This window comes from Gadus macrocephalus, chromosome 20, assembly GCF_031168955.1.
Source record: "Gadus macrocephalus chromosome 20, ASM3116895v1".
Classification (NCBI taxonomy): Eukaryota; Metazoa; Chordata; class Actinopteri; order Gadiformes; family Gadidae; genus Gadus; species Gadus macrocephalus.
In genome coordinates this window covers 9,391,351-9,462,184 of record NC_082401.1, presented here as the reverse complement: position 1 = coordinate 9,462,184, position 70,834 = coordinate 9,391,351, and the positions used below count along the sequence as shown (strand labels likewise).

At 43.1% G+C, this 70,834-nt stretch overlaps 6 protein-coding genes and 2 pseudogenes across 12 annotated transcripts; 2 read left to right on the top strand and 6 right to left on the bottom strand.

Annotated features, from left to right (window-relative positions):
- LOC132448827 (histone deacetylase 4-like) overlaps positions 1–431 on the bottom strand; it is a 101,306-nt pseudogene extending 100,875 nt beyond the window's left edge.
- Positions 432–17,379: 16,948 nt separating this feature from the next.
- Positions 17,380–20,237, bottom strand: LOC132448666 (lactase/phlorizin hydrolase-like). Its single transcript, XM_060040136.1, is given in 6 exon segments — positions 17,380–17,909; positions 18,124–18,360; positions 18,847–18,921; positions 18,924–19,063; positions 19,369–19,500; positions 19,705–20,237. Coding segments are annotated over 6 exon segments (924 nt in total). The 5' UTR covers positions 19,806–20,237; the 3' UTR covers positions 17,380–17,670.
- Positions 19,932–23,414, bottom strand: LOC132448902 (lactase/phlorizin hydrolase-like). The gene is given in 8 exon segments (XM_060040455.1): positions 19,932–19,940; positions 20,181–20,359; positions 20,932–21,130; positions 21,531–21,629; positions 22,650–22,736; positions 22,738–22,774; positions 22,776–23,046; positions 23,049–23,414. Coding segments are annotated over 8 exon segments (1,026 nt in total). The 5' UTR covers positions 23,194–23,414.
- On the bottom strand, positions 21,826–22,643 carry LOC132448668 (lactase/phlorizin hydrolase-like; annotated as a pseudogene).
- LOC132448667 (klotho-like) lies at positions 22,983–24,962 on the bottom strand. 3 transcript variants are annotated; one of them, XM_060040139.1, is made up of 5 exons: positions 24,312–24,962; positions 23,858–23,941; positions 23,662–23,755; positions 23,421–23,508; positions 22,991–23,122 (listed from the first exon to the last, which is right to left on the bottom strand). In XM_060040139.1, the coding sequence occupies exons 1-2, from the start codon at positions 24,904–24,906 to the stop codon at positions 23,904–23,906; spliced, it is 633 nt and encodes a 210-aa protein (XP_059896122.1). In that variant the 5' UTR covers positions 24,907–24,962; the 3' UTR covers positions 22,991–23,122; positions 23,421–23,508; positions 23,662–23,755; positions 23,858–23,903. The 3 variants fall into 3 exon arrangements, with proteins under 3 accessions (XP_059896123.1, XP_059896122.1, XP_059896121.1); XM_060040138.1 differs by lacking the exon at positions 22,991–23,122 and adding an exon at positions 23,163–23,299; XM_060040140.1 differs by lacking the exon at positions 23,421–23,508 and having other exon boundaries at positions 22,983–23,122.
- A 731-nt stretch (positions 24,963–25,693) lies between these two features.
- On the top strand, positions 25,694–34,597 carry LOC132449100 (lactase/phlorizin hydrolase-like). 3 transcript variants are annotated; one of them, XM_060040703.1, is made up of 17 exons: positions 25,694–26,389; positions 26,914–26,984; positions 27,084–27,161; positions 27,268–27,361; positions 27,599–27,683; positions 27,782–28,445; positions 28,522–29,170; positions 29,247–30,800; positions 30,909–31,174; positions 31,397–31,687; positions 31,776–31,974; positions 32,126–32,328; positions 32,553–32,659; positions 32,777–32,908; positions 33,356–33,579; positions 33,688–33,924; positions 34,228–34,597. In XM_060040703.1, the coding sequence occupies exons 1-17, from the start codon at positions 25,777–25,779 to the stop codon at positions 34,413–34,415; spliced, it is 5,655 nt and encodes a 1,884-aa protein (XP_059896686.1). In that variant the 5' UTR covers positions 25,694–25,776; the 3' UTR covers positions 34,416–34,597. The 3 variants fall into 3 exon arrangements, with proteins under 3 accessions (XP_059896686.1, XP_059896685.1, XP_059896687.1); XM_060040702.1 differs by having other exon boundaries at positions 27,779–28,445; XM_060040704.1 differs by lacking the exons at positions 33,688–33,924; positions 34,228–34,597 and having other exon boundaries at positions 27,779–28,445; positions 33,252–33,373.
- Positions 34,598–34,858: 261 nt separating this feature from the next.
- mrasa (muscle RAS oncogene homolog a) lies at positions 34,859–54,729 on the bottom strand. Of its 3 annotated transcripts, XM_060040707.1 has the most exons (6): positions 54,573–54,729; positions 46,847–47,144; positions 46,425–46,578; positions 41,461–41,560; positions 40,691–40,770; positions 34,859–38,591 (listed from the first exon to the last, which is right to left on the bottom strand). In XM_060040707.1, the coding sequence occupies exons 2-6, from the start codon at positions 47,037–47,039 to the stop codon at positions 38,492–38,494; spliced, it is 627 nt and encodes a 208-aa protein (XP_059896690.1). In that variant the 5' UTR covers positions 47,040–47,144; positions 54,573–54,729; the 3' UTR covers positions 34,859–38,491. The 3 variants fall into 3 exon arrangements, with proteins under 3 accessions (XP_059896690.1, XP_059896688.1, XP_059896689.1); XM_060040705.1 differs by lacking the exons at positions 34,859–38,591; positions 40,691–40,770 and having other exon boundaries at positions 40,973–41,560; XM_060040706.1 differs by lacking the exons at positions 34,859–38,591; positions 40,691–40,770 and having other exon boundaries at positions 40,973–41,560; positions 46,436–46,578.
- A 6,788-nt stretch (positions 54,730–61,517) lies between these two features.
- Positions 61,518–64,245, top strand: tmem177 (transmembrane protein 177). The gene is made up of 3 exons (XM_060040105.1): positions 61,518–61,605; positions 62,115–62,387; positions 62,577–64,245. Exons 2-3 carry the CDS (start codon positions 62,187–62,189, stop codon positions 63,303–63,305), a joined length of 930 nt encoding a protein of 309 aa, XP_059896088.1. The 5' UTR covers positions 61,518–61,605; positions 62,115–62,186; the 3' UTR covers positions 63,306–64,245.
- The last annotated feature ends 6,589 nt before the right edge of the window (positions 64,246–70,834 follow it).

Here is a 70,834-nt window from a genome sequence, read left to right as displayed (position 1 = left end):
CATGCATTCAAACAGTTATCGGACAAGCTTCAATGTGTGCAACTTTGAGAAAAAACAACGTTGAACAGTTTGTTTAAAATAACTACCTGAAGGAGGGTCAGTGTTGTGATTCGGAAATCTTGGATGTCCGCCGATCACTCGCAGCGCACCGCAGCCGATCACGAGCACTCACGGGCGGGTTGGTGTGCATGGATGTGGCCGGTGGGTCGGAGGCGGGTCGGAGAGCCGCTGGAAAACATTAACCAAACAAATCCGCCATACTGGATTGAGTTGAAATAAATCACGTGTGGGCCGTGCTCAAGGGTTTCATTAGTAGGCGGGATTTGAACTACAAATGTTGTGCGGTGGTGGATGTCACAAGAACACAGATGGATCGATGCATTGCCAATGGGATTGGATCCCGACATGGATCCAAGTCGTTTTGTAACACACATGCAAGCGTTGCAGATGTCACCCTGATTTCCTACTTGTTGCCTAGGCCAATGGCGCTGCTCAAGATATAGCCTATATAAAATACCGGTACTTCGATTTCTAAAACCTTCAGCAATAGTTTATTTGTGAAACGGCAATTATCCAAATGAGGATGCCAGAGGACTGGGATTTTATGTTTAAACTTTATGTAAATTACTAAAGTAATTTATTTACTTTACCGAAAATATGTCATTGTTTTCCTTGTTTTTTACATAGGCCTACTACACAGAGGTATTGCTTTTAGTTATATGTCATTATTGCACATTAGATATTATTTTTTCTGGACTGTTGGACTATTATTGACGTGCTGTTAAAAATATAATCAAAATATCTTACACCCTGTGTAGGCCTCATTAATAGCCTACCACACTGTAATTAAAGGTGAAAGCCAATGTGAATAATTTATTTATTGGATTTGATTATAAAGCCTAACTGTCGATTGATCTCATTAACACGCTGAATTAATCCATCTGTGGCTGAGTGGTAATATCGGCTCTGCCATGGTTTAATTGAAACACTTTCTGAATTACATCTTTCAGGGGTGTGTGGGTCACTTGCTGACATTGTGGGCGAAAGCCGTTTGGAATTACTTATGCAAGTGGTTTGGTCCACTGCATTAAATCGTTGTTTTTAAGTTGAACAATAGCCTTAACCACTTCATTATTTAGAAAACTGTGATTTCTTGATTATTTTCATTTCTTAAGAACAAAAAGGCAGCATTGTATTTGAGGAAAAATAAATACCAGCATCATAACGAGTGTGACAGGTCAAACACAACCAACACCCCCCTCCAACCCCCGAAACTAATTGAGTGATTGTTTTCAAACATTAGCCCAGGAGCTGAAACCAGTCACCAAACCATCACACAGATACACAACGACCAAAACAACAACAACAAAAACAACAACAACGGCAAATATAAAATGACAACTGGGCCAAACACAAACAAAATACAGCACGTCGAGAAACAACCTCTTTAATAAACTTCCTGGCCAGAATAGAGTGTTTCGCTGGTCTCCCTTTCATAAATCTCTTTTTTTCCCCCGCCCTCCCTGGGATTATCCTAGCACCCTTATCCGCAGAAGAAAACAATGTGCAAGGAGTTGGATGACTGAACGTAGAGGATGGACTCTCAGTATCAAATCAGGGCTCCTTGTAAAAACCCAGGCCAGGGAAGGAACGAGTGGAAGACAGGATAGACTTAATAGGGTCAGAGCAACCGGCGGAAGACATACTGGGTAATGCATACAAACGGAAAAATAAATAGCAGTGAGTGATAGATAGGGCAGCTGTACGGCTGCGGTCAATTCTTTCCTCTGCACCTACCTGCACTTCTCCCACAGAGATGCTGTTCCCAAGAAGGCCTGGCCCTGGTCAGTCCAGACCACTTTAGTGTCCGCCCAATCTCAGCAGTAAGAATACACAACGTTAAGTACATTAGGATTTAACTTGATCCATGTCCTTGTACTTTGACTTTAAATGTATTATTGTGATGTTTATTGCTTTTTTTCATGTTGTCTGTAAACCTTCATGTTTGATTAAACTCTGCTTTCTTGGCCAGGTAACTCTTGGATAAGAGATTGGAATCTCAACATGAGTCACAAAAAAGGCCACTCCCAGTAATTTTTACCCTGCCATACATCACATGGGGCCCTCCACTCAGATGTATTATAGATAGATCGACCTAACAGCTTACCCAGTGCAACCACTGTAAGTACTGGTAGACTTGTGATGTCACTAGAGGTTAGATTTAGAAATGGCTTGTATTGACTCATCAACATCACCCATCAGTGGGTGGTTAAATAAGGGCCCTTTAAAACTTGCTCATATGGATATGACAGATATGTAAGGCTTAGCATGACATTTTTGATCATTGATTCAGCAACAAGTTTCCCAGAATAAGAAAATGCCATGACTAACATACTAATACCTTGCCTGTCTCCATCAGTGCACAATGAAGGAGGATTTTGGAGGGTAATAGGGCGACGCGACACAGCATCGCTTTCCCCATAAGTATGGTTCTGTTCTCATAGGCATGTTAATGAGGAAATCATATACCATTGTAACTTAGTGTTCTTCACAGCTTTACTGTTCCGAACATCAGAACATGGATGAAACACACAGGACTCTAGGCGGACTATATTACATATAAACGCAAGCACTTTTTTCTTCAAAGATGCTATTGTACAACAACAAACCTTTTATTGTTGGTTGGAGGATGTTTTGGTTTTGGATTATGGTCCGGAACAGACTTTGTACAGTTGATAACTCTCCCATTTCAGTAAATCTAAGATTTCTTTATTATCAGCACAGAGCCTTCTCAGAAGTGTCGGCACATTAAACAGTTAATGGGTACAGGATTACGTTGATATGTATGGTTAGGGAATATAGACTGCAGACATTTGAACTCATCATTCAGAAGACATTATAGAGAAACAAAGAGCTGATACAGAACAAATAATTAACATGTTTTTAAAAGAAAGAGAAAGTACATGACATGGTTAATAAATAATATCATATTTGCCACCATTACGATACACACAGGAAAAGTTGGTCAACAACTTGGTCAACTCATAGAGAATTTTATATTTTCAAGCGTGTTTTTGTCTAGCCCCCATGAATTATTTGGTCTATTTCATGGACCCCACTGCACTAGTCTATCCTGCGCTTCATAGTCTCATTCTTGTTCCCTATGAACCATAGCTAAACATGACATCTCCTAATGGTGTTCTCCAACCATAAAAAAACCTTCCTGACCAAAATCTAACCAAATACTTCACTTGTGAGTGAGTGCACGCAAGAGTGAGCATACAATTATATGTTTTGAAATGCTGCAGAGAAATGAGCAAAACAACTCAACCAAAACCAATCTGCCACATCGCCTTATTAAGCAATTCCCCTTACCTAACAAACTGCACTTTCCTCCATTTCCTGTTTATGTGTTTTGGTCCACATAGTTTTCACGTTTGGTTACCTTATTTGGAAATCAATGATACATATAGACACTTTAACATTGACAGTTTGAAACATAACTTTACTTTGTAACTTCATGTGCTTGCTGTTTTTTTCTTCTTTATAAGTTAACTCTTTTAGGTAACATGGTTTCTGTCTGACAGCGACGTTACATAAGCCAGCCAATTAGCAGGCAGAATGAGGAGCCATGCATCAATCCAGCTGCTAATTGGCTGTTCCCCAGCAGACAGCTCAGAGAGGGTGTGACAGAACGCACACGACACAGAGGTGATTCCCTGTCATCTATTCATTTTCAACCTCACTCTTAACTCTTACCCTCTCCTCTTTCTCCTTAAATGTCTCCCTCCCCTCCTCTCTCTTTCTTTATCTCCCATTCTCTCTTCTCCCTCTCACCCTTTCCTCTCTCTCTTCTGTGAATCTATCCATCCTCCTCTATCCTCCTATGTTTAACACCCCCTCCTTTTTCTCCCAATAGCTCTCTCATCCTCCTCTATCATCATATAGGATTAATTCACCCTGTCCTTTATCCCTATATCTCTCCTCCTCAATCTCTTCCTCTATTCCTTCTCTCTCTTCCTTCTTTCTGTTCCCTTCCTCCCCGTTCTTACCTGATACTTCATGATCAGTATAAATACATATTGTATGTCATCAGAGGCGGACAGAGTACACAGCTTCCTTACTTGAGTAAAAGTACAGATACCCCTTGCAAAATTTTGTCAGATGTCTACTTAAGTAAAAGTACTGAAGTACTTGTTTTTAAAAGTACTTGAGTATCAAGAGTACAAGAGTACATTTTCTAAATATTGCATTACTACTGCAACAGTGCTTACATTTATGTATAGAAACGTCCTACATGGAGTTATTATATTGAAAGTAAAATCAAGTCATTTTCATCTTTTTACCATGTTGCTTTATTTAACATTTCTCACTTGCCCACAAGGCAATAGCACAATAGTATACAGTATAACAGTATACTCAAGAACATAAAAACAATTGCTCAGCTTACTTAAATATGTAATATCAGAAAAGAAAATTCAGCTAACAAGTATGTGTGAGTTTCGCTGTTTTTTCATCGATCAAATCAACAATCGTCTCTCATCTAAATCTGACCATGGAGTTGACTTTGGCGGAAAGCAAAGGTGATTGCTGATAGGCTGAAGGCTGTCCTAATCAGTGGCGCCTGCACAATCCAATCACGTTTGAGAGGGAAACAACAAATTAAGGGTTTCCGAGATTTTTCTTTTCTCCTTTTATTTTAAATTTTTTAGAAGAAGTAACGGGTACTCAAGTAAATGTACTCCATTACTGTCCGGCTCTGTGTGTCATTAATAGATGTGTTTTATGACTATTTTTTACTGAGTTTTGTTTATGTTTTTCTATGAAAAACAAATAAAGGCCAAAAGAAAACCACTTCTTTCAAACTATGTCCTTTTTCACATGTATTCAAGATACATTCATGTGGAAACCCCCTCTCTCAGATATGCTAAAAACAGGTGATAAAGGACCCAATAATATTTGGAGCTCACCCTACCATAGTCTATTTCAATACGAACCAGCAACATTTATCCTCCCTTAAAGATATCTGGACTGGTTGCTCTAAGACAAGTAGTAACTTGATCCCTCGATAAAGAAATTAAATTAGAGAAATTAGTGAATTTTGTTCGAAAGAAAGGAATACTTAAGTTACAGTAATTAACTTCAAACCTGCTTGCACAAATTGAAGGACTATAAGAAACTATCACACATTTATTTCAAAAGTCCTTCAAAAGTGCATCTCACACATCAATAGTTCCTGAACACTTTCCAGTTTGGGAAAAAATACCTATTCACTCCCTTTTGAATGTGTATGTTTTTGGCTCTGGGGAAGACAGCGAAGGTCTCAGAGCAGGCGTAGATTCCAGCGAAGGTCACTTATATTTCTGTATTCTTCTGTAGGTGAGACGCTGTGCTTTGATGAAGTGATTGATCTCTAGGTGAATTCTTTCATCTCTGAGGATCCCAACTTATAAACCCTGATAGTTCTCCCGCTTGTCTTTCGTTGCTTCACTCAGAAAGCGGGAGAACTTGAACACCGTTATTGCTGTAGCAGGGCCTTGACCTGACACAACCTGATCAACATATCCTCTCTACGGGCCATGGAGGAGGCCTTTTTTCTCTCTTTCTCCCCGTCTCTCTCTCTGTCTCTGTCTATTTTGCTCCCCCTCTCTCTCTCTCTCTCTCTCTCTCTCTCTCTCGCCCTCCCTCTCTCTCTCGCCCCCCTCCCTCCCTCCCTCCCCCTCCCTCCCTCCCTCCCTCCCCTCTCTCTCTCTCTCTCTCTCTCTCTCTCTCTCTCTCTCTCTCTCTCTCTCTCTCTCTCTCTCTCTCTCTCTCTCTCTCTCTCTCTCTCAGTCTTGGGCCCAGTCCTCTGCTTGAACAATCATTTTTCTAGTAGATCCTGCACCTTGATCCATCTCAGTTTTTTGGACTTGAGTATTAATAGACTCCAAGCACTCAAAGTCCACTCTTGCTGCTCCCCTTTAATTTTTATTTTATTCAACCTTTATTTTATTTATGTACTGAACCTAATCCTAACATGAATAGACCAAGGTGTTGAATACGAATGAATACTTCTTTGTTATAGGGTCTTTGGGTATTACCAAATCTTCACCAGTTACTGTAACTCATAGTCAAATTGTCAGAAATGAAACCAGACACTGACATTTAAAGCTGCCTCAGAACATATAAACAACTCCTTATCCTTACCGTGTTTGACCTCGTGATGCCACGAGGTCAAACACGGTACGTGAAACGTGATACCACCATAATTATGACAGCAGAAATTAAGGGTTGGAATTAAAACACTGTGGTTAAGCCAAGTCTATTAGGCAATTTGTTTAGCCTGGCCCTGGAAGGCTATCAGTCCCGGACAGGGGAGCAGGCCTGGTTAATTATTCTCCCTGGTTGTCTGGCAAACATAGCAGTTTTATATGTTTATATATATATATACATATGTATATTTAGATACAGTATTGAACAGCTAAATATTGCGTTTTTGTTTTGTCATATATATAAATATTGCAGTGCCCATTCAAAACATTCAGAGCGTGCCTGTTCGTAACAAGGTGATTGCTTGTCCTCTGATATGTTTGCTTGTTTCTTCCTCGAGAGCCGCTGTTCCAAACAACTTGACACCCGGCGCGGAACTTCCTTTGGTCCTCAGCAATACACTCGCCAATTGTATTGTTTGACGAGTTATGGATTATTATGAACATTTAAGGATAGACACAAAATGACTCCTCTAATTATAGTTCAATGGCAACTAGACTGATATCTAGTTTGATAGAATAAATAATGATCAAATTGGGGAGGACAGTGTATGGTTCCACCCCCATGTCTGCATTCTACCCGTAGTAGGCCTCCTTGAACAAGACACCTTAACCTTTACCTGCTCATTTACCTGCTTACCTGAAATAATAGGGATTTGCCTGTATTCAAGAAAGCCTCATGAAAAGATGCAGCTCTTCTAAAAGATGCTTTTTGCATATACATACTATGTTATTTTTAAACAGCAGCGAGTATTAACAGTTCTCGGAAATAGGGAAACGGACAAAAGGTGGAGGAGAACAGCACTCTGGCCATACACTGTGATACTGCTATTAGAGCAGTCTCTGGACTTCCTGCCTGTTATGACAGAAAGATCAATTTTTGCTGAACCCCTGATAGCCGCATTTCCTCCTGAGAACAGTGCGTAATCTTTCAGGAGATAAGTTAATGTTGGCATTTCTACACCGCCGCTTAATTTGATTCCAACCGAGAGGGAATAAAGAGCCGGTGGACACAGGAGCATGCAAACAACAACCCACCTGTAAACAACCTCTCGATGTCGCGTTCGTAGAAAACGCCTCTGAATGCCCTGTGATGGGCCTTGCGAGGAGGCAAAAGGATGTTTTAACTGTAACTCGGCCAGGCAAATCTAATAAGGCCACTCTTTCTTCTCCATTATCTTATTTAATTTGAAGATTCATCCCGCCCACAGAAAAGGGAGAAAGCCTAACAAGGCGTGTGTTTGTGCATCTGGCTAACTCCATTAGGCAGTCTCCTGATCTCAGCTCGTGGAGCACGGAAGACTCAGCACGTTGGCCTGGCGTGTCAGGGAACACTGAATAGTCGTGTTAACACGCTTGTTGCAGCGTGTGTGTATGTGTGAATGTGGGGCGGGTGTTCTCTAATTCTTGATGTCTAGTAATAAGCTCAAGGGGATGGATGATGATGAAGATGATATTCGAGCTAAGAATAGTAAGATTGGATATACACTGAGATAATAACACGCTTTTGGTTAATACATATTTATAGATTAAAGTACAACTATTTATTATAAAATACAAATAATACCAGTAATCAATAGTTTGGAGGCCTACAGTTGCTGAAGTTTATATGTGCGGTAAATATCCATACTGAAATGTGACACAATATAATAACTAATAACAAACCCTAACTTGAGGCTTAATGTAGAATACTAGATTACTAAAAGATGACCTCACCGAACCGTATAAAAAGCGAAAAACAATATAACATAGAGAGGACGGTCACCTGATGCTGACTGTATCCATCCCTTCCCTCCACAGTTTTGAGCAGTAAGTGTACAACAGGGTCCACTTCTACCCAGAGCGCAGTGACCAGACCCTGCCCTGCCATGCCAAGGTCAGGCTCTGTGTCTGAGCCTCAAACTAGGACTGCGGTCTCTGGAGGGGCTCTGGAGCTCTCAGAGGAGCCAGGCTTTCCTGGCACTGCAGGACAACACAGATGTCTTGTCCTCAGAGCTTCCTGTGCCCTGGCTATACCCTTCTGGTTCCTTGTATGCTCTGTTGGTCACTCACTCCCTCCCCCCCCCCCCCCTCTCTCTCTCTCTCTCTCTCTCTCTCTCTCTCTCTCTCTCTCTCTCTCTCTCTCTCTCTCTCTCTCTCTCTCTCTCTCTCTCTCTCTCTCTCCCCTCTCTCTCTCTCTCTCTCTCTCTCTCTCTCTCTCTCTCTCTCTCTCTCTCTCTCTCTCTCTCTCTCTCTCCTCCCGCCACTCCTCCCTTTTTTTTTATTTCATACACCCCTCCACTGCCACTCCCTTGCACCCTCTCTTTTTTCCCCTCTCTCCCTCTTGTCTCCTCACCTCTCTTTGTCCCTCCATCAATGTTTTCTCTCCCTATTTCTCTCGATCACATTCGATCATGGCAACCCCACACAACCTCAACAAAATGTAATAAAATTGATATTACCTGTTTTAAGATTAAATATTGCTACTAAAGCCGACTATAAAATAGGCAATAGGCCTACTCAATAACTCAATAGTAACAAATAACATTTGTTACAAGACACGGAATAACAACAAAAAAAACGCTCCCGTAATAAATCTTCCCGCCAAGCTGTTATCTTCTCCAACCAACATGGAAACGGAGACATTTCGGGAATGAACATTGGGTGTTAAAACTGCCTGCCTCTTCATCCTTTAATCACAGGAACACTAAGCAGACAACCCGACTCCCCCATCGCTACTGCAGCGCCTCAGTGATAATGAAACACCAGCAGCCCCAGCCTCGCGTCCGATCCCTTCTAGCTCGCCAGCTACTCAGACACCGAGAGTTTAGCCCCATCCGCAAATTCCCCCCAACCCCCCCTCACTCTCTCCCCTCTGTGTGTGTGTGTGTGTGTGTGTGTGTGTGTGTGTGTGTGTGTGTGTGTGTGTGTGTGTGTGTGTGTGTGTGTGTGTGTGTGTGTGTGTGTGTGTGTGTGTGTGTGTGTGTGTGTGCTCACCCTATGTTTTTCATTAGGTTTGCTTTAAATTCAACCTCGCTCCATGGAAAGGGTCGCCTTCCAGGGGGATTAGGGAGTGTGATTGTTTCTTAAGCAGTACAATCTCATGTACCGTTTGCGATACATTTTCCACTGCTTCTGGTTTGGCACACCTTCTGCGGGATCTGAAAACGAGCGCCGGGAGACAGTAGACACTATAGAGGCTACGGTTGAACCCTTTCCCCCCGGGAGCATCCAGACTGCCAGCTTGTTCGCCGTTCCTGAAAGTGGCAATCGCGTGCCAGCAGAAGTCTGACGCACTGCGATAGAGGGAGACGCACAGAACGGTACGCGGTGCCCTAATCCGTAGAACCAACCATCCCGTGGGACGGGGAGAACACGACCGTGGAAAGGCCGCCATGTGGGTGGGGGAAAGGAACAGACAGGGATGGGTACCTGCAAGTTCCCGGGGTAAAAAACTCCAAAAGCCGGTTTGGGAAACAGCGTCACCATGGTAACGGTGGATTATCGTCCCCTTACATAACAGGGGCCTTGCATATCAGCCCCGCTGGATAGAGGGCCATGCTGTGCTGCTTTTGTAATGTGCACCGCAGGTCTCACGCTCTTATTTTGTACTCCCGCTATGGAAAATATCAGTCTTTACACATTAAATGTGTTACGCACTCTTATTTTGTAGTGTCGCTATGGAATATGTTATTCTTGAAACATTATATGTCTTAAGCTCTTATTTTGTGCTCATACTATGGAAGATAGTCTGTTCAAATTAGCTGAATGGGTTCCCAGTTTATCAAAGTCAAGATCTAAAGTGCGTCAACCACTGCTGTCTGTGTCTCCTACCTTCCCCTGCATCTTGGGTGATACAATCAGTTTGCCACAATAGCCATGCAAATCTCTCTGAAAAGTTTGTTTCATAACTGTGGAAGCGCTATTTAATGGGTTCAAAAGCTAGCCTGAGCAAGCAGCATATAATTATATTTACAAAATATTTGTGAATGCAATTAGCCATGGGAGCGGGCCTATTATCAACACCACACCAAGCAGGATTAATACCTATCGCTCCCTAGAGACAAGAACTAGACCTTTGCATTTGGAGGGAAATGTTAAAAGTCAGCAATAACCAGTATAAATGACTGCACGGGTTCAGCTGTCATTACACTGGATATATGATAGGAAACAAACACATTCAAAGGAAACCACGCTGGTTATCTGTGCCTGTGAAGATCGTGTTACCAGATGTAGTGACTTCCAGATGTCAACAGCATGGTAGCAAAACTAGCATGTTAGCAGATATACTATGCTACAATATATAGCTAGCATGCTACCAGGTGTAGCATGCTACTTTAAATTAAGATTTTTCGGCTTGACCAACCTAGGTTTGTCACCTTGTTGACTTCTAGGCGTAGTATTCACTGACAGCGATGCATCCATAACAAAAAAAGAAAACACCTTTTTGAAAATATAATCTATTTTTAGGGCAGGGTTGCCAACTCTCACGCTTCTGGTGTGTGACACATCACCTTTAGCCTCACAATCTATTGCAAGTATGAGCACATGCTAAGGAAACGTAGACAAGCTTTCCTTATTGGTGAAACAACTGGTTTGCCTCCTGGAAATATAGCCACCTTTAGTATGAATGATTACAAGTGAATGATTAAACCAGTTCATCACAGCAGCACATACTGTAAGAGACAAATTGTTATAATAAGTTGAAAGACACATTGGCCGTGATCAAATCATGAAAAACATCCAAAGGTTCTGGGTTCCCAACCCTAATGTTCACAGTCTCCCTGTAATTCTCTGAACAAGATCCCCTTAACCCCAACCTCCTGCTTAATGACCTACCTCTCTTTAAGGAATTCATTGCTAGAGCTTTGAGGAAAGCTGTCTGCTGCCACATGACTAAATGGGTAAACATCCACAAGAGTGGAACAAGAGTAGCATCCTTAGACAGATGGAACATAAATAGCACCTCATCATTGTGCTATGAACTGGGCAAAGCCCTGGTAATAATAACCATTGATTCTCTGTAAGGGAGCAGTAGCTGTGACGTTGCCAACATGGATCATGTAATCACCTCCCTGCTTTTGTCCTGTTGAGAACAGGTTGGGGTTTGTCTGCGGACGTTTGACACGAGGAAACAATAGGATAATAATAGTCATCATTGTAATAACATGTTTTCGTTTCAACATGTTTTTATCTTCTGCAGATACAAATGTGTATACACGTAAGTGATGCGCGGTTAAGCAATTTTCTTCGCTTGAATCCGCATTCTGCTGTATAGCTGCACCCTAGCCATACTCAAACAGTAGAAAATCATACCAGCGTACACACACTGACAACCATGCATGCACAAACACACACATACATGCACGCGCACACACCCACACACACACTTAAGCACACACACACACACACACACACACACACACATTGTTTTAAACACTTACATGATGAGCAATTAAGCCGTCATACGAAATTAGTTAAAGCACCAAAGTTAAGCACTGTGTGAACATGTACAGATCAAATTACCGACAGCACATTCTAGACCGGCTGCAGTTGACTGGCTGAGTCAGAGTTGACAGTGTAGGCGGCGAACGCGTGCGTGCGTGTGTGTGTGTGTGTGTGTGTGTGTGTGTGTGTGTGTGTGTGTGTGTGTGTGTGTGTGTGTGTGTGTGTGTGTGTGTGTGTGTGTGTGTGTGTGTGTGAGTAGTGATTGCTGTGTGTGTGGGTCTGAGTGTGTGTGTGTGTATGTCTGTGTGTGACTGCTGGAGCGCGCGTGCCTATGTGCATTTTCGAAAGGTGTGTATGAGTGAGTCATCCATTGACTCATGCAAACTGCAGGGCCCTCTCCAGCACAAGTGCTCCTCTGGCATAGGGGGCTGATGTCCCTCATTCAAATATATTACAGAATTCCGAGGCAAAAACAGAAGCGTCCTATTGGTCTATTTAACCGAAACGTCCTATTGGTCTATTTTCATGTTTGGTGGCAGGGATTGGGAGGGGGGGGGGTGCTCCTTGAACCATAGACTGTATAAGCTTTGGAGTCGATAATTCCCTGGATCCCTCTCTTTCTCCCGGGAGCTGGCAGCGGCTACCGGCCCAGCAGGGAAGGACTGCTGGCGGGGAGCGACAGGACGTCTCCTGCTGCTAATTGTTTCCTGGACACCAGTCACCAGCGGCCCAGCAGACAGCCAGGGCTGATTAGGACTCAGAAACAACCCAGCGGGCTGCCAGGCGATACGACGGCAGCGAGACAGCGCTCTGCTAAAACGGGCGGCGGAGTGACTTCGATCATCTGATGGTTCTGTGAAATGTAATCCCCCCATCTGCGTCGGTAGGTGTGACGTGTAACACCCCTTTTAAATGGATGTGACAGGCTGTTTTTTTATTTTTTCGTGATTTGATCATGAGATGTATTCATTCATGAAATTTGCAAAGGGATGAGATGTAAAAGTTTGGTTTGGGGTTGTGAAATGACAAGAATCTACACAATCTGCCTTCCTTTTAACGTAGGTCTACCTGCACAGTCACATTTGACGTGGACGCCTTGTTACCTCAAACCATCAGAGGACTGATCTGATCTGTCACTGTAATGACGTGACAAACATCCCTGATCCATTACCTGCACCAATTAATTAAATCAACATTTACAAAACAAAACAATGACATTTCCTACCCGACTATAGCCTACCATCGCAACATGTCATATCCAATAACCACAAAAATACTGAGTTCATTTTCCATCAGCTACTAAGCAGTAGCCTGCTGTGCGCCAGGTGTGAGCCACGCTGGGTGAGCCCTATATCTCCCCAGGGCTATCAGGCACACCCAGCCCACCCAGGGAATAAACTACGATGGGGGTGCATGTGGCACATGCCGAAGAACAATTGAGCCCAAACTGAGCCATTGTCCCAGAAACCAAACCACGTGGGCATTGAGTCTGTACAACAGAGTTAGCATTAAGAGTTAAGTCAATCCAAGTCTATTTGTATAGCTCTAAATCTGGTTATACTACGTCACCCCACTATGAGTGCGTAGCATTGAGTGCTGAGACGGGTTTGCCAACTCTGGGTACATAGCTGGAGTGATATTTTGATTGCACTTAAATACGTGCAGATTGCACCGTTAAGATTTGACCATAACAGGTTTGCCTGTTCATCTCTGTTGCTTTCGCAGTGTTTTGGCGAGAGGATTGTTTGGGCAGCGTAAGAGCATGAGGCCGAAGGTGAAAGCATTGAGTCTGTTGAATGAGTTAGCATAGAATTGAGTCTGTTGAATGAGGTAGCGTAGCATTCAGTCTGTTGAATGAGTTAGCATAGCATTGAGTCTGTTGAATGAGGTAGCGTAGCATTCAGTCTGTTGAATGAGGTAGCATAGCATTGAGTCTGTTGAATGAGTTAGTGTAGCATTGAGTCTGTTGAATGAGGTAGCATAGCATTGAGTTTGTTGAATGAGTTAGCGTAGCATTGAGTCTGTTGAATAAGGTAGCGTAGCATTGAGTCTGTTGAATGAGGTAGCATAGCATTGAGTTTGTTGAATGAGTTAGCGTAGCATTGAGTCTGTTGAATAAGGTAGCGTAGCTTTGAGTCTGTTGAATGAGGTAGCGTAGCATTGAGTCTGTTGAATGAGTTAGCGTAGCATTGAGGCCAAGGAACTAAGTTAGAAAATAATTCTAGGCACGGAGCTAGAGTGTGTAGATTAAAGTTAGCTTATCATCTGAACAGAGTTTTCTGTCCTCAGTGTATTATAGAAATGTGTGCATCTGGTGAGTGGATGTGACTGGCATGTTCACAGGAAATGGCAGTGGGCACAGAAGACCCCACAACACAACAGGACCCCTCTTTTCAATTTCCTGCTCCACTTTCCACTCCGTTTTCATTCCGAGTGGGGACCGGTAAAGTGGCAGCCGCGGTGGAAAAAGATTCAACAGTTATGTGATACGGCAGAACGCAAGCTCAATACAAGGGAATGGATTCTGTCAAAGGCAATATTTGTGAGAATGATCGTAAAAGAAACATGTGGCGATTTCAAACATACTAACACCCCGATCCCCTCATACCTCACTTTGGTGTGGAAATAAATGTTCATTTCGAATCAAAAATGTAATTGACATTGTCATCTGTCCACAGGGCCTATTGTATGGCGCGTCAGTCACAACTGTTTATCAAGTTGGCGTGACACACAAGACACACAGAAGCAGGTGGGCATGCATAAATACACATACACTACACACACACACACATACAAACACACACACACACACACGCGCACACGCACACGCACACGCACGCACACACACACACACACATTTATATGATATACAGTAGAAAGCTGATAACTATTAGAATGCATTATAATTGTAATACTTATAATACTGATTATAGCATTATAATAGTAGGCTATGTGTTGTTTTGTTCCTTCAGCATCAAAATAGTCCACCAGAACACTTTGACTCGTCTTCCTGATCAGACCTACTGAAATACAACAGGGAGCCGCTTAACCACACACAGAAGCACCCCCCTCCTCAACTCGGCAAGGCGTCGGCGTGTAATTTGAATCAACCTAATTTGGTTCATAAGTCAAATGGCGGTGAGGTGTAATGATTGCCGGGATAGCAGCGTAGTAATGGTGGAGCTGCATGCTGGTAAACCGGGAGCCTCTCGTCCCTGGTTGCCCTTTAACATTTATGAGCATCTGGCAGAAGAGGAACATTTAATCTCGGCTGGTCTCTTTCTGCGGTTTAATGTGGGGGAAAAAACAAACAAAAAACAAGCAGTTTATTTTTATCTCTGCGTTTTCGATAAAACTTTTTCTCAGCCGTCGTCTGAGATAGACACACAGGCGTTTCACATATTGGAATGGGACGGAAATTGCTCTTTTAGGAGGACAAAGTAAATTAGTCTTTGGGAATAGGGTTATTTCGTTATTTTGCTTTCGAGTGTCTTGTTTGCTCTTTATTCCTGGAAAAAGGCTGGGGTCTGTTAGGTTGAAACGGGAGAGCAGGAACACACTGTTTTTAACGACCGCTGCTGGAAGAGATATTTTGGGGAGAGGGGAGACTCCCAAAAAGGAACGTGAATATTTTCTCCCAAATAATGGCAATGTGATACTGTAAGAATGTTCCGGCCGGGGCCCAGACTCACCCTCTGCAATAACACGACTCTCTGAAGGCTGCAGAAACACAGTGTGCCCCTGCTCAGGTCTGGACCGGGCCGACACAGGCTGTTTCTCTCTCTACACACCATTAGGTTTCTAGAAATGAACAAAGAGAGATGTTCTGTTTCATGAAACGTTATTATAACGAAGGTTGACTGGTTGTCACCAGGAATGACTGGTTGTCATTTTTGCCAATCAGGAACAATGACGTCAACAAATATTGTTTGCGTCATTGTTTTGTTAATTATTCATAAAAGTGATTCTTCTGATCGATGACAAAAAATAATCTTACATGAAGTGATCAATAAATGTGATCACTTCATGTTTTTCAATTCAGATGAAACATAATCAGCTGTTTTTATACTTACAAATAAAAACAATTGCTTATTATATTACATATTTGCACACCAATGTCGCTGACATTAATGTTTGAAACTAACGACTTGAGACTAATGGTGAAAATAATACAATAACACAGAGTAGCTATTAGCTAGTAAGCATCTTTGTAAAAATGTACATCTGAAAAGAATCAAGCTAATAAAGGTTTGTTGGTTGTTGTTTTGTCTGTCACCCATGGCAACCTGTGATCTGGAACTCCTAGTCTGTCAACGTGTTTTCTGAGCATTAACTTTTACAAGGCCCATCAGTGAGACTCATGCTTGCTTTCTCACCCTCTCTTTTCTCTCACTGTCCAACACAAACACACACACACACACACACACACACACACACACACACACACACACACACACACACACACACACACACACACACACACACACACACACACACACACAGGACTGCTTAATGCACACCATGTTTGGTTTGCACAACAAGGTCCAGAGGATGGGATCTATGCTGATTACAATTCAGGAATGTCTGAATTTAGTGAATTAATCACTGAACTATGTGACTGAAGCGACTTCAAACAAGTTTCATAGCTCATTACATAATTTTTTACTTTTTCTTACCAAAATAGGTAGTACAAAAATGACAACCTATAACTAAATAAATAAAGATAAATCACAATAATCCACTAAATGTGCTACATGTGTCTAAAATGTTTACCCAGGTAGGTGCCATATGCATGTGTCTATATTGATTTGGTCTGGATATAGGGCTTCTGAAAAGGGGTTCTTATTGGTCAGGGATGGTGGGTGGCGGGTAGCGGAGACCACGTGTAACAGACCCCTTGCTGTGTGCTAACGCGCACATCCTGGTGCTTGGTTGGTTACAGGGGACACGGATTGGTCTCGGTAGGGGGTTCGAATGATGCTCTAATCATGGTATCTCTCCGCCAAGACCTGACCAGCAATGTTTGCTTGGATCAATCAGTGTGCGTGCTCGAGCCGCTTCAAAGGGCACACAACCGGTCTGATCTTCTAGAAAATAATAAAAAAGATAACAATACATCTCTTCTCTATCGGGACTGCTGGTTCAACTGACACCACTGTGTGTTTCAGTGTAAATATTATGACCCTTCTTCGAGCAAGCAATTTCAGCTGTACAGCGGAAATGTTGCTTCTGTTATCAACATCCTGACCTGCTCTTAAATGTAAGCCTTATATCATTCACATCATCATTTACCCAAATCTTTTTTTGTAATTGCCTACTTATTACAACTTACTTATGTGAAAATGATACATTTATTGAATCACATTCACTAAAATTATCTTGTATGATTTGTATGTTTCTAAAATATAAATTGCATGGTATGCCCATTTCATTCAGTCTATTTCTATGCCTACAACTCAGGAACATTATGTTGTTTCGCCATCTAGTGGTCGTGATCTAAAAAAAAATCACCAGACTTTTCATAGCATCAAAACTCCATCACTCCTCGTTGAGTACTCTGTTTCTATATATAATTTAGTTCATAATTCAGAGCTCTTACTAACACATACAATTTAATTAGTTAAAATATTCAATATATATTATGGAGGCATAAATCTCTCAAATGTTGCAGTAATCATGGCGGTTATAGCTACTGAAATTTGAATGGCTATTTTAGACTTTTATTTTACTGAAAGACCGTGAATATTTATCTTTTAACATAAATTATCCAACAAATTTATAATGGTGTTGTATTTTCTCATCAAACTGTCAACCCAATTTGGATCACAACAGATGATTGTGTTTGAGGGGATCTCATTTTTATTTTTAACTTCATTCTTTACTAATCTATCCTTTCTGCTACTTCGGCTGCGACCCAAACTCCTTGTCTGGGCTGGATAAAGTACAAATCATCTCAACAAACAATAAAACAAACAATAACCTTGAAACCTTAGCTTCACATCCTCTGCATATTGAGCGATACCGCCGCCTTTCTCTTCAACTGTCGCTTGGTCTTGACGAGTCGGTACGCTCCAAAGATGGGCGCCACCACGATGCCCAGTGCAAGGGCGAACATGATGTACAGAGCCACCTCGGCCACCCCAGAGAGGAGCTCCAGACCTAGGAAGACCCCTCTGTCCACCACAGCCAGAGGAGGAGCAGGTGTGCCTGTGGTCACGGACGGACCAACTGTGGCTTTGGTAACCGAGTCAGGAAGAACACAATGGTTAAATAAATTTAAATAGTATTCGTCTTTGTAAATCGTAATGATTTAATGCTGTTTTATTATAGCTTCTGACATCTGAGGGACTGGAATTTTCTACGTGAACGGTTATTCTTAAACTCAACCACATTGCAAGTTACTCTCAAGTAGGCCTACATTCCATTCCTGCAATTCTGACAGGCGTACCTTCGGGTTGAGGGTTCAAGCACTCGTGAGGCCCGAGGGCTGGGTCGGGGAAGCCGTTACAGGTTATGATGGAGGTGTAGCGGGCAGCCGAAGCCTTGGGGATGCGAGCGAGCGTGTAGTCGCTGCAGTTCACGTAGAACAGACCGAACCTCTCAGCATAGCCTGCGGCCCACTCAAAGTTATCCATCAGGGACCACACGGTGTAGCCCCTCACATCCACACCGTCCAGAACACGACCTGGGAGACAACGGGAGCATCCATCACCTTGGCTGTATGCCCGGTACCGTTTACATTGAGTCCGTTGGCAGACATTTCTACACTAGTCGACTTACAAGTTACCAATAAACTTTACAGTATTCAGTGTAGCCGTTGGAATTCAGAAAGAAAGGTTAGTAGTTATTTTTGTTAGTGGAAGTGCAAAGAGTTCGATTTTATCAATCCATAACCTATTCTAAGTGCTTTCTAAATTCCACAACAATTTCTAAATTTCAACAATTCCACAACATAGGTAGAGCGCATAAAAGGGCCTAGATAATCACAAATTAGATTGGTGGAATGAATAGCCTACATCAAATATTTCCATGGAACTTTATCAACCATTTTTATGCTACACTTTATTGTAACATTAAACCAATCCTTTCAATATAATCTAAATTATTTTCTTAATTAAAAAAAAAATGTAATCCAGATTATTTTCTAATAATGTTCTCCTGTGAGCTGTACCTTTCATGGCCTGGTTGAAGTAGGTCTCGTAGTAGTGAGACCTGTGGACATTGATGAGGTCCACTGCGCCTCGCTCCCGTTCTCCATCACGTAGACCGGAGGGTTTCCGTACTCCTCCTTGATGAGGTTCAGAATCCTTCTGAAGCCAAAGGGGGTGATCTTCAGCCAGGAGGAGCCCGACTCGATCCAGCTCCGATCATGGATTCTCCCGGCACCTCTGCACGGTTAGATCGGTTGAGGATTGGATGAGTGTGTCAGTGTAATATTGGATGAGTATGGGATTGTTATGTATCAGATGATGAGTTATAGTAGCATAATAACTGCATCAGATTAGTATTATGCGTTGATTATGATTTAAGAATGAAATTGCTCTGTGTTGGATTATAATAATTCACTCACTAACTCACTTCTGCGATGAGAAACAGACATTGGGAGGAATGGAGTATAATGAATCAGGCTAGTTTTACAGCACAATAGCAATTTGGATCTAAAACAGCGTTTCATCATTTTGAATCATCTCACCTGTCACCATCATAATCCTGTTGGTCTCCAAATTCTTTGGGATACCCCAGGACAGTGGTGTAGTAGTTGAAACCTAAGTAGTCATGAGTGCCTTTGACTCTCTCAATCTCTTCTTGGGTGAATTCAGGAAGCATTTTAGAAACATTTTTATTTTATTTGTCATACATACCAACGTGATTCGAGCTTATATGTGTCTTAAAGTGCTTGGATGTTTTTTTGATTACATAATTATTGCCTGGACCCAGCTTTGAAACTGAAAAACAGATGATACAATAAAACCTAATCTAATCTTGTTGATAGTAATTTATCAGGTAACGAATCATAACATTTATTTACCTTGAGTGTGGTAAACCAGCTGCAAGGCTTCTATCTCGGATAATAGTTTTCATCACATCCTTGTAATCTCCATTGAAAATTGGGTGGGCAAACCAGCCCATGGAGAACTACGGCCCGAAAACATTTCAGTTACAAATGGCACTGAACAGTACTGAGAAGTGGCCATGAATAACTTACTTACTAATCAAAAAGCATAATGCACCAAAAGGCCTATTTCATATGAATTCTTAGATTATCTGTGAATTTTTGGTGCACGTTATGTAAATTACCTCCTCTCATGTAATGATCAACCCATCAAACACTACATCTCTTACCAAACCCTTGAATATCATTTTATTTCTCATAATGACGGATCATATTTAACAGACAGGATAGCCTAGCAGGCTTTTAGGGTCTTTGACCCCCAGTTTAAAAGGTTCTGAGTACGAACCCCAATCGCGTCTACCTGTAGCACCATTGAGCCAGATGGCCCCAACCATATACTCCCAAAGGCCACCTTCCCAAAGTCCCTGGATTAATGAGTGAATAGTGATTTGTATATTTGTGTATTTGAGGCCTCCCTGCCTTGCGCGGTACTTGTCAATGTAGAGGTGCCAGGCCTCAGCGTGGGCCTTGATCAGGTGTTGACCAGCAATGTACTGCTTACCGACGAATCCTACCACGAGTGGTGAATGGTGTGTATATAGCTTATACATGTACGGTAGATACAATGGATGGCTTTTCTACTTTATAACATGGAACATTTTGCTATTGTCTGAATCGAGTCAAGCATGTGCTATGCTCTTGTTATATGTCCTATAGAACAGCTGAGTGTCTAACAATGGCGTAAACAGAACATATGAATGAAGAAACGTTGTAAGAAGAATGACATCCTTTGGTTTATAGGTGCAGAGAGTTGTAAAGAGAGAGAGCAGAATAAGTGCCCCCTCCACCAGTGAAATGTTGCATTTCACAGGCAATATGGATTCCTAAGAACCAATCACGGAAAATATGCTGATTGGTTTAGAAATTCAGCCAGGAACGGTCTGAAAGCTATATTGATTCCTACGGAGGTGGGCGTAGTCAGCTCGGCACGTGTATATTCTCAAAGCACATTTCACTCACTAATAGCTGACGGATGGCTAGGCATTTTCTAACAAATTACATAAAAATGATAGCTCTTAAATATAAACTACCGCTTCTTTAATGGCGGTTTTTGGAATTTATGTACTGAAGAGTATGTTTTACCTGGGGCAAAGTTACCGTATCCGTAGCCAAGATTTGTCACAATGTAAGGCTCGTTGAGGGTGATCCAGAACTTCACTCTGTCACCCAGTCTGTGGAAAATCACGTCAGCGTAATCCCTGAATCTCTCCACGATGGTTTCATTCTCCCAGTCACCAACATTCTGGAGGTTCAGTGGTAGTTCCCAGTGGTAAAGGGTGACCTGGAGTGTATACAGAAGAGAAGGGAAGTAGAAAGAGTTAACCGTCGTCGGTAAATATAGACATATATACATGGATACTACTGCTGCACTGCTGCTTATTTGCTTATAGGCCAGTCTTTGCCCCTCAAATATGGCAGCGATGTTGAGGTATAATCTAAAGGCCAATGTATCCATGTCTATGGGTCTCTAATCAAATATGTTTCATACAGAGGAAGGCCCAGTCAACCACAACAGATTGACTTTCACTCACTAATACAGCATTTCACTCACTAATAGCAGACAGATTGCTATGACATTTCTAACAAATAACATTCAAATTGTAGCTCTTAAATCTTACCTACATCAAATAAAAAATACATCAAATCAAATGAGAATATCAAATGAGAATTAACAAACCTACCTGAGGCCTGATATGAGCAGCTTCCAAGGCATAGAGTAATCCACTGTGGTAGTTTAGTCCGGCCTCGTTGATGTGTTGGGGAGTCCTTTTGTGAGCACTCTGGTCCAGGAAATGGAGAAACAATAGTGGGTCACCTTCAACTTCTTCAGGACCTCGATGTCCTTGTCGATCTTGTTGTAACTGTCACAAGCTCTGTCTCCATTGTCATCGCTGCTGCTGGGGGGGGTGACCCTACGGACTTCAGTGGGGGTTTCATTCCGTCTGTGCACGGCACCTTCCCAACAAGCAGGCCAATATACCAATTCCCCACACAATGTTATGTACTTCATTGAAAACCGCTTCACGGCGTGTTCTTATTTTTTACTGCTCGTGGCGCCTCCCATGTAATTTGGTGCCCCCCACAAATATGGCACCCCGGGCGGCTGCCTGGTTTGCCCGTGCCTAAATCCGCCGCTGTCGACTGGCGTCACTGAGTGTGTCCCCACTGTACTCAGTAGGCATTCTATTTCCAGCAATGTAGATGGGCACCTTGCTGACATCTAGGTACTCAGCTGAGATGAAATGTAACAGTCTTCTAAGGCCCCATGGTGCAGTGTAGATCGAGTCAGATGCTGTAGAGGACCATGAAAGGTCTACATGGGCCTGAAAGTCCCCAACCCCCCGAGGGCTGGCCGTGCAGCCACCAACACTGTTGCTGACTAAACGGGAGGTATAGTGGTTCAAGCCAAAGAAGTCGGCTGCACCATGGATCCTCCGTCTTTCCTCTCCAGTGAAGACAGGGAGTCTGGCAGGTTCAGAGAGGGGGCAAGCTTTTCACTTTTGTTCAATCTGAGCTTTGAGCAGCGCGGGGTAATCCCCATCTACAAATATGGGGTGGGCAAACCAGACTAGCATAAATTGCAGGTAGCGTTCTGCAGCTGCTACGTCTTCAGGTCTGGAGGGATCCAGGGGCTCTGCCCAGTCAGAATTCAGGGCGATGCACACCTTTCCACCCTGTGCCTTCCTGTGTTTATCGTTGTAGACATGCCAAGCCTCAGCATGGGACTTTAGCATGTTGTGGGTGGCCTACAAGCACAAGATTTATAAAAAAATTGTTCTAAATGTGATGACCAATATTACCTTGTAGGAGGCAACCACGTAGTCCTTAATCCCAGGGGGGTGCTCACCGGTTCCATACCCAGCATGGCTCACCACCCTGGGAGGTGAGCCATGCTGAAAGTGCCACACTGAACGTGTTCCAGACCTCTGTCTCCAAACCTGGAGAAGTAGAAGTCTGTATATTCCCTTAAGGCTTCCACAATGGAAGCGTTGGTCCATCCACCCAAGTCCTGGAGGGCCTGTGGCAGGTCCCCAGGGTGTAGGGTGACAACAGGCCGTATGCCAGATTCAATTAGAGCATTGATCAGCTTGTCGTAGTAAAGAGCTCCTTTCTCAAATTGGCTCCCCTGGTGGCCATGAGGAAACAGACGGGCCCAGGAGATGGAAAACTGGTAGGTGTTGACATGTAGACCTTGTTATCATGTCCAAAGCGATTCCAAATGGTCTCTCCTTTCCCTTCTTCTGACCAGCCCTCTTCTACCTTGAAGGACTCGCTGGAGGATGCCCGTTGGAAGCCATCAGGGAAAGATTCATTAAGGAAGGTGTTCTGTTCAAATGAATTCATCAATGATAGTGTAGACCAAACTGTGTGGTAGGTTGAAGATTTTGGGGATGTTTTTGGTAGGATTTTACCATCATCATTTGTCAAATAAATTTTTGCACTTGAGAGGCTAACAAAGAGAAGACAGTGTTAGGATGGTACAATTATATTAATAAGAAAGGAAATATTAAAACAGCACTGAATATTTTACTTATTATTCCATGAACCAATTTCTGTTTGCAGGCTTTTACCTTGTAGATGTTAACTCATAGGATTTCAATATTTGAAATAGGTCGACCACATCCAAACCAAGAACGTGGAGATCATTACTTCTAAGAGCTGCAATAACGACAGGCTTAGCGTTAGAAAAGTCTATAATAATTAATCAGTATCGTAGTCAAAAGATAGCGCCTAGATGCCTCCGATTATCAAGGGTGCACAAGTAATATAATGACAGATAAAAGGTTGATTGTTGTAATAAAGATTCTTCACCTTCTATGACCTTTGTGAGGAACAACCACTCATCAGGTCTATAGTTAACGATGTCCACCTTATAAAAGAGCACTGGTTGTAGTCCACTGATATTCTGTTGAGTTTGTAAATGACATCCATGAATCATCATGTTCAATTCTTTAAGTGAGAGATATTTGTTAGTGTGTAATTTATGTAATATAAAATACAGAATTACTTTTAGTAGTTGCAGCTCCTTTGCAAAGTTTTTACTGGTGGTACATTCATATTGGATTCCAATTGCCAGGAAATCTAGTGATTTCTGAAAAAAAAGTAGCACTTTTCTTATTGATGGTTATTATAGCAGTAAATATATGTTGCATAAATGTTTCTCCTTCCAACCATCACCAAAGCCAAGCAACAATATTGTGTCAGATAATGTTACTACCGCATGATATAAACTTAGTTTCAGGTGTTAAATACATAACTAGTTTTCTATTTTTGACAAAATAATCTATTCATGGTTTTAGTGTTTGTCTTAAAACATGCAGTGGCTTCTGGATGTTAAATAATAAGGCATTATTCATCAAATGTAAGTTGAACGTGTTTCTTTTTGTCTAGTTTTAAACAAAAATAAACATTATTAGGAGAAAATTGAATATGTAAATCTCATATGAATCTTATACCCTTACCAGGAAACAGCTGATGATAACGTTGCTGGACACTGGCGTGAGCATGGAGTGCATTCTGGAAGAGTTCGGCACTCTTCAGCTCATCCAGGCGATTCAGTGTCACCCAGGACTGCACTAGATCGCCAAACTCCAGGAAGGCAAACTCTGCATACTGTTGAAACACCTGCCCCAGCTCAGGGCTCTCCCAGCCCCCGTACCTCCTCCTCAGCTCTTCTGGTACAGTAGAACCATGAAGGATAACCAGAGGTTGGAGACCTACCTCCACCAGCTGGTTCAACAAGGCCTTGTAGCATCTCACTACAGCTGGCTGGGGCTGGCTTGGGAGTCCTGTGGGCAGGAGCTGAGCCCAGGACAGGGGCACCTTGAAGTGGGTTACCCCCTTACCTTGGAGGTACTCAAAGTAGCCTCTGGATCCTGCTGGTATGGATTGAGTACAGTCGGTCCCCATTGATCCCTGTAGTAGATCATGCCATTTATCTTGCTTGGTCAGGGGACCAGCCAGAAGCATGGCTGTCTGTGGCCCATTGTTCTTTTGACACATATGACCACCGACACACAGGAGGTAAAGAAAGAGAGCCTTCCAGTGAGAGGACATGCTGACCTGCTCTCACTCACGTAAAACAGCCAATCTGTGCACGGCTAATCTTTTATACAGGTGCTTGTACATCCTGAACTCTCCCACACCAAAATTCCCTGAGTTTCATAACCATTTCACCGGGTGTCAACAACACCCGGTGAAAGTGTATAAGTGATGGCCTTGTTGATAGTGGTTAAAGTCTTGAGGTGATGCAATGCTTAATGTTCGGTTTAGTATTACTTAGAACTTGCGACAATGTTAATAATAATAATAATAATAATAAATAATATCCCAGATTCCCTTTTTGTTTAAATATACATTGAAATATAAATGTGATCTGATGTTCAATGTCATAAAAAAGTGTCTTACTGTGCTGTTCCATACTTAGAGCTTATTGTTATGTGTAGTATAGAATATATTATTCAAACACAAGCACGATGATGGATACAATATAGAAATATTCCTAAATTAATCTGAAAGATTGTTTGAATATCAAACTATTTGTTAAACTGTATTGCTAAACCAAATGAGATGGCCGATGTTATTTGTAGAGATTTTATTCTTGATTCTAGTTTACCTGCTAATTGTTCATCCATTTAAAACAGCACATCAGAGGCATTTAATTGTAATGACTTTATTTTAAAACAGTCACCACTGTCAATGCTGCCTCAATGGTCTCTCGAGATAAGAGTTCATAAAGTTGCATGTTCTTTGAAGAGATTGAAGATTATCAGTTGACACGCAAGTCCAGGGTCTATCTGATATGATAACTTCTATACACCAATAAATAGAGAGACACCTTAGCACCATGACTTTGTTTGCTATACTGTTCCCCTTAATAACTTTGTTGCAGGAGAGTCGCATCAGAATGACTGTCATATAGCCAGGATGAGGTACATGCTCTGGGTTGTTTCCATGTACCTGTGGGTTCTGTCACTGTTTCTCAATGGCTACCAGACACATGTGCTAGAGCAAAATGTGCTGGAGGATGTCAGGCTACTGGCTGGTCCTTTAATAAACCAGCAATCAAGAAAAGATGGGGTGAACAGTGCCTTCGACTGCACTACAGCGTCTCCACCAGACGGATCCAGAGGCTACTTTGAGTACCTCCAAGGTAAGGGGGTAACCCACTTCAAGGTGCCCCTGTCCTGGGCTCAGCTCCTGCCCACAGGACTCCCAAGCCAGCCCCAGCCAGCTGTAGTGAGATGCTACAAGGCCTTGTTGAACCAGCTGGTGGAGGTAGGTCTCCAACCTCTGGTTATCCTTCATGGTTCTACTGTACCAGAAGAGCTGAGGAGGAGGTACGGGGGCTGGGAGAGCCCTGAGCTGGGGCAGGTGTTTCAACAGTATGCAGAGTTTGCCTTCCTGGAGTTTGGCGATCTAGTGCAGTCCTGGGTGACACTGAATCGCCTGGATGAGCTGAAGAGTGCCGAACTCCAGAATGCACTCCATGCTCACGCCAGTGCCTACAACCGTTACCATGAATTGTTTCCTGGGAAAGGTAAGAGAATAATGTTTTTTTGTGTGCGTAGGAAATCATATTCTTGCCTCAGGGAATCCAAATCATTCATTGTTCAAATTGGATTGTTGAATAATAAGTGGGACACAGTAGAGGGGTGGTTTATTATAGTAAACATTGTGGTATCTTGTGGCTTCTTTTTATGAAATGTTGCACATATTCTTCATATTATTTGATATCAAAATTAATTGAATTCAGTTAAGAAAATATGGCTAGTGACAATAATGTTTGATATTGATAGATACATGTGAATCAGCTTCATCATCTGGGTTTGTTATCGCAAAAATCTGCTTAATACAATTAAACTAAGAATGGGATCATTGCTAAATCTGGGCAATTTTTTAATTATAAGTTGTAAGTTTCTGATTTGCTTAAATTAAATGTACATTACATCTCAAGGATCACAAGGAGAAAACAGCAAAATACAAACACTTAATCAGGCAAAGACAGAGTGTTTATTTTTTATTGTATTGTGATGAGGATCTTGGTATTTTATCTCTTCACAGTGAGACGTTTATCAGTTGGATTTGGAACGAGTGCTGCATACATAATCTCTGAATTCAGTATGCCTACAAGGGTAAAATGTAGCTTGTATAGCACGGCTAATTTATAAACATATTTATTATTTGGATTATGATAAATAATATAATTAACTTTTTGTCAAATTTCCAAACAGACAGATTTCTTGTCACTACACTTTGAATATGACTGTACCTCTCAAACAAACCTTTACAAGGAGTTGAGCACAATACAGGTAGCATTTTTACATTTCTACTCTTGCTAGTGTGGAAAAAACATTTCTTTTTTTTTCAAGAGGGTCCTCTATTCTCAATTTGATTGATTACTATTCCATTTCAAAGCATTCCATTGGGAGGACACCTTTACTGATAAACAACATGACTGTTCTGGAATGTTCTTCAGATAAACTACAGCCCCTTGGCCGCCTATTAAAAGGTAAACATTAAAATGTTATGCTTGTGTAGTGGGTGAGTTTCTTTTTTAAATAAATATAAAAAAAAAACTGCCTTCTTAATCATTAGATTGTATGAAAAACAATTAAAAAAAACGTTATTATTGCTTAACATGAAGTCTTTCTATGTGGGGTTAATCTGGTTATAATATATAATTTAACAATGCACTCTTTTAATATGTAAAGCCCATCTCATTTAATAACTTTTGAATGTATTAAAGTTCTGAAACAAAATGACCTGATTATCATGGGATTTGACATGGAGGAGATGGTCAGAATACTTGAAACGGATGACATACAGAAAAGGTAACTTGTAACAGTGTTGAAATGTAGAACCCAATGCATGTCAAAGTATTTGCAAAACTTATAATCTAAGTCAAATTCATCATTTTTCTTTGTAGTAGAGTGCTATACCACCCAGGAATAGCAACCAGTTATCAGAATGTGTGGGATAAGTTTGATGACCAGATCACATCAAACCGAGATCTTCTCTGGAATGAAACTTTCCCTGATGGCTTTCAATGGGCCACGTCCAGCGATTCCTTCAAGGTAGAAGGGGGCTGGTCAGAAGAAGGGAAAGGAGAGACCATTTGGGATCGCTTCGGACATGAAAACAAAGTGTTTGAAAATCAGACGGCAGATCTGGCTTGTGACAGCTACCATAAGATTGACTATGATCTCTACCTCCTTCGCGGTTTACATGTCAACACCTACCAGTTTTCCATCTCCTGGGCCCGTCTGTTCCCTCATGGCCACCAGGGGAGCCATTCTGAGAAAGGAGCTCTTTACTACGACAAGCTGATCAATGCTCTGATTGAGTCTGGCATACGGCCTGTTGTCACCCTACACCCCGGGGACCTGCCACAGGCCCTCCAGGACTTGGGTGGATGGACCAACCCTTCCATTGTGGAAGCCTTCAGGGAATATGCAGACTTCTGCTTCTCCAGGTTTGGAGACAGAGTGAAGGTCTGGAACACGTTCAGTAGCCCCTGGGTGGTGAGCCATGCTGGGTATGGAACCGGTGAGCATCCCCCTGGGATTAAGGACTACGTGGTTGCCTCCTACCAGGTAGGAATAGTTATCACATTTAAAACAATGTTTTCAGAATCTTGTGCTGTTCTATAACCGCTGTATGTGTTTGTAGGCCACCCACAACATGCTGAAGTCTCATGCTGAGGCTTGGCATGTCTACAACGATAAACACAGGAAGGCACAGGGTGGAAAGGTGGGCATCGCCCTGAACTCTGACTGGGCAGAGCCTTTGGATCCCTCCAGACCTGAAGACGTAGCAGCTGCAGAACGCTACCTGCAGTTTATGCTAGGCTGGTTTGCCCACCCCATATTTGTAGATGGGGATTACCCTGCATTACTCAAAGCTCAGATTGAACAGAAGAGAAAAGCATGCCCCCTCTCTGAACCTGCCAGACTCCCAGTCTTCACTGCAGATGAGAGTTGGAGGATCAATGGTACAGCCGACTTCTTTGGCTTGAACCATTATACCTCCCGTTTAATCAACAACAGTGTTGGTGGCTGCACGTGTGGCCCAAATGGGGTTGGGGACTTTCAGGCCCATGTAGATCCCTCATGGTCCTCTACAGCATCTGACTGGATCTATTCTGCACCAATGGGCCTTAGAAGACTGTTAAACTTCATCTCAGCTGAGTACCTAGATGTCAGCAAGTTGCCTATCTACATTACTGGAAATGGAATGCCTACTGAGTACAGTGGGGACACACTCAGTGACACCAGTCGAATAAATTATATTCAGAGTTATGTCAATGAGACATTGAAAGGTATGTTGCTGAATACAAATTGGGATTCTAGAACGATGTTATTATAACACTAGCTAATAATTTTTTTTTCATACAGCTATCCATATTGATAGGGTGAATGTACAGCGTTTTACCGTTCAGTCTCTCATGGATGGCTTTGAGGGACCACAAGGCTACAGTGAATGTTTTGGACTGCATCATGTCAACTTTGACCTGCCAGACAGACCCAGGACACCAAAGCAGTCTGCCTATTTTTACTCCAAACTTATTGAGGACAATGGCTTCGGTCCAGCAAGACAACGCTTTAAGACACATGCCTTGAAAAAATACGACAGCCATAAGTTACCTTCTCTGCCCGCATCTAAAGTCCCATCTGAAGCAAGCGTTGTATGGAGGAATTTCTCAAGCCAAACGATATTCCAGCGCAAACTCTACCACTATGGAACCTTCTCCAAAGGATTCCACTGGGGAGTAGGATCCTCCGCCTATCAGGTTGAAGGTGGCTGGAATGCTGATGGGAAGGGGCCCAGTGTTTGGGACACATTCTCCCAGAAACCAGGCAATATTCCGGATAATGCTAATGGAAATGTAGCCTGTGACAGCTATCACAGACTGGAAGAAGACATTTACATGCTCAGAGCTCTTAAAGTGAAGTCCTACAGGTTCTCTCTATCCTGGTCCAGGATTTTCCCAAATGGACACCGTGCCTCCCTGAACCAGAAGGGTGTAGACTACTACAACAGAATCATCAATGGCCTTGTAGAACACAACATCACACCTATGGTAACAATCTTCCACTGGGACCTCCCCCAAGCTTTGCAGAACATAAATGGTTGGGACAATGCGAGTATGATTGAAACCTACAATGAATTCTGTGACTTCTGCTTTGCCACATTTGGAGACAGAGTGAAGTTCTGGATGACCTTCAACCAGCCTCATACAATTGCATGGTCAGGATACGGACTTGGGCAGGTCCCACCAAATGTTAAAAATCCAGGGGATGCACCATACAGAGTGGCTCACAACCTTCTTAAAGCACATGCTAAAGCCTATCACACCTATGATGACAAGTATCGAAAATCCCAGGGTGGTCTGGTATCTATAGCCCTCAATGCTGATTGGATTGAACCTAAAGATGTCTTGGTCCCACGGGAAGTAATGGCTGCAGATCGTGCTCTCCAGTTCCAACTTGGCTGGTTTGCACACCCTATTTTCAAAAACGGGGATTACCCTGATGCAATGAAATGGCAAGTTGGAAACAAGAGTGAAATTCAAGGTCTTTCAGCGTCCAGACTTCCTTCGTTTACTGAGGAAGACAAGGCATACATCAGGGGAACTGCAGATGTCTTCAGTATAAACCACCACACTACCAAGATAGTGCGCCATGTCACACCTAAGCTCAGTCCTCCGTCCTATGAATTTGATCGAGATATAGTTGAGGAAGAGGACAGTGATTCCCCAAGCACTGCGATCAGTAAACAGAGAGCTGTTGCATGGGGACTCAGAAGACTCCTTATTTGGATCAAGGAGGAGTATGGAGACCCAGAGATTTACATTACAGACAATGGAGTAGCTACTGACACCAAGTCCACCGTTGATGATACAGGCAGGGTATTCTACTACAAAACATACATTGATGAGGTTCTGAAAGGTAATTTTATATAATTTTTTATACCATTTTATAATCTGAAGAAATGTTACAAATAATTGTTGAAAAACAGCTTAATATATGTCTGGCCAATATGATGCTTTTCAACAGCACATAATTTGGACGGTGTGAAGGTCAGAGGATACATAACATCTCTAATGGATTCCTTCGAGTGGCTCAATGGGTACAAAGTAGGATTTGGAATCCATCACGTGGACTTCATGAAACCAAACCGACCAAGGACACCAAAACTCTCAGCTCATTACTACTTTCAAATCATAAAGGACAACGGCTTCCCACTACCAGATGATGAGAAAACCCTTTATGGACATTTCCCCAAAGATTTCATCTGGAGTACAGCAACAGCATCATACCAGGTGAACGGATACAATGTCGTACATCTTCATGGAGGCTTAAATAAATAAATTCACTCTATACCTATAGTATATTTTAGTTAAATGGTGTGTGCTGATGTTTGACTGCAGTGACTTTGACTACAAAATTCTGAAACCGTTTCATCCCTTCCAAAATTGTATTTCTAAATCAGCAAATAATGAGCGTACTAAAGAGTTAGTTACGTTCTCCTTCCCTCCTGCCAGATTGAGGGAGGTTGGAGAGCTGACGGGAAAGGCCTCAGCATATGGGACAAGTTCGCCCACACCCCGCTCCGAGTGTTCAACGACGACACGGGGGACATAGCTTGTGACAGCTACAACAAGGTAGAGGAAGATGTGGCTATGCTGAGGGAACTGAAGGTGACCCACTACCGTTTCTCCATCTCCTGGACCAGAGTGCTCCCCGACGGCACCAACAAACACATCAACGAGGCCGGGCTCAACTATTACAACAGACTAGTGGATGCATTGCTAGCTGCTAACATTCAACCACATGTAAGTAAAGTTAACCTATGGTTCTACGTCATGTACATAGTGGTTCTGTTGAAAACCCTAAAATGGTTATCCGTCTTGTTTTATTTAGATAACCTTGTACCACTGGGATCTACCACAAGCTCTCCAGGACGATGGGGGCTGGGAGAATCCAACCATCATCGACCGATTCAGGGACTATGCAGACATCATGTTCAGCCGCCTTGGCCCCAAAGTCAAATTTTGGATCACCATCAATGAGCCCTACAATATAGCAATGGTGGGACATGGGTATGGAGCAGCTGCACCAGGTATATGAAGGACATTCATTAAAGTGCTATGTTTTACCAATCGTTATTTTCTTTTTCTAAAATCACTTATTGGGATCCTTTTCGGTTTCCATCGTGATAAGCTCTTGCGGTTGATTTTACGGAAATCAACTGATTTGAAAATCCTAAACAGGGATCAGCTTCCGACCGGGCACCTTGCCCTACCTGGTGGGTCACAACCTGATCAAGGCCCACGCTGAGGCCTGGCACCTCTACAACGACAAGTATCGTGCCCAGCAGGGAGGCCTCATCTCCATAACCATCAACTCTGACTGGTCCGAACCTAGAAACCCATACAAGCAGGAGGACATCGATGCTGCCAGACGGGTGGTGCAGGTAGACACTACAGATGCCACTCAGAAACAACCATGACAGCCTTCAAAGCAGTACTGACCCCCCTGGTTGGACGGAGAGCTGTGTTGAAACATAAAGTCGAAAATACATTAAAAATAACCTGTTGCTGTTGAGTGTTTTTATTTATTCTGTCATCATAGTCTATCAGGTTTCTTAGTGATATCCTTTACTATACCAATACCTAGCTATACTTCCTTTTGGTGCAGTTCTACATCGGCTGGTTCGCCCATCCTATATTCAATGGTGACTACAGCGATGTGATGAAGACGATTATCCGTGACAGAAGCTTAGCCGCTGGCCTTTCCAAGTCTAGGTAAGACCTGAAAGTAGAGAACTTCTTTTCTTGGAAGTAGTATACAGATGTAATAAAGTCAAAGTGTTGGTCTTCTATAATACCAAATCAATCACCTAACTTGTTGTGTTCTTTAAGATTACCAGAGTTCACTCCTGAGGAGATCAAGAGGACGAAGGGAACCCATGACTACTTTGGTTTTAACCATTACACAACTGTCCTGGCGTTTCCCGTTGACTATGGCGGCCTGCAGCACTATGATGCAGACAGGTAAAGCCAAAGGATTTTCCCACACTAGCAGGGTAATAACCACAGCAGGAAAATGAAATCAGCACAACACAAAGTAGCACATTAGTAGTATAACTTATATTGTAATAACGTCGATTGTAAATGTCATCTCATTCATTGTTGATCATTAATTTACTGTGTTTTTGACTGTTTAATCAAGAACTTGATAACTGTTAAGGTTGTTCAATTCAGGGTTATCATGGAAGTTTTATAGTGTGGTGGAGTCAAACAAGCAATACTAGTGTGTACGTTTTCCAATTAGCAGCCTCTATTGGCTTGAGTTGTAACTACACTTATAGCTATATCATTTTCAATACATTAACAGTCATCTGAGACGAGTCTCTCCATCAATAATTGACTCATCCATGAAATCTCGGACCAAAATGGCCGTTAGGTGAGTAAGAGACTAAATAATAAAATGTTCCCAAGGGGGGCTGGGACCATTGCTGACCGAGCCTGGCTGGACTCAGGCTCATCGTGGCTGAAGGTATCCCCGTTTGGATTCCGGAGGATCCTTAACTTCATTATGGAAGAGTATGGTAATCCACCCATCATAGTCACAGAGAATGGCATGTCAGAAAGAGGAGAGGTTGATCTGAACGACGGCCACAGGAGCTACTACTATGAGAAGTACATCAACCAGCTTCTGAAAGGTGTGTCCCTTCAATGCACAGCCTATATGAGACAACCAAGCAAACCTAATCAAACTGACACCTTTGCCAGGTGTAATCTTTTCCGTAATAATGGTTTTCTCGTTACAGCTCGCCTGCTTGATGGCATCGATATCCGGGGCTACACAGCATGGTCACTGATGGACAATCTAGAGTGGGCAACAGGGTTCTCGGAAAGATTTGGCCTGTTCTATGTCAACCACTCTGACCCCAACCTCTCTCGTGTGGCTAAAAGCTCTGTTGCCTACTACTCCTCCATCATCTCCTGTAATGGCTTCCCTGACCCCGCCTCTGGGCCCCATGAATGTTTAAAACCAGGACCCGAAGGTAAAGTCAACCATCGTCTTTTTATTCAACTATCTAAACTAGTACTCACAAAATCACAAGTGTACAAACAAGTTGTCGGCTCATATTTAGTTTGATAATTCGATTTTTATTTGTTTGAAAGAAAGGGAAATTGTCTTCTGTTTGAACCAAACAAATCATTGCCTCTTCCTCAGTAATAATAATAATATCTTAACACATTATTTATTAATACAAATGTGTAACAATGATGTCAATGATTGACAGTTGAGTAACTGAATTTGTGTTCATTTAAATACAAAACATTAACTATCGTCTTCCCCATAGCAACCGTACCTCCTCCGCTGGACTACTCGGTCAGCTTCTTGGGCATGGAGCTCTCCCCTGGCGATGCCGAGACTGGACTATACGCTACATTCAGTCTGCTCATCTTCGCCATGCTAGGGGCTGTCTCTGTCTCCTTCTGGCTTGTGAGGTCCAGAAAACAGTTAGATGATCCTTCATTAAGCCTTTAAAATACTAAGGTCTATATCATACAATGAACTATAGTACTGTACTACACACTATAAACAATAACTGCTCCCTTTGCAGAAAAATCACTTGAAAGATATGGCAATTGTTTCTTATTGTGTCCTATGTAATCATTGTATTCATCATATTTTTCAATAATATATACAATAAAGCTTTCAACAAATCACTGAGCCTACTTGAAGTTGTGTTGATTTAATAACAACAGGGATGTCTGGAGCAATTGATAAGTTGTGCCGTGGCACATCAATAAATATCAATATCGAAGTCTAAATATATGTACTAAGTTTATGGAGCTCTATTAGGACTTTATTAACCAAATTAATGTTTAGTTTAACTAATTAATAGAATAACTCATACTAATGTTTATTTTCTGGGGAAACCTGAATAAAATAAGTACTACATTCATCCAACTGAAACTACAACTGTATGTAATGTAATTCTTTATTGAAAGAGAAAGGACCCCTGAGGCTATAAAAGGCCATAGTTGAGTTGTTTGTGCCTCCTCTAGCTCTGCAGAATGACACAGCCAGACACACCTGGCCATAAATACACAGTTCAGTATTCACATTTCAGAATCGTAAAGTGTTAAATTCTAATACAATTAATTAAACGGTCAACATGGTCCATGTGTTGATATATTTGTTTCTCTAAGCAGGTGAAAAAACAGTTTTCTTGATTCAGCTTGCATGCAGGCTTGGTCCGCTCTTGATATTGAAGTGCATACATTAATTTGGGGGAATTTGCTTTGGTAAAAATGAAATGCAAGAAAAATATGGTGCGTTCTTTTTTGTTCAAGCCAAGTTTTAAATGTATTATTATTATTATTATTTTTTATTTATTTTTTTTTAAACCCAACAATTTGCTGACTGCAAATGTTGCACTGATCCTTTATATATCATCTGTGCCAAATGGGACCAAAATACTCTAACAACGCTACTGAACTAGGATTAGATACAAAACATTCCTTAGGCTTCGAATGGCTGTCATCCTCTGTCTGGCATTGTCTTAGAGCTGACCCAGGTGTGCTTGCATTTCAACTCTGAAATTAAAAAGTAGAACTTAAAGGTCCCATGACATGCCACCAGGTGTTGTGTGATTAGCCGTTACAAGCTGTTTTGGACATCTGCCCCTTATGACATTATAGTGGGGGTGTCCACCTAGATGTGTGCTGGATAGATCAGCCTACAAGCCTACCCAGTGAACTGTAGCAAACGTTGCTCATCTATCCGTCACACATCTAGGTGGACACGCCCACCTGTGATGTCATAAGGGGCAGATATCCAAAACGGCTTGTAACGCTAATCACACCACACCTGGTGGCATGTCATGGGACCTTTTAACCAAGACCCAAAGAAGTCGGAGAAAGTTCCTTAATATTTCAAGAATCATTCCTTTTATTTCAATCCAAAGTAAGTGTCCGCACCCTGGGCCATGGGTTTATTATAGAATAATGCAACTGATGTTCTGCAGTGGCACCTGGGGTGAGGGCCTTGGGCCTTACTGGGCACCCAGCTTTCCTTGAACAACATCACTGAATATTCAACACGCCAGTCAAATCTTTTTTCAAATATTCTTTTGTCCAGGTCTGGGACACACTGAGGTAAAATTGACAGTAATAAATTATTCAGTTGTTTTAAAAAAAAACACTGCAAGATCATATCAATAATACAAAAAGTATCAAACATACACAATAACATTGTCTTTTAACACAGCCCCCCCCCCCCCCCCCCCCAGCCCAAGGTCTGTTGCTCCATAGTCAAACAGTACACTCATGTCCATTCTATGACCAACACAGACTGTCGAAAAGTCCCTTTTACAATATTTATTCGTCCTGTGTGTGTCTCTTATGTTGACATTTACTGCAGATTTCCTTTCATTTCCTTTGCAGTAATTGAAAAGCTGTTGAATTCAGTCTTCCACGGTTCCAAAACACACACATATATATATATATATATATATTTATGAACCCATTGAATCTGATTAAGTCTCAACACTCTCATACTCAACTCTTCCTGACCAACAGGCACACACAGGCAGATAGGGCTACAACTCTATTTGCGTGTTATTTTTTGACATTCAAATTCCACCGTGGCTTTCTCTTCGTCTTACCGATCTGAAAGGAGAGCCACGAACTATGAGGAAAATTTGAAATTCTATTAAAAGTGCAAAAAAGTTTCCATCCTTCGAGAGACAGTTTTCATCGAGACCCGAAAGACCCTCAAAACTTATTTTAGTGCGATAACAGTACATGCCATTTCATAGGTTATTAAATTGTTCACGTCCACCTTCTAAACTTGCTTTCCCATACATTTTGAATATCTTGCTGCTTCAGTTGGTGGTCCGCTTCAACCCGTTCTCAGTCCTACTCCGGGTCATCGTTAACATGGCGTCTTTCCGTTCACAAGTTGGCACATTCCAAAACACAAAACCTGCAACACTGGGCGAGAACTGACCATGGCACATCTCAAAATCCTGGAATATGTTCCCAGACCGACCGGTACAGTATGTGAGGGGGCTGGATTAGCCACGCTTCAACTTTTAACCCAGGGTAAAAGCTTTTTACGTTACAGCTGTCCTCCGTTGAACCCAAAGTACAGGCGATGACATTTCCCCTACAGCCCTGAAGTAACTGAAATCACATCTTTTGGTTTGTGGCCAGTGCAAAACTGCTTCTTCAAGTTCTCCTGGCCCTTGTGAAAATGATTTTCAATGTATCCGTAAATCTCACGTGTTTATAACGGCAACTATAATAGGGACTTCATTCAAACTGCTGCCTTCTTTAACCTTAAAATAAATGTATTCCTACGGTCGATGCGTGCAATGCAGTCAGTATGTGATAACACACTTCTGGTTTTAGTACACGATGTAGAAACTGCAAGGATTCGTAAAGACTATGATAGAAAATAATACTATTATAGATGTCTATGTAAACATGGCCGTATGCTTGCTTTTACTTTTAACTTTCACGCCTCTGATTTAACCAACCCTCCAATTCAGGCTTCACTGACCGATGGCTACATGAAGAAACTTCTCCTGATGCATTCAGAGAACACCTGCATTACATACATACATACATACCATTGATCCCTCTCTCTCTTTCCTATGTTTCCTGATTTCCTCCTTCTGATCGGACCTTCCAGCACCACTTAACCGAGCATCACAAAAAATCACAATGTACACTTTAAACTCACAGGACTCACGGGCGTTTACCCATCGACATCAGCACAAAACATTAACTTCCATTGATTCACAGAAGAAAAAAGAAAAACATGAACGGTTTCCACCTCTACACGCCTGTCCTTCCAGAACACCTCCTGCCTTGAGCGACGCTCCTCTGACCTTCGTCCGTTTGGGCACCAGAGGGCGCAGCGGAGAGAAAGAGAGATAGGGTGAGAGTAAGAGCTAAGGAGAGAGGGAGTAGGCGGGAGAAAGACCAAAGAGAGAGAAAAAAGGGGATAGGGAGACAGATAAACAGAAAGATATAGATAGATCAATAGATAGATAGATAAATAGATAGATAGATAGAACAGGTTGGTGAAATAGTTTCACCACTGTCTAGTTCTCGCCACCGTTGTCCAGGCGCTTCCTGTGCCGGGTCCAATCACATGGAGCGGTTTGACACCAGTTCGGAGTATGGACGCTGCATGGAGATCCGGGGTTCAAAGTCACAGAGTAGCCTCTTCATGAAGCTGCCTCATGAGGCTTCTCATTGAACCACAGACTGAGGAGGAAAGAGAGCAGTTCACTGTGTCTCAGGAGGATCTGCTCCTCAGGGTCACTGCGACGTTGCTAACGGGGTCCTCCTGCCACAGCCCATTCCAGTCTCCCGGGCCTCCCTCTGTCTGATAACCAGTCTGTCCACCTTTTAGCGTCCCCTCCGCCTCCTCCTCTTGTGCTCCAGTAGTCGACGACCGCTCGGGGTTACAGTACTCCCTGACATCAAAAGATATGCTTGCGGGTGTGTGAGTGCGTTTGAGAGTGTGGATGTGTGCGTGTGAGGGAGGGTGATTGTTTCTGTGTGTGTCTGTGAGTTAACAGACCATTCAGAGAAGGAGGGCAGTCACAATATGATGCAGTGGAAGCGGTGAGAACCTGTGGAGCGTTCTCCTCTCCACTTCATCTTCTTCTTGTTCTTCTGGCTCCGCTCCGGGACCTGTTGTCTGAGACCGAGAACAACACGTTAGAAACGGGGTTTCCCAACCTTCTTTCCAGGACCCAAATTTACAAAAAAGATGCATCAATTGCCATAACATTTATTTATATTACACGTACATTTATAAACCACTGATAAAGAACACAACAAACCGTGAATTTGAAATGTAGATTAAATGTTTCACTCAGGACACAGCAATGTGCTGAGTGTAATATGAAGTTTCTTACCACCTTATTACAAACTTGCCTATGAACTTCAGCAAGTGGGAGTGGGGGGCAGTGCCGTCAAGTATTTGAAGGACACACAAAATCACAGCAATAGTCACTCTTATAATGACAATAAGAGTGTAATGTATAACACTTTTAAAGGAATGCATACGATTTGTTGACTTGATGTGGTTGATTGTAGCTATTATTAAAGTAAAGTAATTTATAAACCGATAACAATCACTTCTTGCTTAAAACATAGCTAAAAAGGGTCTATATTATAAATGTGGAATACATTTATTTGTTTAATGAGTTATGATAATTCGTGAACAGTGACTAATGCAGTCATTTTCTGAACAGCGTTTTAAGTGTCAAATGGAGGTGTAGTAACGCGCTTCTATTTTAATCAGGAACATGAATTCACAGAGTTCTGCATTTTACTCTGCCAATTTGGGGCCCATTTTAGGTTGCGACCTTAAGTTTGGGAAAGGCTATGTAGAACATCAACAACAACATCAAAACAGCGGGAAGTACCACCAGAAACAGCACAAGGATAGCGCACTAGAGCTTACAACTCCCAGGTCAACGGTATCGCGTTTGATTATCCAGGTCCCACCTGTAAGCATCTTGGACCAAGATGCCCCAACCTCTACCTGTTCCTTAATGTTGTGTATCTGAATTCACTGAATCTCCCTGGACCAAAGCATCTCCCTTAATCCCACTGTGTCCCAATGCGACTCATCCTGAACTCATCCTAACCTCTTGTGGTTAGAGTTAAGCCATGCAGCATCTGTCAGAAGCTGAAGACAAGAGTCTCCTGTTTGATGGTAGTACCGTTCCTGGCGTACCATCTTTGGTTGGTCATGCCTGTCAATCAAAACACCACTTCCTGGCAAGTAGGTTGGTTTATGACACAGTTAATTTAAATCTGTGAGCAAGATTTTCCGTAGAAAAGGGCCTGCTCAGCGATTCTACGGTTACACATAAAACAAAGTATTTAAGTTTGATCACTAGAGGGCAGTGTAGCCTCACTCATCAATACTTTTCCTCAGGCATATCTTTTTGTCCTTTTGGAGTGAGTACATTGTTTTTTTTCCACAGTGGGTTCAAGGGTTTGGAATGTAAAAGTGGTGATGAAATGATTGAAAAAACACAATGCAAGTCGCCAGGGGGTATTTCTGCGGTATCCTCGCCTCACTTACACGCACTGTACATCTCAATCAACCGGATGACATCACCAGCCCCATTTGATCCTCTGAGTGGTAGCAGTGGGCTCTCAGACAGGATGTGACCACATCGGGAACATCAGCAGAATCCAAATTCTCCTTAAATTACACGTCTGTTAAGACAGGAAATAACTCTGGGGAATTTTCACTCCTCGTCGCGAGTTCCTTCCTGAGAACACTTTCACTGCCCTGACAGCACCCCCCCCCCCCCCCCCCCCCCCCTCTAGCCCTTTCTTCGCTTCACGTCCAACACTCTTTCATAGTCCAAACTCTATTCCTGGCTAGATATGTCCCGAGGACAAGGAGAAAGACACAAGGGCCTCTTGTTCCGAGGCATTCTTGACTTGAGCTGGTGCACTACGTGCTCCAATCCCAGAATGTGAACCGAATACTGCTTAGTGTATAATACATCATTATTTGGGATGTTTTGAAGACATAACTTAGGTAAACTCAAATATATATTTCGCACAGAAGATCCAACAGCCCCAAATATATGGTGGCAGTTTGGCCTTTAACCAAAGCGTCTTACAATAACATGCAAGCATACATTCTTAGCATGGGTGGCGTCAGAGGAAATTTAACCCCTAACCCGAGCAGTGTTGTTGAAACGTTCTACTAGTTGAGCTGGACAGGACGCATGACATCCATTAATCAGGGCGCAGGAGAAGTATTACCTGATGACGCGTACCAACTCATGAAAGGCCTTGTCCACGTTGAGAGGAGGATCCTTGGCACTAGTTTCAATGTAGGTAATCTGGAAAGACAAACAAAAAACACAATGGCCAGGTTTCACCTATGTTTCAAAGTGGAGTAGCGTTTATATCTGTCAGGAGTATAAAAACTGAGAAGAAGATGTCCATAATGTTTGGTTTTTCGGTCAAGAAAAGTAAATGAAAATGATCAATCAACAGGAACCACCTTTTAGTAGCAACAAAAGCAGGGGTGGAAATCAAATAAAACAGTTGTATTCAAACAGAGGGGGGTTGTTTGTTTTGTTTGTGTTCTGGGTGTGTGTCTGGTCCGGTGGGGGGGAGAGGTCCTGTTTCGGGGAGGAGGGCAGCAGCAGGCTGTCATTTTCTTTGTGTTCTGCTGTCCTTCTGGACCGGACTCACGAACCACCACAGAGAGAATGCAAACTCAGCAGAACTGAGTCTCTCCCTCACACACCCTCTCCCTTTCCCTCACATCCAAAATACTTTGTGTCCAGAAACCATACTCACGCTCCTCGTTCACAAGCGCACACCAGCCCGCACACCAGCCCGCACACACACACACAGAAACACACACACACACACACACACACACACACACACACACACACACACACACACACACACACACACACACACACACACACACACACACACACACACACACACACACACACACACACACACACACACACACACACACACACACACACACACTGAGTGTAAACAGCTACATTGTGTTTGGCAGCCATCTCCTGGCCCTGCTCGCTGGTGATCTTCCTCAGATGTACCAGGTCCACTTTGTTGGCCACCAGCACCATGGGGAACGCCTCCCTAAAACACAACACATTGCACACATAAACAAACGGCTCCCAGACCGCTGACTCTGCAGGCTTTAACCACCACAGTTCCCCCCGGCGCGTTTCTGCAGTTTTTAGAACCATCAGCTGGATGATATAACGGGACGGATAGTGTTGCGGTTGGGGTGTTTTGACGCCCAGCCAGAATGTACCGGGTTCGATTCCTGATGTTCACATGAGTCTGACAGACATCCTGGAGCGAAGATGCCTTTACCGCCTACCTGCTCATCAATGTGAAATCACTGTTGCTTTGTGTTCCTGCTTTATAACCTAATAGAAGAAGGTAGCATATGCTGTTTCGAGGACGGCTTGGGGAGTTGAGGTATTATGGCTCATATAATATGAACATGATCCCCCATGGCTGGTATAAATCTTTTTATTAAAATGCCTCCATTTCACCCCCAGGTGTGAAGTTGATTAGTCATCATTTGTCATCATAGAGGTATGATGGATAGATCCAATCCCACGTGGGATGCATGATGGATCGATCAGCCTACGGCAGGGATGTCAAACTCATTTTGGTTCAGGGGCCACATACGGCCCATCTGATCTCAAGTGGGCCGGACCAGTAAAATAATGCCAAAATAACCTATGTCAACTCCAAATCTTTAGCTTTGTTTTTCAGTACTATGCTTTATTTTCACCCTACATTTGTAGCCTACATAATCGCGGATCACAAGGATCTATATTAGCACCACCCATTTATTCACAGATAGGCCAATGGAATTTAAATAAAATGCATTTCACATTCATTAACAACTGGTTTATTTTTATAGACTTGAGTGAATACATTTTTACATCTGAACACCTGTACCAACTCACCACACTAAACAAACTAAAGTGGGAGCTATGAAGAAAGCTATCATACTGCCTTGAAAATGTAAATGTGCACATATAAATAAAATTAACAAACATAAAAGTTATAGCAGTGCATGAGCAATGAGATTAGGCTACATCCAATCAACTGTTTTGTAGGCTACTTAAGCTGAGGATGATATACTGCACAACATTCATTGTCTTTTAACATGAAACCTGAGTAAACCTATTTTCAAAAATCTGTATTCATCAGAGATTATATTGAGTTGGATGTCAGCTGGCATGTCAGAAGGCTTGACTGTAAATGGCGAGCGAAAACGGCAAATTCCTTCTCTAGTTCACTGAAGATCTGAAAGCTCTGCTCGAACTCCAACAGCAATCCTGTTATCTTGTCTTTGTTTTGATCCATATCAGCATTACATCCGGTCGCACGCACAGCTGTTAGACATGGGAAATGGGCGGTGTCACCGATAGATAGCTGTTTCTCCCAAAGTGAAAGTTTTAACTTGAATGCGCGTATGCTGTCGTGATACTGAGTGACATATTTTTTGCGGCCCTGCAACATTTTGTTAAGATTATTCAGGTGCTGTGTGATATCCACAATAAAGGCAAGATCCTGCACCCACTGCGGACATTTAAGTTCCTTCACTGGGCTACCCTTTTTCTCCATGAACTGTCCCAAAGAAACGCTTGAGCACGGCACCTCGGCTTAACCACCATACTTGAGTGTGGTATGGTAGGGCAGCCTGAATGTCATTATCTCTGAGAAAAGTGTGAAACTGACGGTGATTCAGACCTCTCACTCTGATGAAATTTACAGTTTTTACAACCACACTCATAATATGATCCATTTTTTGTGTTTTGCAACACAACGCTTCTTGATGCAAAATACAGTGAAATGCCCAAAAATCGTGTCCCCCATTTGCGGTCTGTACTTTCTCTCGGAATTTTGTCGCAACGGCTGCCTTTCTCCCGACCATTGATGGTGCGCCATCTGTAGCCAGGCTGACGTCAGGGGACCAGTCCACTCCGACCTTGTCCAGCGCTCCAACGAGAGAGCTGAATATGTCATTCGCTGTTGTAGTGTCCTTCATAGGCAACAAGGAACTCCTCGGTGATTGTCAAAGTCTTACCAACACCCCGAATAACCAACTGTCCTCCCATCTCTCATCTAACAACCTCCTTGACCCCCACCAGTCAGGCTTCAAGAAAGCACACTCCACCGAGACGGCTCTCCTCGCGGTGACTGAGTCCCTCCGTGCTGCCAGAGCCTCGTCCCTCTCATCGGTCCTCATTCTACTCGACCTGTCCGCAGCATTTGACACGGTGAACCACCAGATCCTTCTTGCCACTCTTGCCGAACTTGGAATCGCTGAATCTGCTCTTTCCTGGTTCACATCCTACCTGACGAACCGCACCTATCAAGTGACATGGAATGGCTCCTTGTCCAAATCTTGCACGCTTGAAAGTGGTGTCCCTCAAGGCTCTGTACTGGGGCCTCTTCTGTTCTCCCTCTATACCAGGTCTCTGGGCTTGGTAATTGCATCACACGGCTTTTCCTATCACTGCTATGCTGACGACACTCAGCTATTTCTCTCCTTCCCCTCATCTGAGAAAACCCGGATTGCAACACGCATATCGGAATGTCTGGCGGACGTCAGCACCTGGACAACTGCCCATCACCTGAGGCTTAACCTCAACAAAACCGAGCTCCTCCTAATCCCCGGGAAAGACTGCCCACACATGGACTTACTGGTCAACGTCGAGAACATGACTGTATCTCCGTCTACAACTGCCAGAAACCTCGGGGTGGTACTGGACAATCAATTATCCTGCACTGCAAACATCACTGCGGTCGCCCGATCCTGCAGATTTGCACTTTACAACATTCGCAGAATCCGGCCCTTCCTCACAAGAGAAGCAGCCCAGCTCCTTGTCCAATCACTGGTCATCTCCCGCCTCGACTACTGCAACTCACTCCTGGCTGGACTTCCTGCCTCTGCGATAAAACCTTTGCAGCGCATCCAGAATGCGGCAGCGCGCCTCGTGTTCAACCTACCGAAGTTCTCCCATGTGACCCCCCTCTTCCGGGACCTCCACTGGCTCCCTGTAGTAGCTCGCATCAAATTTAAGATGATGGTACTGGCATACAAGGCAGTCGATGGAACTGCTCCTGCCTACCTCCAAGCATTGCTAAAGCCACACACCCCAGCTCGATCCCTCCGCTCAACTACCTCAGCTGGACGTCTGGAACCTCCATCGCTAAGAGCTAGCAAAGGCCGTTCAGCAAAGTCACATCTTTTCTCGGTTTTGGGACCTCAGTGGTGGAACGAGCTCCCTGCCGCCCTCAGGACCGCAGAGTCGCTCACTATCTTCCGAAAAGGACTCAAGACTCACCTGTTCAGAGTCCACCTCGACTCTGCATAGCCACCTTTCCTCTTTCCTCTTCTGACCACCATTGTACACTGTATTGTATTGTAGTGAATTGTATTGTGTTGTAGTACTTAACTGTGTAGCAACTGCAGTAGCTGCTATCATGTCTGTAATACGGGGAATTGATTAACCTATCGATTGTGGTACTTGCACTTGGTTCTATGAACATCCTTTCTGTACCGACAGCGATATATTGATGCACTTCTTATGACAAATGTACTTATTGTAAGTCGCTTTGGATAAAAGCGTCTGCTAAATGCCCTAAATGTAAATGAATAAATATGGCCAGTTGAGCAATATCAGTGCTCTCATCAATTGCAACCGAAAAAGCAATAAATTACTTGATTTTGTCATTCAATTGGCTGCCCAAGTCTCCAGAGTTCTGTTACCCTATCTGTGACAGTGTTCCTCGACAGACTAATGTTGGCAAAGGCAGATTGCTTCTCAGGGAACACGACTTCTGCAGCGTTCGATGCTTTCAATGCTGCATCACTGACCTCGCGGCTGAAAGTATAAGTAGACTGCTGTTTCTTCAGACCAGCTAACAATTTGTCTATCTCCTCTTTTCTTAGTTGTCCTTTCAAATTGTGATAATTTTTCTTCATGAAGAGTCTCATAGTGGCGCTGAATATTATATTCTTTGAGCACTGAAACTTGCTGATTACATACCAAACACACTGCTTTTGTATTCACCTCTGTGAATAAATAATTCTCAGTCCATTTTTCCTGGAAAACTCTGTGTCCACTTTTCTTCTTTTTGACAAATACATTTTGGTAATGGGGATGCCACCCTTGATAACTTCTTAATTGTGGTGAAACAAGGACAATTGTGGAAGTTCCTTCCTTTTTTATTTCGGCTGCCCCCTAGCGGCTGGAGTGAGCATTTTGGTTATTTCTTTAAAAGAATCATAACTCATCACAGGAATGGGCTAGAGACATACAGCCCGCGGGCCGTATGTTTGACCCCCCTTGTCTACGGGAACGAGTCCAGAGGATAGCAAGATAGGTTGGCCAAAAACAACACTGTTGTCTGCCTCGTCTCTGCCTTGTACACGTCGTGGACTAAGAGATATTAGAACATTTCAAAGTGCTTCAGAGACTGTCGTGACGAACAGAGTAAACCTTAAGAAGGGAGATGTAGGAGAAGTCCATTTCTACGATGGTTTGAGGTTTTGTTGAGCAGTAATAACACACTAGACTACTTTGTTTCCACTGTGTTCACTGCGGTACAGCTGTACCAATGACCATAAGGGAGGTCATCTGAAGGGAGATGTTGATTCTACGTGTGGTATTTTGAGTAGGTATGTGAGGCTCAGCATCACTGGGACACACAATAGAGCTTGGCATTTATGGACTGGAATTCAACGGAAGAATCGGCTATATCCAATAAGGTAGATTTCTGCTAAAAGTGAAAAAAATAGCTTGATTTCCAGCAGGTGTGTTACAAAACATTAAGGTCCGGGTGAGGAGATCCTCGGGTGAGGAATTTGAGATCACAAACGAAGACACATTCAAGGATCTTCCAAGGCTTGGAGGATTGTTTTCAGGCCATGTTTACACACAGAAAAGGCTCAACCGTTAGGTCTTACCTGTCTTTTACCCGTAGAATGAGCTGGTGGAAGCGGTCAACGTGCTCAAAGCTGGCCTTGTCCGTCACGGAGAACACGATGAGGAAGCCGTCCCCGGTCCTCATGTACTGTTCCCGCATGGCACTGAACTCCTCCTGACCCGCCGTGTCCAACACTGGCACGCGCACACGCACACGCACACGCACACGCGCACGCACACGCGCACACACACAAAGTTTTTGATTTCTTTCTTTAGAAAGGCAAGCGTTAACCTAATTCCAAACATGTAATAACCATATTACTAGCCGCGGCGCAATCAATTGAAAAACCTTACCGCTCCGTAACCTAGCCAACACTCACACTTTTATAGAATTTAACGTAATCATTGAGGTCTGTACTTTTTCTTTGAAACACGCACACTCACACACACACAATGTACCTACCATCCAGTATGGCCCACTGGCCGTCTATCTCTGTGTGTTTAAGATAGGAGTCCTCTATGGTGGGGTCATAGTCCGGCACAAAGATCTTCTGGAAGAACTGGATGGTGAGAGCGCTCTTCCCCACACCTCCATCCCCGACCACCACCAGCTTGTACGTCGGAAGGTTGTCGCTAGGCACCGCGCTGGTTGCCATGGTTACCACCACTACCAACACCGCCACCACCACCACCGGCGGATACGAAATGAGAATGAGGTGGGGAAGTAGGCTAGTAGTAGGTGGCTGGTCTAACACAAAAACCTGCAACAAGAAAAGAGAGGGGGAGAGAGAGAGAGATAAGGAGAGAGAGAAAGAGAGAAGAGAGAGAGAGAGAGAGAGAGAGAGAGAGAGAGAGAGAGAGAGAGAGAGAGAGAGAGAGAGAGAGAGAGAGAGAGAGAGAGAGAGAGAGAGAGAGAGAGAGAGAGAGAGAGAGAGAGAGAGAGAGAGAGAGAGAGAGAGAGAGAGAGAGGAGTCAGAGAGAGAGAGAGAGAGGGAGTGCGAGAGAGAGAACATAAAAGAGCAATAGAGGAGAAGAAGAAGAAAAGGGGACAGCAAGAGAGGTGGACAAAGGAAAAGCGAGCAAGAAATAGAAAAAGGGAGAGAGAAAAAGAAGAAGTGTTAAAGCTGTTGTATCGGCTTCTGCTTATTTGTCACCAAGGAGACCGGACCACCGAAAGAGAGGTGGATTAAAGTGGTGGCCGAGACAGCAGGAAACAGTTAACACCCAAGAACTGATAGAAATTGGCCAGCGTCCTGCCACGGTCACATAAGGTCAAGCTGAGGGGTTAAATTATTTGGGAAAGAACAGCTGATACAGCGGTAATAAGTTGTACTTTTATATCAACGCATCTGCAAACACCGTACAGCAAACACATATTTTCTTTACACAGACATCGTGTGCAACTCCATACCTTTGAGAATTTATGAGTATTTCATCGCGAGAAATCATAGTTTTACCGCGAGTGAGTGTTAAAAAGTATGAATGAATGCGGGCGCGCGTGTGTGCATCGATCTGTTTTACGCAAACTAAACACGTAACGCATAATACAGTCCATGGCAATATAAACGGGGGGACTCTCTGCATATTAGGAACACAAGTCGGTAAAGATAATGTAGCCTATACCATACTGGTAAGAAATTATGTTTGTTAATGTTTTGCCGCATATCATTAAATAGAACCAAAGTTGCGGCCACAGGACCGCATATCTATGAGTGTTACGTTTTCTTTGCCGAAATTTACAAGATGAATCAGAATTTCTGAAGTTGTAGAAGAAAACGCGATTCCATGTGTGAATAAGGCCATATTATTTGGCCATAACCTGAGCCATTTGAAGTTTGAAATTCATGTGGTCATGCATCTGTCTCATCGGAGACTGCAAATGCGCTGTCAAAATATCAACTCTTCAGGTTCAAATGCGCTCATGGCTCTTAAAGGGAATGGGTGATGGCATTCTCATTGCACGTTACGCCCAAACCATACCTACGGGTAATTAGGCTCCTTCAGGCAGTGGCGGTTTTAGGTACTACGGGCGAACCAGGAGGAAGTCTTGACCGGGGCGTAAATGGACGTAGAACCGCCACTGACTTCAGGGCAACCCTTTAGTAATTTATCCGCTATTATAATAGCAACATCGCCATAGTCCCGCCCATTAAGCGACATGCTTTTGGCGCTTCTCACTTGCGTGTCAGACCGTTAAAATAGGGCCCTATAAAACCAAATGCAATGACATAATTGTGAGGGTGAGAGGAAATTGCAATAAATCCTTCACAGTGCCCCTTTAGGTAGTGTGACGCTGGTCGTGTCCTCAGACCTCAACACTACAGTCATGCCATCCTGGTGATGTGTTTACTACTGTTGCCACCTAGAAGTGAGTGACCACTGTGGGTGGCTTCAATGGGGCATCCTGTAAGAATGCCATTGGTCAGACTTTCTGATTCCAATCAGACTCGACACAATTTTAAATCGGAGTTTGAAATTACATCAGGGTTTTCAAATATATTAGCATTTCTTGGAAACTGTCTTACATTTTATCCACTGAGGCTTTTCTGAATATGTTCTCAGACTCTTTTTGTGAATTGAATTGAGAAACAGTGAATTGAGATACAGGCCATTACACAGGTAGGGTAATTGCTAATTGATCAAAGTAAGTTCAAAGTAGCATTAGACTATCGTGCCCCCCTATGCATTTCTGTGCTCTAGTCCTACTGTAGAGTGAGAAAGGGTTTGTTTGCCTGACCACGGTAACCTTATAGATAATGCAAGGAGAATGTGCGGGCCACTTTACCGCCTGCTGACACATGAAGCGCCATCACACACACACACCAAACACTGATTACACTGAGCTATCCTCTATGGCAGGAAATTGGATAAAGCATTTACATGTGTAAGGGTAATCAGATTCCGACCACAACCCCCCTATTTTTTTTAAAGGGTGGTACACCCAAAGAATATTATGAAGAACAGATTATTTTTATAACCCCCCCCAGCGTTTTTTTCACCTACTTAGCACAGCATGTACAACTAATTTATTTGAAGTGATAACTGATGCTGAATCTACTCATGTTGAATATACAATATTCTACGTATTATTTAATATACTGCTGCTCTCACCTTGACCTGCTGTCCTTTTTCAGGGTCTTTCTTGATTTTACACTCAAACAACCCGTAGATGAACCTCAATTGTTTCAGAAGCCTAACTAGACGCCCGGCCAAATTCTAACCCTCACAACTACCTGACTTCCCTTAACCTAGGGCCATTGAAGTTGTTCTAGGGCTGGATTGGGGCTGGGAAGGGCTTAGCCATTTTTGCAGTGAAACGGAGGTTGAGCAAGTTCATCAGACATCCTCATGATCCTTCTCTATGATGGGAACCAAGGAAAGGACTACAGCCGGTCTAGTATCCCTCACGGAGCATAACCACAGAGAGCAGAGAAACATCATGGGCCATGCTGCCGCTTGTCACACACAAGTGTCTGAATAAGTACCAGACGTTTTTCCCAGAACAACTGAATACTAAGTGCTTGTATAAAAAAAAGGAATGTTTACATTGGCATTAAATAAATATTTCTCATGAGAAATACAACATGGCAATCAATGTTAATAAATGTTTTGAAGATTGACTATTTAGACAACAGCACTGTACATGATATCTAGCGTTTCCATGTGCAGGAATTGTGGAGAGCAGTGCAAGCACTCGACTCAAGCAAACACACGTTAGCGCCCCCCCCATCCACCACCAGCTCCCCCCCAGCCCCCCCCCCCCACCCTCTGTCACCCAGCAGGAAACAGCTGTCAGCTGGCAGCAGTCCACCCCTTCCTGCCCGCAACAATGGAGGGAAGGAATATGCTTCCTTTCTTCCACTGCAAGCCAACCAGTCAGTCAAACCAGCATAGCAGTCAGTCAGCAGGCCAATTAGCCAGTAAAACAAACATACCGGTCAGTCAACAAGCCAACCAGCCTGTCAAACCAGCATACCAGTCAATTAGCAAGCCAATTAGCCAATCAAACCAGCATACCAGTCAGTCAACAAGCAAATCAGCCAGTCAAACCATTATACCAGTTCTTCAGCCTGCTAACCAGCCAATGCAAGCAAGCCAATTAGCCAATCAAACTAGAATACCAGTCAATCAAAAGGCATATCAGCCAGTCAAAGCAAGCATATCAGCCAAACTGTCAACCAGCCAATACATCAGCCAGCCAGCAAGCCAGTCAACAACAGCCAACCAGGAAACGCCATCCTAGTCAGAGCTCTTGAGAACATTCTCACAGCTGAGTTAGCCAGTTGGCCAACCAATCTAGCCATTACGTTGGACTATAAGAAAGAAACATGTGTTTAAGCACTCTGGGGCAAGTCAATTACAAACCAAACTGTTGTTTACGAATGATAAGTGGCACAACCTTTTAGAAGAAAAATAAACAAAGTGTGAAATGTAATAACAAGAATTTTAGTCCTGTGGAACCTTTCTGTGTGTGTCAGTGTTTGCATGGATCAGTGTGTGTACGGTTAAGGTCTGGCTGTGTGTGATTTTAGTCCTGTGGAACCTTTGTGTGTGTGTCAGTGTTTGCATGGATCAGTGTGTGTACGGTTAAGGTCTGGCTGTGTGTGATTCAAGGAAAGTTGGACATTGCTCGCACTTGGATGCTAGCTGTCGTTGATTCATAGGCTGAACAGGGATTTCAAACTACGGAAACAGTATGCTTAGTTCTCCCTGGTCCTAAGCTCCACCCCTCTGAACGTGACATGTACAGCGTCACCATGGAAACATCTCAGGCTCCTTCCCTGGGAAAGGTTCCCGTGGCTTCCCTGTTCACGTGGGAACAAAGTGGGGACCGTGTGTTGGCCCACCAGAAACAAAGTGAGGACATGGCACACACCCTGGCCTGTACCGCACAATGCCTGCATCAACAGCCATCTATCATTCAAACAATGTGTTGCACACACAGAGAGGTTTGTTATGTAACAGGTCTTCATGCAGCTGTCAGGAGAAAAACCTTCAAGTTTTCCCAGAGTTTGTTAAGCTAAAGGATTGGGAATGTGGTTCTCAGGGAAGAGAGGATGAGGTCCTTTTGTTTTGGGAACACCTCCTGAAGGGATTACAGAAACAATTGTCTGTGGTTACTTTTTAGCATTTAACTAAAAGCTAGGAATATTTTAGTGTTTAGCAAAGACCTACCTACAGCTTTGTTTTGATTGACATTAGTTGAAAATCTATAACAAAATGTAAATATTTTTTTCATTGCTAGTTGATAGGTGGGCAGGACAGAAAAAAATATGGTTTTAGTTTGAGTTACAGCTGGAGGTGTGAGCAGAAAGTGTTTCAAACCATGTTGTTCGCAGTCTACTTTAAAACTGGTAATCTGCCTTGAGTTTCACATTTGACTCAAAAAAGAACGTTTTAGGCATATCAGGGATCTAATCTAGAAAATGGGGACATTTCGCAATGGCTTGGCGGCTACTTTGTATCCTATTTCAATGTATTTAGTCATTTTCCATTGACTATTTTCACTAATAATGGCAAAGAATTGATTATTCCCATTTGTAGTATCTGTTGAATGGAAAATGGACAACCCTCAATCTGTGGCCCAGGTGCGGTGGAGTCTGTAGCGTGGCCTCGTTTGGCTTGTGTTCCTGTATCTGGGTGACCTTTTCCACACCATACACACACTAATCCTTCCTCACAGGTCAACATCTGCCAAAGTGTCCTCTTTCCATCGGGGATGGAAAGCCATAGCTGAGCATGCACTATAGTTTTCTGTTTCATTGAATGGTATGAAACATTATTGAACATACTCATTGTAATTATTTGATTGGCATAATAGCACAGATTCAATCCATTGCATTTGCCTTCAATAGAACTGAATAAACATTCTCTTCTCTAACGCTTTTTCTTCAGACTGTCAAGCTACGATAGTAACATTAGAATAACATGTCACTTGTAAGCCTACGCTGACAAGCTTGATAAAAATCATATCTTTGTGCAGGGCAAATTGACTATAAATAGATCAAGAATCTCCTTTATACAAAGCACAAACTCACCATGACATACAGGCTAGGCTAAAATGCCAAAGCGCATGCTCACGGAATCCTGAGCAAAGATAATGTTTTAGGCGTGTGTTAACCCTTAATTCTGAGTGAAGAGTAACATTTAATTATTATTTATATATATTTTTTATTCTTTATATTATTTTTTTTACTGATCGAAAGCACCCTTAAGCATAAGTAAAGAGACTGTCAACTGAACCCAAACATATTCCCCAACTGAGCGGTCCACTGCAACCGGAAGGTCGAAGTAATTAAACATCCACAGCTTGATGCAAAATTCAACACCGGGCTCATGACCAGGACCTTTAACATTCTAGCTGCGCACCTCTCAGTCTTTAAGTCTCAAAGTCCATGGGCATGTGAAGTGGAACGTGTAAACACAGTATCAAAACTTGTGGCTTTGATCCTTTGTGGGCACTATTGAAGGAAACTACCAGGCAAGGGCAGTTCGTATCCTACTACTTGTATCGGACAAAACAAGGATACAGCTATGGGAGCTGCTCAACATATTCGACTCCCAGCCAAAAGGTTCTGGCTTTGACCACAATGGACAGCAGTCGTGTGTGTGGGTGTGTGTTGCAGACCAACCATCAGCTTTTCAGCAGTCGACTGTATAAGATCTCACGCGATGGCGGCTCATCTCAGTCCATCACATCTATGCGTCTCCTAGCAACAATCATCTATGCTTGGGCTTCCCTACCCAAGGATCTGACAGACCAGGTCGACCCAAGTCGCTCCGTGTATGCTCGGCCAATCGTGTTTTTGTTGATATCTTGTCACTTATTTGAGCTAGACTACACACGAAATGGGGTGCTCAATCTCCCACTGGGGGAATCTCCAGCTTTATTTTATAGGTCATATTTTATGGCTTACTTTAAAGAAAATCTATTGACTTGTTGAACTTGATATCCGAAAACCATTATCTGAAGAGCCCTGTTATATCTTAATGATGTTATCAAAGCTAAAAATTCACCTCAAGTCATATTTAGTTTGTCAATGCGTGAGGATTATGGTTATAGGAATACGAAATACATGAAGTGCAAAAGGCAACTACAACTTCTAAGGGCCTTGCAATGTGGGCTATGGAATACAATTGTAACATTTTCGCAATTAATTAATATAAAATCCTACCTTCTCTAACCCACTATGGCAGCACTTGCATGGGTTACCCAAACCAATTTACTGAGATAATTACCTATAGAATCAACATGCCTGTTTGCCAAAGCCTATTAGTACGTTCATCTCCCTTAAAACAGACATGAAATTCCAACTGATCGACAGCATCACTCGGAATATGACTTGACACTTTTAGAATGTCGAATAAAAGACGATGCAGTGAATCAATCTTCTTCCTCTTATTCTGCAATATTCCGATTCTGTGGTGATTTCACTTGGCTATTTATAGTGATGATTAAGCGCGCGCGCGTGCGTGCGTGTACGTGTGTCTGTGTGTGCGTGTGTGTGTGTGTGTGTGTGTGTGTGTGTGTGTGCGTGCGTGTGTGTGTGCGTGCGCGTGCATGCGCGTGCTCCTGGGTGCGCGCGTGCAGACTGGCTGCCTGGTGCCTATAAATGATCTCATACTCCGATTTGATGTATAGAAACTCGGCTCTTTTCGACGGTCACGAACGCAAGCCAATCATCTTCTCGCAACACATTGGTGTCAGGCATATGCGTCAGGCTTATGGAACACCTCGGTAAAATCATATATTTTAGGATACAAAATGAAGGTGACAATCGAAAATACACATTGGAAGAAGGCAATCATTGTATGTAAGATGAAGGTCTTGGAAACGCCGAGGCAGGCCCGTGGTTTTCTCTCGATTACCGGAGGATAGAGAGCGAGTTACCGCCCCTGAATAACGGGCTTTAGGTTGCTTCATCTCTGGCCGAAGTTTGCAGCAATAAGCAGTTTCCGCATATGGAAAATTGACGTCCGCAATGTTGAATGAAACACGGAGCTTTTCAAGGCTATGTGTCGTCCACGCTGTCAGCAGATTAATTTAAACCAAAACCCGCGACAAACGCCCGTTATTGGGGTAGGATAGAGTTGTTTTAGTGTGATCAGTCGGATTAGGGGTTTTCTTCACTGTCCGTGTTGGTAAATGACTCCCCGCTTCTCAGTAAAAAAAAGAAAAGGCAACTTACCGATGTGAATATCCTTGTCGTGTGCACGAAACACGGTTTCACGTTGACATAGTCCACATCTTGGTCTCAGGTCGTGAATCCACTGCCGCCCTTGGACTACAGCTCCACACATCCGAGAAACAATACGTTGTGTAGCAAATCTTTATATTGCAACAGCTGATACTATAAATAGAACCTCCCGAAAGGGGGGACATCAGCTTTTTACGAATATTCCAAAGGCATATTAATACCTTATGGGAAAGCATTTCCTAAATGAATTGCCCTATTATAACGAACGAAATTTTTTATTTTGGCTAAAATATGACTTTTTGTGCAATAACTGTAGACATGAATCGAACCATATACGTACACCTCTTTTTCACGAATGGTTTGCTCCGTCTGTCGTTTAAAGGCAAACGGACCAGAAGGCTCCTTCTTCATCTGCACACATCTGGATGGCGACAGATTCAAATAATTGTGAAAATATCCCGTATGCCCATGAATCGTTACTGCCGTTATTTATTTGAGCAAATAAGTAGTAATTATATTTAAAAAATAATACTCCACAAAGGGAACTTTATTTCCTCTTTCAAAACAAAACAGCATTTCCCAGTCCATTGAATTCTGGAGATAACCCACGAAATGGGTCCGTCCTAAATATGTGTATAAATGCCCCAATAATTTGTGTAAACTTTCTCTAAACATTAATGGTAGCAAGAAGCATCAACAGGTGAGTTTATTGTAATACAACAAAGCTATAAAGAAGTTGTCTTCACCGGTTGTAGAATATAGCCAATTTAATGTTAGGATCACCAAAAATATCAAAACGAAACTACTATGTGATATATGAAGAATTTTTCAATATGCAATACATGGTTAGGCCTATGGCGTCAGAAAACATTACAGTAGGCCCATTGGATCTTGTCAAGCTCCCAGTGTATTTTTTTAAGTTTTGTGAAATGGCATTTGAATGCTTTATATTTTGATTAATACACACATTTATAATTTTCTGAGGTTAGAGTTTGGAGAAAACCCCCAAAACATGTTAATCATACAAAAATACCCACCCCCACCTACACACATATGCAGAAACATAGACACACACACACACACACAGACTACACACACAAACACACACACGCATACACTCTCCCACACACAAAACACACACACAAACACACACACACACACACACACACACACACACACACACACACACACACACACACACACACACACACACACACACACACACACACACACACACACACACACACACACACACACACACACACATACAAATGCACACACCATTACCTGAAGGTTACGGAAAAGATCAGCAGAAATGTCCTGTAAGCGTGACTAACGTAATGAAAGTAGAGGCAGTGTGTGTGTGTGTGTGTGTGTGTTTGTGTTTGTGTGTTCGGTATGTGTGTGTGAAAGTGGAGAGATGGATTCAAGTAGGAGAAAGGAAGCTAGATATGTACTCATGCTACATTAAATATGTCAGGCATTGCCTGCTGTTACCTTTTACAACTCACATTACAGACACTAATGGACAACAAATGAAATGGGCTGATCTCTCCTCTCTCTCCACTGTCCCTCTCTTGCCCACCATTTCCAGGAAACTCTGTTGATGGTCATCCAGTATTTACAGTTTTTTTCAATTGCTTGAACACTATAGACACATGCTTAGACCAAAGCAACACAACTTGAAGTTTTTGTTTCTATACCTTAAACACATGTAACCATTCCTTAAACAAAAGCGCTGCTTTGCACTTTAGTTGCAATTGTGCAACACACTTGCTCCTTTCTGCAACACACTTGCTCCTGCACACTACACAGTATTTCATACATAAGACACTTAATTCAAAAATGACGTCTCATTGTACCATTGCTAAAACACATCTATTCAAAATCCTAAACACATTGGTTAATTGAGAATACTTACTTACACACCTGAAAACACTTTCTTCCAAAACTGAACACCAACAGTTTCATCCATAATAAGGACATTCCAACTCGAAAACAGGTATGTCTTCAACTCTCTACTTTCTACTCTACTCAGACTGTATCAGATAGAGAAGTATTCAATAACATAGAGCGAGTGAGCATTTCCAATATCAGACGCATCATGGTAAAGCACCAAATTACCATGAAGCAATTGTACAGGGTCCCATTTGAGAGAAACAGTGTCAGGGTCAAAGGACTTCGACGTGAACATGTACAGGTAAGTGTTACAGTCCTTTACATTTACAATACAGTATTGGTGTCATCCAGTTACAGCTGAATATGTGCCATTGTATCAGTACCACATATACATTGTTGGTTTCCATCGGGCTGCTCTGGTCTGCAACTGGTTCACCAACCATCATCAATTTGAAGTCCTATACTTGCCCCCTTACACACCATTTCTAAACCCCATAGAAGAATTATTTTCGGCTTGGAGATGGTGCGTATATGACCGCCAACCTCATGCTCGCATGCCTCTTCTGCAGGCAATGGAACAGGCCTGCAGAGACATCAACATAGGGTCAATCCATGGATGGATTCGGCACACAAGGCAATATTTTCCCCGATGCTTTGCGGCGGAGAAAATATTACTTGTGATGTTGATGAGATCCTATGGCCAGACCCCAACAGACGGCAGGGTCCATAAGCCCACCCATGCACAATTGCCATGTTTTTCTGTGTTCACAGTACAATAGGGTTTATTTATTTATTTATTTTTGCTCAAACTGTATTTACTGCACTGTAATGTACAGTAGAGCAATATACAGTATTTAGTATTTATTTTGGTTGTGGTGAAAACGTGCCCTCTGTGGTGCTGAATAAAAACAGTGAACATGAAAGACTGCAGTGTTTTATATAAAGTAGACCAATGTGTTGCTGCTGATCTGAAAGTGTATTCATATGATGCAAGTGTGTTTCATTTTGACATCAGAGTGCCATTTTTACAAAGAATTGTTAGGTTTCGATAGCCGAGTTTCAATTTGACATAGATGTGAATGGTTTATTTCCCAGTGTTGTTGTCTTATTTGCTTGTGTGTTGAGTTTTGACACAATGAGCCAAATTTTGCAAAACGTGTTCAAGCAATAGAAAAAAACTGTAAAAGCACAAACACACACAAACACACGCCATCTGTGGTTTCATCTGAATTAAAATGCATGGAGGTACACCCACCAACACCCTGAAGAAATCAAGCAAACACATTAACATTTAGTCATTTATTTGTTTACGCTTTTATCCAAAGACAGCTCCACGTGAGGCTGAGACCAGTGAAAGCATATAGGCTTAAGCAGTGGATTTATAGAAGATGTAAGATGGTATCAATCATTCTCAATATAAAAAAATCAATCCAAATACACACACACACACACACACACACACACACACACACACACACACACACACACACACACACACACACACACACACACACACACACACACACACACAAACACACACACAGAGACAGATAATCATATCACTGATGCATTAATGTTGTCTCTGTGTGGAACTCATATTTTCAATGTAGCTGGATCCTCTTGAGGCTACATGTGTCCCTGTACTGCAACATCTCCTCTATGGATCAAGGCTTTGGTGGACATCTGGGAAGCAAGCAAAAGGTGCTGAATTGATTGGTCAAGTGATTGATTGGTCAAGTGGACACTCACTTGACTTATGGGCAGGTTGATCTTAATTTAAGTATTGATTGCTTTGTTTCCCTCCCGTTCACTTCATTAGGGAATCTGCTGGAGCTTTTTAAAATGTACACAAGGCTTGCTCTTTCTATCTCCCCCCCTAATTCTCTCTCTCTCTCTCTCTCTTTCTCTCTCTCATTCACAATCTCTCAATCACTATCTCTCCTCCTCTCTCTCACTCTTTCTTGCTGCTCTCACTTGCTCTCTCCCCAATCTTTCTCTCTCTCTCTCCCCTCTTCTCGTTGTCTCTCCATCTCCCTCTCGCTCTCTGTACTGCAGAACATGGCTAGAGGTTAGAGGTTTGATTCCAGAGCCACCAGCCTGCTGTCATCAGCCTTCCCCCCAACACCCTCTAGTCAGATGAAAGTTCAAACCCTCATGACCTTCCCCCTATCTTGATCAGAGAAACCGGTGTGGTATGGTTGATTCATCTCACTGCAGCTCCAACTGCGAATCACACAGTAATAACAGGGACTTGCTTTTCACAAGGAGATTTCTATGCAACTCAATGACGATTGTCCATGAAGATGTGGACCTTTGTATGTGAATTTGCTTGTATTCATACAGTGTGTTTATATATACTAGTAGAAGAACAGGATAGTGTACCAGGATAGTGTGTGTGTGTTCAAATTATACTGAGAAAGACGCTTGACATTTTCCTGCTCATTAATGACATGTTACTGAAATCACTGAAAGTCCCTTTGATAAAAGCCTGCTGAATGACTAAATAGTGACTCATAACAGTAAACAAACATATGCATTCTGTTAAATTCCTCCTTGTCATCGTATTTTGAGTCACTAGGACTAGACAGTCACGGAAAAACACCATAGACGTGGAGCGGAGTATATGGTTTTGGAGGACAGGAATCTGCAATGAAACAAAAGGAGAGATGTATTATACATCTTATTTTCATCCATTTTTAGAAGACATGTAATATGTGAATGTATTTTAAAGTGCTGGAGAGCTCCTGCAGAAGATACGATGATTTGGTGTAGCTAATAGCAGTGGGCTAAGATTAGTGGGCTGCCACAGAGTAGCGCCTCCAAACCAACTCCAGATGTGGTGCCTTGGCTATAGGCAGGGCAAGAGTGCTAACTTGCATGTTTTTTTTGTGGTATGGGAGGTAACCCCCGTGAACATACAAGCTCCACACAGAAAGTTCCTCCTATCCGGGGTTGGAACCCAGGGTCTTTGTGCTGTGGAGCAGCAGTGCTATCTACTGAGCCACCGTGCTACCCCTATGATACGGTCCTCTTGCCCAACATCCCGACCTTATATAAGAAATTGTATTCATATAGATATCGTATTCACATGCACACAGGATGTCCTAGCCTCACATCACTAGATATAATATAATGGAACAGAATAGAATAGTGTACAGTGTTTAGAATAAGGGAGAAAATGCACATTTGAATAAGGCTTTCATTTTGAAGACTCAGATTGAAACACACACACACACACACACACACACACACACACACACACACACACACACACACACACACACACACACACACACACACACACACACACACACACACACACACACACACATACGCACACACATATAGAGCTTTCATTGGATCCTGCTTGTTTCCATGGAGACCAAAGAGAGCTGTTTTGCGCCAGTAGGATCAGAGCCTCAGACTTGATCTTTTTCACTGCAGGGAGAATGCACGCACACACACACGCAGACACACTTGCACACACACACACACACACACAGAAATACACACACAAAAGGACACACACATACTCACTTACACTTACACATTGTGGCATCCCGCCACGTAAACCTCGGCCTGGACGGGCCCGAGGGACCGTGAGGGACGGGATATACCACCCCCACCCACCAGCCGGCGACGGAGAGCATCCCTGTCGCCGCCCCAATCAGGGTGATTGGTGGACACCTGGCCGGTGGCAGGGGAGCCATTTTAAAAGGAGGTCGAAGACAGCAGCACGGCACAGCACAGCACGGCACGGGAGGAAGAAGGAAGTGCTCGTGGCAGCGAGAGAGCGAGAGAGCGAGAGAGCGAGCGAGAGAGCCTGGAGGCCCTAGAGACCGCGTCTCCTTCATGGTTTGATTTAAGTGGATTGTACTCAATAAATGCCTGCAATGGCTAAAACCCCAATGCCAAGCGTGTTTTGTCTGTGGAACCCGGCCCAACCGAGCACCGGGTCACCACAACATACACAAAGACACACACACACACACACACACACACATTGTCTGAAGAAGATAATCATTTTAATTATTATCTATGTACGTATAACATTTCAGGTCCGTTTTTCCAGGTTTCAAGCCAAATAATACTGTGGGTTTTCCAGCATGACGTAGGACTCAAAGCAACTCTGTGCTCATAAAGGGGAGGATCGTAGTGAGAGCAATCCTTTCGATAAGATCAAATGCATCATATTGTTCATCCCTGCCAGTGAGGTCATCCTCCAGGCTGTTGTCCATGAAAGATCTATCACTATCACTATTTACTCTTTGCCATTTAGCAGATGCTTTTATCCAGACACCCTTACATTAAATTTTGAAAGATCATTTAATTAATGAGCATGTAAGGTGCATCTAGCTTAGGGATGCCTACAGATAAGGCTGTGGGCATTGGGGTTCGAACCCAGAACCTTTTGGCTGGGAGTCCGACAACATAAATTAATGTTTTACAAGCCCTTATCTATTTTTGTGAATATTTGATAATATCCCGAGGAACATGTATTCAGGGGGAGGTCATCTAGTACAAGTTCTGCAGGAATTCTTTTTTTTTATTATTACTTATGATTTTCAGCAACCACCAATTAAAATATACAGCACACCAGTATCACTCTCACGGCAGGTAGCACTGGAGCATGTGGCCAGGTTTGCGCATCTATCCTCAGATTTCATTAGCACCCTGTGCCTCTCTCTCACAGCTTCACCCATTACACTAATACTGGCTGCAAGGTTATTTAAGCATGTGCTGAAATCCTCAGAGGTTCACGCATAGTTCTGGATCAGAAAGTGCATGATCCATCCATCCTTCAGTGTCTGACTTTAACCATAGTCTGTGTGTTTTTGTTTGTGTGCGCGCGCGCACGCGCGCGTGTATCTGTGTGGCAAAACCACATGAGTTTAATGAAGATGGTTATGTATCAAAATAAATATAGGCATAACATGACATACATGATAATGTGGTGAGTTGGAGTAGTTGAGATAAGACTGAATTCGACATCTAGAAAATAATAATAACAGCATTTGCGAAAATGATAGTCGATTTGTATTGTCGTAAACTGTCGCGATACCATTCGGTGTACAGCGCTCGAGTTTGCGGCAGTACTGAATGTCCTTGCGAAGCTTCCAAACATGTGAGTTTGCGACACAATTAATACTTCATTACTAATACTTAAAAATACACTCACAATCCATGCTCTCTTACATGATGGCCGTTCTGTTTGCCGTGACGAAACCGAACATTTCGAAGAACGATTTTAGTTAGTAACAGCTGGCTTCTTATTCTGTTCAACTGAATGACTTACGTCACAAACACTATCATATGTGAGCATACTATTTATATAAATATATTGGATAATATGCACTTTATATGTTATAAGGAATATATTATCTATATATTATTTTTCAGTCTCATCTCAATGTCATTAATATGCAGGTCGTTTTGTAATGTTGGTGAGTACGACTGGTTGTTGTTGCACTGCTGCTGAACATCAAAAGATCTGAGATCTATTTGAACACGGATTTACCATGCATATGTTTATATGTTGTACAACATAAAACTCTTATTACTGCGTAACACAGGCTTTGTGGAGAACTTTTATTAAAACCTATAGCTTTCATACCACTCTCTTTATATTGACAGATGGCCCTGTATGAAAGACATCCGCCCATTTGAGAAGATCCCCTACAAAGAATAAAAGAAGAAGAACCCAAGATGTCTTCCAACTTTCTGAAGATCGGTGTTCTGCTCCAGAAGTACCGCGCCCCGGTTATGATGGTGAGCTGTGGCGGGTTGTTTGCTGCTAACATGTTCTACCACACCTTCCCAGACCTCTCCTTCAGACAACTCTATCAAGCCTGGTACAAAGGAGAGCCAGTCTCCCTGTCCGACAAACTACAAGGGCTCTTCCGGCAGGTGTGTGTTACTCTATTCTACTGAAGTCATGTGTTTATCACCCATTTTATCCTTCAAATGTCCAATTTATATTTTCCCTTTAATTGATTACATATACATCTAGTATGAATTGTCACTGTGTACTCCTTTACCAGATCCTTTTATCTGTCGAAATCTTGTCTTTTTTGTGTTTGTTGTTACTCCCCTTAGGTTTTGGAAGACTACGGCGTCCGATCTCCTGCCCGATACTCGTGCTTTGCGTCCTTCGGCTTCCACCCTGTGGCAGCGGGCGCAGCCTGGCTTCCCGCCGGCGCACACGTGGGCCTGCCGGCCAACTTCAACAGCACGGCGCAGGACGCCGGCGGCATCACGAACCGCAGCGTGTTCATCAACGGCCAGGCGGTGGCGTGGGACAGCGAGGCGGGCTGCGTTCTCCGCGATTCACTCGTCTTGTCGCCCGCCGCTCAGAAGTTTGCGGTGGCGCGGGAGGTGGCCCGGCTTGACATCGGGGGTCCGGTGGTGAGCGCGGTGGTGGCCCCCGTGTGTCTGGGCGGGGTGTGGGTCTACAGCGTAGTCCTGAAGCAGATGCTGGGACTCCATGGGAGGCCGGCGCTGGTCCGCGGTGTTGCCAACCTGGCGGCGCTGGGGCTTGGGGCTGTGACATACCTGCTGACCGCCGACACGGTCAGCCAGTGGGTGGACTACGGCTCGGACCGGCGGGCTGCCGCCGTGTCACCCGACTACGCCCGCGGAGGGGTGGAGTTCTACAACAAGCTGTTGAGCCGAAACCGGACTCTACGCGTACTGATGGGGCAGAAGGGGGAGGAGATGTACGCGGTGAATGGGAATCTGTTTCCCGCCCACCTCCTCAAGCTCAAACATGCCCCCTACACCTCCCGGAGGGACGGACTCCTCAGCATGCTGAAAAACACTACCTAGAGAGAGGGGGACAGAGGGGGAGAGAGGGGGACAGACAGAGAGAGAGAGAGAGAGAGAGAATATTCTCATCCGTGTTCGGTTAAAGAAAGGTGACTTGTTTACCAGCTTCTCCCCCATACCCTCCTCCAAGGTGTGGCCTGTGTTTTAAACTGAAAAAAAGAAAATAAATGTTTGGGGTCATCTGATATCAGTGGATGGAGTCCAGAAGGAGATTACTTCATTTTATTTCTTCTCGGCAAAACCACAAAGTTATAGATTTTGAGAAGCTGTCTAGGAATGACAAGGTTACATAAGACTCACTGTTTGGGTCCTCGCAGCATGAACCTGATATAAACGATAACTCCTCATTTCCTCTGAATCATACCCTGTCTTAGCAAACGGTGGAACATTCAGACCAGAGATAATGTTGGGTTCACAATATTCTGTGTTCCGAAACACCCCATGTTTTGTCCCTAGAATCTTAAATCATAATCTGTAACACGGTCATATTTTTTTATATATAGGCATTACAGATTATTAAGTTAAGTTATTTTTTTTGGGCAATTCCTTCTCGGCTTTTGACCCATCCGAGAGAACACGTGCACACTGGCAAACTCCACGCAGCGGGCAGCCGCAGTGCAGCTGTCTTGCTCGTGGGCACCTCATCCGTGGATGAGGATGTAGGAGATTGCAGCACAACTTCTTCCCCCCCCCCCCCTATTTTTTGTGTACCGGTCAGGATTCAAACTGGTCACCCTCTGGTTACCAGTCTAACTACTTAACGAGTAGGCCACGGAACCAGTTGACCGTGAATGCCTTATTATATAAAATGCAACGTACTGTACTGACGATTGTACTCGTCTCAACTGACGACAAAGATGATAAAGCTGCTGGACAAATGATATTCCACTATTGTATTTATTGTAGTTATTTACTTAATAAACAAAAGATAAGTATAGGATCCACGGCCTCTTCCATTGTATATTCATCCCATACATTTGCAGGATGTATACATTTCCCAGTACACTCAGAATATAAACAAGGACAAAATGCCACAAACTTGAAAACAAACCATCATCTTTTAATAACTCATGTGATAACAACAATCTTTATATTCATTTATTTTGGCTCTTGTGTCGCTTCACATGGTGTGTATTGGGTCCTAGGTGGTCCCTTATTAATGCACATAAATGAGATCATGATAAGGGATTTTAATTACTACTCAATTCCTGTGCCCTGTAGGCCTATGCTAAAAATAGAAGAAATAGAACCTGGGGAATTTCATTACACATGCTAATTAACCATCAACTGTGCAGTCTCTACGCAATAGATAGGAGGTTGAATTTGCATGTAGATGTAAGCAGCTGGCAAGAATACAAAACACAAACGCAAAAAAAGAATTCATAACTGAAAAGAAGGATAATGTTTTCTGATAAGGTGCCATTAAGAAGCATAATCAATTCTAGAAAAGGAGAAGGTCGTCAAGAATCTGCCTCCATCCCCATTTAGACCAAGTCACAGTGAGAACAGACTCAACAAAGAGATTGTCTGTTACTGCTTGGATAAGTTGGCCCCTCTATTTCGACTATAAAGTGTGTTCTAGATAAGTATGTCAACAACAGAGGGCGTATTGTTGGCTCAAACACTTAACTGCTGGCGTCGTTCAATGGCTTTTTGAGGGACAATGGTCCATTGTTGCGTTGGGTCAAGCGTTGCAGTTCTCTTTTGAGCCACGTGAGGGAAGCATAGCCTACATTACGATAACCTAAACTTAGCCCCTGTAGAATCAAAACAGCCCAGGTTGGCACGTGGAATTCATTCTACAATTCTGAATGAATAGTTGGTATAAAGCTGTTTGTTCAGTCGTGTATGCAGGTGATATTACCGTCTGCTTCAGAAATGATGAAAACATATATATTCAAAGCAAGCTCTTCACGAGGGGTCAAAATAAAATGATGGCTCAGGATCAATGCGGCATTGGGATTTTTTATTTTTTTATTTAAGTCGAACTTATTTGTAGGTGTGTGTGTGTGTGTGTGTGTGTGTGTGTGTGTGTGTGTGTGTGTGTGTGTGTGTGTGTGTGTGTGTGTGTGTGTGTGTGTGTGTGTGTGAGTGTGTGTGTGTGTGTGTGTGTGTGTGGGGGGGGGGGGGGGGGGGGGGTGCGTCTGTGTGTTCGCGTCTGTGTTTGTGTGCGGGTGTGTGTTCGTATGTTTGCGTGTGTGCGTTAATATGTGCATCTGTGTGTGTGTCCGTGTGTGTTCCTATGTAAAACACATTAATAAAACTAGAGATCGTACATTTGTGTACCTATCCCTTACCATTCACAAATTGTTTGGCTGCAGCAGTTGACACCTTGTTTTTCCTTTTGGCAGAAAAAAACAAGAAAAACAAATAAAGCGCCTCAGATCCCATGACCACGCCCCTGTTCGGCCCCGCCCCACAAGTCGTAGCTGTGGGGAGGAGGATTGCGTCATGACGTTGCCGTGCTGGTGAATCGCACGGCAGCAGAGAGCAGCTGCAGAGGCTCGGCGAGCAATGACCACGGAGCGACGGAAAGACGCAACAACACACACACGCCAGTCTAATTCGCTGGGTGAATTAGTCCAATCCAACGTCTATTGTCGTATTTTCGCGTTACAACACATGCGTGGGATTACGAAACACATCGTCTCCCGAGCCTGAGAACCCAGCCGGCGGTGTAGGTTAGCCAATGGTTACCGGGAGTGCTTCTTGCGGGCGGATTATTGGTCGTCGCCGAGCGAGTCGCAGGATCCAGCCGGGAGGAGGAGGAGGCCCTGTCTCTGGCCGACTGATGAAGAAGGAGATGATGATGATGATGCTCGGCTTTCATCGGCACGGTTCGCAGCGGGTGAACTGAACTCGGATGTTCGGTCCACACCAGCCCTCCACAAATCTTTTCCTCCTGCACTAACTTTATATTTCTTAAAAACTGGACGCCCCTGGGACACTTTATGACGGTAAGACCAGCGTTAGCCACTTAGCTTAGCACTGTCACTTTCCCCCCTCTCTGCAAGTTGCTCTTTGCAGAGCTATGCAAACCGAATACATGGGAAATAACATTGCGATAGCTGTGTGTTTGAATGGCCCCGTTGTCATGACGCATGGTCGTGCTCGGGTAGGATTGTATTGTAAGCAGTGGAAGGCTTTTATTGTTAATTAATGAGCAGGACAAGCCAGTGACTGTATCTAGCACTTGGTCCATTCAATCCCACTCACTTTACACTCTCAGTGCACTGCAAAACACTCCTCTATTGTGCTCACTCGTGGCTTTGGACGTGGATTTAAACTCGTATTGCACACGCATAGAACCTTGACTCGCCCGGTATAATATCAATGTTGTGGTGTTTCTATTCATTTGTCAAATAAAGTCCTGAAAGTGCTCTGAGATAGGCAGACGTCAAATTTGACTGGGTTTTATCATTGCAGCATTTTCAAGTGACATTGCATTACACATATTCTACCCTAATGTACGTCGTATGACTAAATGCCAGTTTTGCTCTCTAATTCTGTCCGTACGATTGAACCATATCTGCCCCTGAATCTTTATCTTTCTCTTTTCTTCCAAATGTGTTCATGCACGTCTACGATAGTGTTTTGCTCCAGTCCATTCACATTAATATTAGTTTTTGCATGCGTACTTTCAATTGCATATTATTAAATGTACACGCTGTGCACTATTAATATCAGCAGTTGCTGTCGATAATCTTCTTATTGCGATTTTCACTGACCCCTTTGTGGGTGATGCATCACTTATCGGGCTCCATTGTTTTAACCCGAATAAACAATCCGTCTGGGGCCAGGCCGGACTGTCCTATAGGGTGTTTAATTAGGTGTTTTTTAGATCGATGTTTGCAGAGCAGTAATGAAATGTCCTCCTTTTTTTTTCTCAATGACGTAATCCTTCACCACCATCACTGCCACATCTTTTGAGTCGCAGCCCTCTTCTGTGCGCCGATTGGCTGCCGACGCCTGGTCATATGGTCGATGTTCTGTCGGCTATGTATTCAAGTTAACCGATGTCATTCTTACAGAGACACGGAGTTATCTTTGACACAAGGGCTATCGACTGTATTTGTCAGTGAAATTCCACGAATCTGAAGGGCAGCACGATTTGCATTTCCAAGTTGTTCCTCTTATGGTTATCGACATTATATTGACCGTGCGTAAGGCCTATGTTTGCTACCACAGTAATATGAAATTGTATTTATATGTATTACATTACTAAATTGAAGACAGAAAACAGCAGCAGCTTCAACAGCCATGGTTTACAGTTACAGTTTAATATGCAGATTTCTGAAAGCATTGTTTGTTGCAAGACTTTGTGATTGGATAAGGCAAACCAACCCCATTCAGAATAACTCCTCGGTGACTTTTCTGTAAAACAGTCAATGGTGAACAAATTCGGTGCATTATACATGTATGACTGTTATAACAGTAATAAACCCTATATCCATTTTCAAACCCAACCATAATATAACACTTACTTAAACTTGGAATGGCCCCTGCCACATCATGTATCACGATGTCTGTTCCACCGAAAAGTAGGCTAGGTAAATATTCTGTTACTTGGGTTGTTAAACAAAATTTCATTATCATTAGTTTTAATGAACAGTTTCCTTCTAGTCTGAAGTCAGTAACTGCTGTTATGGCTTTCCAGAATTTTTTTACTGTGAGGCCCAGACCCCAGCAGCAATACTTCTCAGGCCAAGAGCTATAGCTGCAACCACTTTTATGAAAGATTTCCGACCAATCTTGGCCAAATGTAAAGCAAGAAGTGAGAGGAGGAGTGAGAGAGACCGAATGTCGGTGCCATGCAAGAAAGGGGGGAAGAGAAGGGGATGGGCAGTGGGGGTTGGGAGACGATAGTAATGGGGGTGAGGAGGGGGACACAGGTGTGTGGGCATAATGAGCATTAACTGCACCTGCTGTCACCCTGGGTCTCCCTTAGGGAACAGTGTGGCTGTTGGGTAAGGTGGGTGTCAGCCAGGGTAGATGTCAAGCACGGGGGCGTTGGAGGAAGCTGACGGTGTTTTCTCCTCTTCTTCCTGCTCTTTGATTTAGTTAACAAGGCAATTGATCTTCTCCAACGCTGTCTAATCAATAAAACAGTTTTAGCTCTTGAACTCTGATGCATCTTCAGAGCTGAGGGAATCCTTAACCTGAGGATTGAGTCTTTAAGTGCTCATTGACCCAGTGGGGTTAGTGTGCCGGACACAAGCTCTCTCGCTCTCTTGCTCTCTCGCTCTCTCGCTCTCAACATTCTTTTATCTATTCAATCAAGGCCTAATTTATCTTTTATGCATATTTTTTTAAAGGTGCTCTAGGTAAGATTTGAGTGCTATCCTTGGGTGGAAAATGTCTTTGGGTCAACTATAGGCTCTCTGAGACTATCTGTTCTGGATGACCGCGTGCCTTCCTCTCGTATGAGTCGATTCTGATTTTTTAGCTGCTCCCAGCTGGCCCTGCTCCGGATTCAACCTGCTTTCTGATTCTGAAACGGCCTTTCGCAGTTTGTGTGGCAAGAACATCCAATTCTAATATGTTGCCGATAAGCCTGACGGAAGTGAAGGGAACTTTTCAAAGATTATCTACTTTTTAATTAGCCCGAGGCTTTCCACATTCTGTACTGTATTATGAGTATAATAGTCTGCTGACAATTATCAGTCAGTCCTTTTCACTGTCAACGTTTGTTCAAGCTGAATTCCCTTGTTTAGTGGCTTTTGTATTTGTGCAATGGTGTTTGCAGTTGTGTTGTGTTTTTTGGTATTTGTGTTTTTCACAAGTGCGCCTCATTTGCTAAGCATTTTGGATCTGCAGTTCGTTCGACATGTCTCGCCCCCCTACTACTTGCCTGTCAATCATATTCTCACACATGTGTTATCATAGCTCCACAACAGATGCTTGAAGGCAACAGTTCCAAATGGTCGAGAAATATAGTGAGGGAGGGAGGGAGCAAGGGAGCAGAGTGGGAGGGGAGTTTTTTTTTGGGTTGTGTAGTTTCAAAATCCTGCTCTCTTCTACTCTTTTCTGTTCTCTCTTTTTTACAACTCTAAAATCACACCTACAACACCCTTTCACTAAGCCATGCTTTGGGCTTGATGGCGGAGGACTTTTGGTGATGCGTCACCCTATTCAAATAACCGTGAGCCACCTTGATTATGGTGAGCCCACTTGATGTTGGCAGAAGCTTTTCGGACAAAATAAATGCAATAATTTATTTAACAGCCGTCGTGGCGATGCTAGTGGCCTGCCTTGGTTTTAATGTGCTGACTGGGGCTGTTATCCCTGCGGCTGCAGTTAGCTAAGAGGTTCCCCAAGTCACTCTCCGCTCCGGCATCTGTTGTGCTGTCAATACACAATTCATGCCAAATTTTGGGTTAGTAAAATAATAATTACTCAAGACAGAAAGATGGAATATTTTTATAATATATTTGTTAGCATCATAGTGTTTTAAAGGTAGGTCTGGGAGGAGTTTTGTAGCATGATTAAACCCTTATCCGGCTCCTGTTCTGGTAAGGCCGATGCACTTGTTGTTTTATAAGGCCTGAATTTGGCAGCATAGCATGCCGAGGTATTTCACTGGAACTTCCCCCAGCAAGAGAGAAGGAAGAACAGGTTACTGGCGCTTATCAAACGTTCACATTGTAGGCCTACAAGCCAAATAAAATGAATGTATGCTGAAAAATACAAGCAAGACGTGCAGGACGACAACTATCTCATCCTCTGCGCAACCATTTTTTGTTTTGAATTTATTTTCGTGTATTTTCATTTCTACTCTACTCTTTCGCCAGACTTTTCTCAATCCCCCACTGTCCCTGTACCTGTGACAGCTACAGTCTTTGAAGCCAGTTTTGTTAACAAGAGTTTGTACATTTATGTGTAATACATATACATCCAAACATACATGTTCTGTGTTTCACATTGTATTACCTTACCTTCTTTCATTGATTTCCCATCTTGAGCAGAGCAATTGTGAGCGTAACAATTTCCCATTTGGATTAATTAATTACTATTCGTCTTTTTTCCTCAATGCGCCACCCTACCACTCAGCAGGGTGCCAAGCCTGACAGGGCGACCTGTCAGGGCCTAGTAACGGTGTCAGCTGACAGCCCCCGTAAGCCGAGTTCTGCAAGGGGCGTCGCAGTGCACGCTTCATAAAGAGTGCTCGGAGAAGAGAGAGTGCGCTTGGAGAGTGTCGTATGTCTTGAATTCATGGCCTGGGGGGGTTTTAGAGCAACGCTTGTGTGGCTGAGCCAACACGCACCGTTGTTGTCTTCGTAAGCAAGTATTTTGGTGTGGAAGGAAAAGGATCTAGTTAAACTTCTTCATCCTACGGCTGCTGTAGGTAACCTCTACACCGGAGGGCGAAGAGCGCCTCGCTTTGTCTTTGCTGCTACGTTTTCCGGTTAATTTATGATAGATGAGTCGAGGAGGTTGGCTTATATGTTCATTGGTACGGCATCTCCTTTTTTCCACAAACTATAGATCACCAGATTCTACTGAGTTTTTGACTCTTGGCTAACTACGCT

What these genes read in the sequence shown, in the direction of transcription:
- tmem177 (XM_060040105.1), top strand. Translation starts at nt 62,187, where the DNA reads ATGTCTTCCAACTTTCTGAAGATCGGTGTTCTGCTCCAGAAGTACCGC. An exon ending in TACAAGGGCTCTTCCGGCAG is followed by an intron (nt 62,388 to 62,576) that starts GTGTGTGTTACT and finishes TACTCCCCTTAG; the next exon opens with GTTTTGGAAGACTACGGCGT.
- LOC132448667 (XM_060040140.1), bottom strand. Translation starts at nt 24,906, where the DNA reads ATGTCCTCTCACTGGAAGGCTCTCTTTCTTTACCTCCTGTGTGTCGGT. An exon ending in TTATCATCAGCTGTTTCCTG is followed by an intron (nt 23,942 to 24,311) that starts GTAAGGGTATAA and finishes CTTTTTTTTCAG; the next exon opens with AAATCACTAGATTTCCTGGC.
- mrasa (XM_060040705.1), bottom strand. Translation starts at nt 47,039, where the DNA reads ATGGCAACCAGCGCGGTGCCTAGCGACAACCTTCCGACGTACAAGCTG. An exon ending in CCAGTGGGCCATACTGGATG is followed by an intron (nt 46,579 to 46,846) that starts GTAGGTACATTG and finishes TGCGCGTGCCAG; the next exon opens with TGTTGGACACGGCGGGTCAG. An exon ending in ATTCTACGGGTAAAAGACAG is followed by an intron (nt 41,561 to 46,424) that starts GTAAGACCTAAC and finishes GTTGTGTTTTAG; the next exon opens with GGAGGCGTTCCCCATGGTGC.
- LOC132449100 (XM_060040702.1), top strand. Translation starts at nt 25,777, where the DNA reads ATGAGGTACATGCTCTGGGTTGTTTCCATGTACCTGTGGGTTCTGTCA. An exon ending in CAGCAACAGCATCATACCAG is followed by an intron (nt 31,175 to 31,396) that starts GTGAACGGATAC and finishes CCCTCCTGCCAG; the next exon opens with ATTGAGGGAGGTTGGAGAGC. An exon ending in CATCAACCAGCTTCTGAAAG is followed by an intron (nt 33,580 to 33,687) that starts GTGTGTCCCTTC and finishes TTCTCGTTACAG; the next exon opens with CTCGCCTGCTTGATGGCATC.